Source organism: Amia ocellicauda, chromosome 7 (assembly GCF_036373705.1).
Source record: "Amia ocellicauda isolate fAmiCal2 chromosome 7, fAmiCal2.hap1, whole genome shotgun sequence".
Classification (NCBI taxonomy): Eukaryota; Metazoa; Chordata; class Actinopteri; order Amiiformes; family Amiidae; genus Amia; species Amia ocellicauda.
The window spans coordinates 44,574,974-44,633,456 of record NC_089856.1 but is presented as its reverse complement, the minus strand read 5'-3'; the positions used below and the strand labels follow the sequence as shown (position 1 = coordinate 44,633,456).

At 42.8% G+C, this 58,483-nt stretch overlaps 2 protein-coding genes across 4 annotated transcripts; one reads left to right on the top strand and one right to left on the bottom strand.

The window, feature by feature from the left end:
- Positions 1 to 29,084: 29,084 nt before the first annotated feature.
- On the bottom strand, positions 29,085 to 37,343 carry ccnq (cyclin Q). Of its 3 annotated transcripts, none has more exons than XR_010817442.1 (7): positions 37,147 to 37,343; positions 36,694 to 36,816; positions 35,465 to 35,648; positions 34,690 to 34,822; positions 33,474 to 33,701; positions 32,760 to 32,904; positions 29,085 to 30,701 (listed from the first exon to the last, which is right to left on the bottom strand). XR_010817442.1 is itself a non-coding variant. In XM_066709854.1 (7 exons), the coding sequence occupies exons 2-6, from the start codon at positions 36,797 to 36,799 to the stop codon at positions 32,815 to 32,817; spliced, it is 741 nt and encodes a 246-aa protein (XP_066565951.1). In that variant the 5' UTR covers positions 36,800 to 36,816; positions 37,147 to 37,343; the 3' UTR covers positions 29,085 to 30,701; positions 32,790 to 32,814. The 3 variants fall into 3 exon arrangements, 1 of the variants encoding a protein (XP_066565951.1); XR_010817443.1 differs by lacking the exon at positions 37,147 to 37,343 and adding an exon at positions 36,943 to 37,121; XM_066709854.1 differs by having other exon boundaries at positions 32,790 to 32,904.
- A 7,791-nt stretch (positions 37,344 to 45,134) lies between these two features.
- Positions 45,135 to 57,211, top strand: LOC136753601 (dual specificity protein phosphatase 7). The gene is made up of 4 exons (XM_066709852.1): positions 45,135 to 46,085; positions 47,872 to 49,363; positions 52,719 to 53,156; positions 56,381 to 57,211. The coding sequence occupies exons 2-4, from the start codon at positions 48,976 to 48,978 to the stop codon at positions 56,671 to 56,673; spliced, it is 1,119 nt and encodes a 372-aa protein (XP_066565949.1). The 5' UTR covers positions 45,135 to 46,085; positions 47,872 to 48,975; the 3' UTR covers positions 56,674 to 57,211.
- The last annotated feature ends 1,272 nt before the right edge of the window (positions 57,212 to 58,483 follow it).

The following is a 58,483-nucleotide window of genomic DNA, read 5'->3' as shown; positions in this document are numbered from 1 at the left end:
AGATCCCAGTTCGGGCCACTGGGTTGCACAGAGAGCAGTCTATGGCAAAGCACTTCCATTAGGCATTTGTGATGCAAGCAACTATAAACTTGCTCTGTTGCAATACACACTCATAACATTAGCAGGTAATGTACAGACTTCACTACCCTAGTCTAACTCCTATAGAGACACGATTCATCATCCGTAGCTGTTTTCAGCAGGCCATTAGTGTAGGCTTGGTTAATATTTCATGGTCACAATATTAGCAATTCCTGTAAGACTGCAAATAGTTAGACAGCGTTAGCAAAAGTAATGAGGCAAGACTCCCTCTGCCAGTAATAGATTATACAGGAGGTCATGCGCAGGCTTGCTTACTTTCAGCATTTATTTCTGCTGTTCCTATCTGCCATTAAAGCTGTAATTAGCGCTGTTAATCCATGTCCGCTTCTCAGTTAAATCACAGCGATCTGCTGAAGAATCAAGCACTTCTTAATAATTCCTTTCCTTTAAAGGGACACTTCTGAAACTGCAGTCGGCCGACACAGACTGATGCTCCCGTTAAGAGTTAATTAACTGGTCGATCAATGTGGCCTCCCGTTATGCTTGGCGTGAAAAAAAGGAAAGCAAATGCTCTTTTTAGAAATCGCTCAGCTAATGAGATTTGCTCTCAATGAGTCTTTCTTTTCACTCAAAGAATTACACGCACTGACAGGTCCAGATTACAAACCTGGGACTGGAATAACGAGTTGCAAAGTACCTCAAATGAAAAAAAGATAAGAGCTTAATATTAAAGACTAACGGATTTGGATTTTTAGAGGAGTAGATTTTCGGTCAATGAGCATACTTTGCTTGGAAGTAAGTGTCTTGTGTGCGTCTTGTGCTCACTTAGACCCGCCCCTACCTTTAAATGTACAAAAAGCAGCATTAAATCATGCACTACTTGAATCGTATAAACATCACAGCGTGTTGCAAAGAATATGAAATGACACAAAAAGCCTTTCACTGTATTCATACCTCTAACAAAGATAGGCAATCAAATTCACTGTCAAATGTCTGCCCTAACCGTCTCTCTGTGTTTTACCTGGGAGTCAGTCTTAATGCACCAGTGAGAACAGTGGCAGAATGCTGTATTGTATGTGTCAAGATCTGTTTAGGTTTCCCACTTTGTTTTTGGCCCACTTTATCAATTAGGTTGTTTTGTCTGCCACTGTGGTATAACTGGGAACATACATTTTAGACAGATGGCACGCAACTGAATTGAAAAAGAGGATATTATTTTATATAATATATATGTGTGTGTGTGTGTGTGCAGGAAGTGGCTCACAGGAGGACTTGTGTAACTGGAAGGAATCAGTAAACCAGGCAAATCTAAAAGGCTAGATCTGCCCCAGGAAACACAGGATGGATAAATCCAGAATATTTAACTTGTCCTCCTCTGTTATTGCTGCAGTGCACAGATCGCGCCACACATCCCGAGCACACATCCCCCAGGAATTTCCCATTGATTTCAGGAAGAAAAAAAAACAACAACTGTATTACGCAGTCGGCACTTGAAGGCATCATTGATATCAAACTCCTCATTACCAGTCTACCAGATGTCAACGTCTCAGGGCGGAAAGTACAGTGAAAAAAATGAAAATGGTGTTTGCGAAAAGAATATCTCATAAATACGCCAGATAACAATGATCTTCAAAAGAAAATAAAGAGTTGTGGGGGGGGGGAGAAAGACATGAGCAGAATGCAAGGAAGGAGAAGAAGAATAAGAATACAGATGAAATACATGGCTCTTGTAATCCTAGTAACAGCCCCCCCCACGAGAGAAAGGCACAGCTCATGTTACGTAATTTCTCCTTCTTATGTAATTTGTCTGTCAGGCTACAGAGCTGCAAGTTAATGCACTGGGAAGTGTCTTATTAACCGGCCAGAGTGAAATGCATACATACGTACATGCATGCATTCATACAAAGGCGGGATTCCCTTCATTTGGATAGATCTTCTCAGCATTTAACCACTCAAGACCTTCTACAGATTCGAAATTGCTCTTTTCCTCTCTCTGTCTAAGGGAGAGGGCTGCAGATGGCCCTGGCACTCTTTCTGCCCTGGATCAACTGCAGCGCCCGGGCCTCAGACCCAGGATGTGCGCGGCCCGTGCCGAGTGCTAAAGCGTGCATGGCCGGTCATGTGTGCAGTGCAATTGCTTTGTGCGGTGTACACGAGGCCGTGCTGTCCTGCTGTATCTTTTTGCTTGACTGTGCAAACGCTGGATCTGACGCCGTATCCTGCGGTTCGTTAGACCGTGCTGTTCGGCATTACATTATGTAACCTTTTTCCAGTAAACGGCACGCTTATAATGTTTCATAATGATTAACTGTAAGTCGCCTTGGATAATGGCATTAGCCAAATGAATAAATGTCAACAACAACAACATCAATGATAATAAAAATAATAATAACAAAAATGATAATAATTCCACAACAACAAGTGTATAATGTGTTTCAACTGATCCAAAGGATACAAACTAATGGAATAGCATTCAAACTAATGGCTTCATAAATAGTCAGCTATCTCAAACACAGACAATCGAAAGTCAATAGCTCCTCAATGGGGGCTTTTCATTTTATTTCTACAAAATGTGCATGATATAAATGGTTGCTATAACCTTCAGATATTATTGATTGGATATTACGGTTTGATTGAAGTGTTCTGGGATGCAGATTTACGCCGATGGGTGACTGGGTTTGTCCGTGTGACATCAACATGACAAGAGGTTTGTGTAGATTTTTTTTTTTCAGCATCGTTGTGCTAAACTGATTTGCCAAGTGTCAGGTCAGAAATGTGTCACTAGCTCTAACTATTTACATGTGTTGCTGCTCATCATTTCTAGACAAGCCAGAACTAGTTTTTCCTATAGAAAAAGCATTGCTAACTAGAAGCATTTCTCTGCCCATATTATCTACTTTAGGTTGAATCTTGTATTAGCTAAACAAACGGAGCATGTTTTGACTATATGTCAAATCTTCAGCTCCGCTCTACCCCCCTTTTCTCTGTAACTTCAGACAGAGCAACACACAATCAAACAGCAGTAATAAAGCCTTTCAGCAGCACAAACACACAAGAAGACGTTTTCAGAAGTCTGTTGTCTTGAGTGCATAGCAATCTCCACAGACTTTCAAACATTTTAGGAAAAATACTTTCTATCCTAATGAGACCAAATCTATTAAAAGCTTGGACCCCAAAAATAGATCTATTTGGAGAGACTGATTGGTCGATATATACAGTACTTCAAAACTCAACAATGTCAATTTGGCATTATAACTCAACGCAGTATTGTTACCAACCAAAATCCTAATTTGACTATGATATTAAAATCCAGAAAAGAAAAGAAAATCTATAAACAATTAGGACTGAAACATTTCCATCTTGTTTTTAGAATTCAGAATTATTATTATTCCAAATTCCAATCATTATTATTTTGAATCTGCAGATAATCACTCCAGACCACAGCTGCAACTCCACCCTTCCTCAGGAGAGAGGCAACAAACCACATATCCCCCTAAAACACATCTTGTCGAAAGCCTGCACTATTTGCACTACTGCAAGTCCAGAATGCTCCTCAGTGCCACCTTATGCACCAATCAGGAAACTACCCACAACCGGAAGCTGCAGGGGCCCGAGGAGACACTGGGGAGGCGATGGTGTGCAGATATCCTGAGGATCGGCCGGCTGACCCATCCCACCTGGGACAACACCCTCCCGGGCATCTCCTGGCTAGAGCTGGCAACAATAAAACCAGTATGGGACAGTGGCTGTGCCCGGGATATAGGACACACCCTGCACTCTCCATGGGTGGAGTCTTATACTGGAGGCCTTTGAAAACCTCTCTTTTCTGTTATGGCACAAAATACCCTGGAATCCTCCAAGAAACGCCTGGATTAGATTTTGGCAGGCTCTCGCCGCTTGCAGCCAAAGGAGCGTGATGTCTCTTTCTCATTTCCAGTCTCTCTATAAAAGCAGCTTATTTACATTGGCATCACTCTTGAAGGTCCACTGGAGGGGACCTGATCTCGAAACGTGTTGCTGCCTTCCAGACTCCCTTTGCTCTTGCCTGGGAACTGCAGTCTCAGCACATTGGCTCCAGCCAGGCGCTCCAATGCACGGCTCTGCACTGCTCTGCACTGCACTGCACTGTGCCGTCTCTGACCTTGCCGAGCCCGAGAGCTGAGGAAGGATCAGATGGCGCTATGCAGAAGAACAGAAATCCCTCCGAGTGAAAGTGATCTGGGAGACTGCGGCATCTCTCCCTCCCTCCCTTCCTCCCTCGCTTCCTCCCCTGCTTTATTCATAAAAAAATAAAAATAAAGAAATAAATAAGATAACAAGTAACCCACAGCCAATTTATTATGTATGTGTGCGAAAGGCAAGGTGTTAATTGGCTCTGCACTAAATATAGCCTCCTCTCTTTACTGCCGGAGTCAGGCTGTGCTGTGTTCATAGGAATGCACATTATGCCCGTTTGATTTGATGGCAGTGCTGATTTGAGACCTGGTGTGCATTTGCCGATCCAATTCAACTGAACTGAGACGCCGCGATGCAGAACGGATTGGCGCCCAATGTTCACTACCTTGTATTACTATACAGGCGCGCTCTACACAGCAGACAGCATTTAGGCGTCTCCCTCGGGCAATACGAACGAAGGGGTGACCACTGAAAGTGTCACAAGCGATTTGTAGAGACACTTCATAAATTGGTACGTATCAAGAAAGCATTAACAGAGTGTTAGTCTAACCTGGTACTGGCCGACCTCCACAGAAGAAACAGTTTGTTATTAACTAATGGTGTGCTGTTCCCATAGGTTAACACTTGACAAATGTTGTTTGTCAATGGAAAGTGTAATTTGCAAGCACTAACCTAAAGTGTTAACGGAGTCTGAAACAAGCCAGGGTCTCCCCAGGAGTTATATCTACATCTACATATCTACTAAAGTTAACTGAGTTCAGAAGTGGTGTATAAACCGTTGTTTTCTATTGAGTTTTACACAAAGTTTGCACACCCTTCATAGCTCAGTTCAATCAACTGTTGTCTTATATGTATACATGAGATTTTTACGGTGATTAACTGTGTGTTTTGCTTTGTAACAGCCATTGTGTAATCCATAACAAGACTGACTGAAATTGTTTAGTTTGCTGCAGGTTAGATCTAGGCACTGGATGAAACTGGGTGCTTGCAATAACATAACTTTTTCCCAGAAAAGGGACATACGAAAAAAGGATATTGACTGTTGGCTTGATAAGTAAAGATCTTTGCCAGGAAAATGAAATAGAATTTCAATCAAAAAACACTACAGTAGCCCAGAAGCCTTTTTAATATATTAAAATTGATATATTTCCTAGTTTTCAGTGAATTTTGTCCAAGCTTCTTGATGATTCTGTAGTAAAACTAGTCAATCGTGGTTCAGTCTGTGCAACAGAAACTACAATGACAATAATAACTCACACAACATGAGAATCAGCAACAAAAATAATAAATCCAATACTGTTAAAAAAGTGCAACACTGACAATGTAGAGGACGCTATTTTTATTATTTCTCACATATACAAAGAATACTCTGACAATTTGATGAGCTTAGCCTTCATCGCAAAGACCAGTAAAGAACTATAAATAGTGTCCTTCACACAGCAAAGGTCTTCGCTTCTTTTTACAGGAAACATGCCTGTACTCAGCCTTAACCTGCAGTAAAATGTTTGACATATTTAGTAGCCAGGAAAGTTTATAAGTCTATACACCAAGGTCAAACAGAAATCTTAGTATAGCTACTTCACTTGGATTGATCAAGTTTTCCTCTTTGGTGGGGGGGGACAATTTGTGCACACTGTGTTGGCACACTCGAGATTGAATATCTTCGCCTGTTGAGATTAATACTTTCAAAACGAAATCATGGCAGATAAAATGACCACGCCTTATGTTTTTATTTTACTATCTGAAATGTGCCGTAATACTACAAACAGTGTAATCGTTCTGAAATGCTTATTTGAACACCTTGTGAAAAGCCCACATTTTGAAGGAGTAAATTCAGATCCTCCTTGCGTGTGACTTCACAGCTATGAACTGAATTTGAATGCTAGTGGAAACTCAGAGAACTTGGAGCCACTGCTAAGACTTCAGTCAGTACAAATGGGATTCTTCTAAAGCCAAGACTCGCTTTTAAACCTGACAGTACTGTGCATCTGTCACTGATATTTGTAGTTTAACAGTGTATTCTGTAGTAAACAACAATGGTAAAAATGAATATTTTCTCCAAAAACAGTAGGGGAAGCTACTACAGTATTCCGTTGCATACATTTTACAGCATTCATTAAAACATGATTAGTTGATGACTGCATTTAACACAAATACAGCTATTTAATTCAGATCAAGTGTATGAGATTAGCACAAGACATGCCCAGTAATGATCCAATTCCTTTTTATGGGACACACCGCATCGGTTGGAATTCAAGTCTCTAAATAAATCCCTCCCTTCGTTTTTTATATTATTTAGACACGTTTCAAAGCAAACACCTCACACAAAATAAAGATCAGGATTTCACTTGAGATAAGATGGTGCCACACGATATAGGGATAGCCTAACCAAACACTTATTAGACAATTTCGCATTTAGAAAAGAAATCCCTGTGCATAGATCCCCAGATACAACGATAGCTTGCATTTCTAGGTTAAAATCCGACTCCATCTTAACATTCACAAGCAGCTTGAATCCATGACACAATCAAGGTGTTAAAAAACAGTTTGCAAAGGGAAATTAAGATTGATGCACACTTAATGATTTATTATCATTTCAGGTTTCTGGCTGGTTATCTCTGACGGTCCTATTCAGAGCGCGGGCTGCAGATGTGTCAGGTGTGTGTGGTGTGTTCAACCTACGTCCAACAGAGACTGACCTAGTGTATAAATCCACTGTCACATCAGGAACAAACAGCTACTATTGGAAAGTGATCATGACCTGCATAATTGTTTGATCACCAGATAAGAAACGTGCAGACTGTTTGTAAAGGTCTAATCAAACAACTGTCTTCTGCAATCTGCACCACGGAGCAGTTCAATGTCAAAAAGCAAACTATGACCGTACTTTAAATGTGTCCTGCTCTGTTCCCTACACAGTTGAGCAGCATGTGTTTCATTATGACAAAGACCGATTATCTTACGAACACTCTGCAGAAGAACTATATTCAGATTATGGTTCAAGATACTGTCGGTGCGATTCATTACCTCCACCTTAATGGTCAAATGAATCGTATTTATTGGAAAAAATAATCTTTCACAAAATAAATCCAATCCATTTTTGTATCTGTATGAAGATTCTGTAGAAATTGTTTCCTTGAGGGTCCTTTTAATATATTAATAAATGTCAGCACTGAGAAACAGTCATCTCACGGCCTGAACTCTGTCTGTGTGATGTCACAGCATTACTCCAGCCCCTGAATCTCTCTCTCTACTGAAGTCACCACAACACTACCTATTTTATGCCTCAGAATTCGATACCACCCTAAAACTATTATTATCATTATTCACCACAAAAAGTGCTTTATCTAAGACATCTGTGCAATATATGTACTTTCTAATAGCTGTCTACAATACTACGAGAAATTCTCAGTGGGTTCACAATATAATAACTACAAAACCTAAGCTACCGAGTGATTTTTTTTGAAGTGGAGCGTTGAGACAGCAAGAGTAAACGGCTGGTTTGGAGTTTAAATTGCATCCCAGATTAATTTAACATACAATGCTGTCTGCTGTATCACGTCAAGCCTTTAAATAGACTTTCCAATTCAGGGGGTTCAGCTTTAAATATGCACAGTCTGCTGGCGATGTAAAGGTGGGAATCAAACAAGCATTTTCACTTGTAATAATGAGAACGGCTGCTGCTCCAAGTCTGATAGGCCTCAATGCACACACTAATTGAATACCTATCAAGATGTTGAACTCTTGCGAGAAAACATTAGAACTATGCTCATTTTATTTAATATATTGAAAAGTGTGGGATTTTGCAAAGCGATTCATTTTTCTTCCCCCCCCCCCAAGTGTCTTTCTGTTGCTGTTTCTGCCACAATATCCGCTTCCTAGCTCACTGGTGGACATCCCTGTTCCTGGCCTGTCAAACACCTGCAGCTTTTATGGGTCTCTGTAAATCATCAGTCGCTGTGACTAATTAAGCCCAATAGTTGAATAAATTGAGCAGTTAACAGTTTGCATATAACCAAAAAACAGGAGGCACTGGGGCTCTCCAAAAAGTAGTTTTTGACATACGTTTTTGAAAGTCACGACGGTGCATCACATCACTCAACCGTTTCTGTTTTGTTGTGGCTGTCTTTCTTGTGTTCTCGGACTATTCATATTGTGAGCAGCAAACCAAATCTACACAATTAGCTACCATGAGAGTTAACTGTATTTCCATTAAAGAGGAGCTATTCAATGACCATGGGGAGCAATACTTGAGTCTCTCTGAGAAATGAACTCATAGAAGGTAGTCAATATGTGGGGACACAGTGTACAGGTCAGTGCTAGTTCTTGCTGCCCTACTGGCTGCGTTTAAACTGTAGAAACACAATAAGCAAGGTGTGTGAGGAATGAGACTCGTCACATCCTCTTATTATCACTGTCTGTTTGCTGCTGATTTGGCAGATCTGTCACTTGCACAACTTGAAGCCAGATTGAAAGCAACAGGAGTTGTGTGTGTGTGTGTGTGTGTGTGTGTGTGTGTGTGTGTGTGTGTGTGTGTGTGCGTGTGTGCGTGTGTGCGTTTGTGTGTTTATGATGACTTGGAATTCATTTAAAGTTAGTCTGAGACAGTTGTTTACTGCTATGATGTTAGATAAAAAAAATAACATGAAAATGAGAATTATAGCTCATTGTAGCAAGCAGCCACATTTAACACTACATTTAGACTACCAACCACAAAGAGAAATACGCTAACATTTGAAAGGATTAGCTTCTCAGACTGACACTTTTCTCCCTGGTAATTCTCAATAACCCAATAACTCCTAGTACATCCAGTACTATCCCCAGTTGTTACCTCTGCTATTTGCTGTACTAACTAATCTTTCAGCCTTGAGTGAAAAAGAAAGTCTCTGTAATTCACCCGTGTACCACTGATGAATACAACTCTCTCCAGCGTACGAGCCTTTTTAGTTTGTCTGGCTTGAGATTTCTCCGCTGTTAAAAAATATATAATTTGCATACCTTTGCTGTCTTGATCTAAGGTCTGTTTATTCAAATTATGTGGAAAGTAGAAAATAGTATTTTGAGCCACCTAGATGTAGAAGCCTGTCTTTCTGACTTCCCTTTATAATACAGGTGTCAATCCCAGTTCCTGGAGGAGCGGCAGTGTCTTCTGCTTTGAGCTGGAGCTCAATTACTAAATTACATTAAACAGCTTCTCATACTGCAGTGGAATAGCTCTGACACTGTTGACTCGAGATGCAGTACACCCAGAACTTTTTAGCGCCTGGAGGGAATTGAAAACAGTGACTTTGAGTTGTCTGTTTTTATGATGCAATGTGCAAAACCAAAGAATATCTTAACAAATGTGTACATTTATATATATATATATAAGATATACAACTGTGCATGGCAGAGCAAAGAAACGTTGAACACTTAGAAACAGGACCAAAGGGAACATGACAACTAACATCATATCACCATCTCGAACTCCGAACAGCTTTACACAACTCCGTACCCACTCCCTCACACTCCCACGCCAGAGACACAAACACAACGGTCATGATGAGCAGCCGTCTGCTGCTTCTCGTCCCTGTCCGTGGCACCGAGTTGCCCGTGGCCCCATCTGCAGTGGACCAGATTTCATTGCTCCACAGTGCACGGATTTCACCCTCCGTTTTTTTAATAGGGCATCTAACTTTAGAAGCACCCTCTCTCTTAACCTGCAGTAACAGAGGCAGGCTGTTAAAGTGTGTTGCCTGAGCCAAGTGGGTGTATCACAAAAAACAGACATTCAAACCTCATGTCATACATTGCTTCTGATTAAAATCGGTGGATTTGCTTTTTTGTAACAATGTCACTCTCTAGCTGTTGTGGTGGGGTTTACAAACATCTGTGATCACATGTTAGCCCAGGTGCACCCGATGACAACCGCAGAGGCATCAGGGCTGCAGGTTTGCAGGGACACATGTTTGCTCGCCGTCCATCTCCGAGTATCAGAGCTCGGCGCTAATGTACACGAAGTGCATTGTGGGGGAGGGAGGGAGCGCTGCAGCACAGGAATCCGACGTAGACAACAGGTTAAAGACGACAAAAAAGACTTGAAGGATGTCGTTTTAGGCTTGTGTGTTTCACTATGCGACTGTGCACCATTCATCGTTCATAGAGAGAGTCTCATTGGTGCATACTGAAGGGCGCTGATAGGTAGAGGTGCTAAAATCGGCTGCTAGCTCCCTGTCCCATTCGGATCAGGTCACCTGGCGGCTCTCTTTCCTTCCCCCCCGTCTATGAAGTATTAACTGGGACGTTACTAACTAAGTAGGACACCTCTGTCTGAGCTTTATTACTGGGGAGAAACATCTCTAAGCAGAGCAGTTCAGGCACAGGCTGCGCAGCGTGACATCAGACTCAATAAATACATACATGAAGGGACCATTTTAACGTTAAGCATGAGGCACTGACCAAATGCATGGGATTAAACACACATAAAAACAAACAATGATGATGAAAGCTAATACATTTCATATATTCGTTTGCACCTGCATATGCATTCACCCAGGACAAATATAGGCCATTAAATGATTAAATAAGTCATGCGGCTCATGCACAACACTTTAAATGGGCAAACAGCGGGTGTATGTGTCAGTAAACAGTATTTAATGAGTGGAAGTACAATGCACCGCATTCGACCGACTAATTGCACGGGGAATTGTCTGCTATGGCTACTTTGACACCACAGCGGCATCATCAAGGGCATCATTGTAGCGTATTGGTTAAAAAAACGGTTACACTCCCTTCCTAAATGAAGCTTTTTCCTTAAAACCGCGTTTCTTCCACAGAATGCCCTTACAATGCCCCTGAATCGAGCACACGGCTCCTCTGCTGCAATCCACAATCCCCCGTGATTTTTTTTATGTCATTGGAGAGCCACGAACATCCTTGACACGCCAACCGAGCCTGGTCCCGCCCAGTAAGGGAGCGAGAGCCAATGGCAGCACGGGTCTTCAGGAGCAGCCGTGCCGCCCCGGCCAATCGGCGGCCCGGGAATGCCAAATGCGTGCCTATCAAGTTCGGTTGTCTCCGAGCGAACAGCCCTCCCCCTACCTTGCAGTTAACTCGAGAGAGAGAGAGAGAGAGAGAGAGAGAGAGAGAGAGAAAAGGGGGAAAAAAACTCCCCACTACCACAAACATTGCAATGCACCAATATATTAGCAAAAGCAGAGGAGCGATAGAGAGAGGAAGGGAGAAGAGGAGGGGAGGGAGCGGAGAAAGGAGGGGGTGTGAATACAGCAGGTGTAACCTTGTCGACTAATTCCCCCCCATATGTGAATAATATGCCCTTACAGACAACCTTCACTGGATTGTTCACCTCACAAACTAACCTCCACCCCCTCTCCTCCTCCTCCTCCTCCTCCTCCCCAACACTTCCACACGAACACTCAGCCTGCACCACTGCACTGCACTGAGCCTGACTTTGCTTCAATATTATTACGAGCTACAAAAGTATCCATCTAACCCCCCCCCGTTTACATGTTTACAGCTTCATATATGCAGCGAGTGCCATTCGACATATCGACGCGCTCGCCTCCGAGTAACGCAGTCATGTATGCTCACATGCATGCACAGAAGTGGCCTTGCAAATGTACATGCATTCAATTACAAACGTGTCGTTTGCCATCGTTGTCCCGAACAAGGTTAACGGTGTCGGCTAAGTACCCGTTTCACCGCCAAATCACATCGCACATCAATGCCTGCTCACCTGCATTCAAGATCAAATCCCACTGTTCCCATTACAGATGTTGCATTATAGAAATATCCCAGTAAATCACGCACTGCACGGCAGAGGTTAGAGCCGCGCTTTTCACGGCACCGGTCTCATGCGCTCCATCAAAAGTATCAGATTAAAAATGGGGGAAAAAACAACTAGTTATGCATCAATCTTATGCATGGGGGGAATGGTTTTGAGATGAATACAAATGTTTTAAAAATGTAAGTGCATATCACCCGTGTTTATTTTTCCATACTAATAATAATCATTATCATCATCATCATCATCATCATCATCATAATTGTTATTTACACTGCACCAATACAGCTGTAAAGTAGGTGTTTCAGTGTTAAATTTCGTTCATCCTAGTAAGGGTCTACATGTATTTATCTGGGATTTGGTCAAATGATTTCACATTGAAGTCGTCTCGATTGTTGCATCGATCCTATTTACACATATCTCAACAAACACATATGTGCTTTTAAAATCGGTCTTTTTAAAATAGCAAATGCACGTATATCGACTTACCAGGCCATGATCCAAAGACGGGAACGTGGTGGCGAAAAAAGAAGAAATTCCAATTTAAAAAATAAATAAATAAATAAATAAATAAATAAATAGGTAACAGAAATGATGGCGATAGAGTCTGGATTGAAGAAAACGCACGCTTCTGTCGCCTGCTGGCACAAAGACAACAACAACAGCAGGATGCACAGAAGGCGGTATTAGTATGCCTGTTTTAGCTGAGCAGAAGTGGAGCAGAAGTGGAGCAGCGGACGCGGTGTCTACATGCTGCTCGGATGCAGCCAGACGAGCTCTGCGCGCTGGTCCTCCTGCAAGGAGCAGCATCCGAGAGATGCGCCGCCCCCCGCAGCCCGCCAGGATCCCCGCACCCCTGCGTGACTCCGCAGCGCGTCACCGCAGAGCCGCCGCCGCCGTGCTGCCCGGGAGGAGGGAGCGGGCCGGCGGGGCTGCCCGGGAGAGGGACCCGCTCCATTCCCAGCTCGACTCCATCACTTTGTTGTCCCCCGTGTATGAGCAGCAGCTCTCATTAAAAAGACCTGCAATTCCGCCTCTGAAGCGACTTTCGCACGCAATGTAGGGGGTATTTGTATTTGATCGTGGTTATTATTTTACAAATGGCACTGGTTGCGTTTTGATGAGCCGCTCTTGTTGTCCGTCGCACCGCTTGGCATCAAACCATTTCATGTTTCAGCGGCCCGTGTGACTCTTTCATACCGATCATGGCTGTGGATGTGTGTTTTTCTCTCTTTTTTTCCTCCCTTTTTTGAATGCTTCGCCGAGCGAGGAGACGAGTTATAGAAGCCTCGGCATGTATCATTTGAATTATTTACAGGATGCTTCTAAGCTGTCACATAGCATCCGCTCACAGCACAGCACACTTGCATTGTGACCCAAAGTGTCCAAACCTAATTTTCTTCCTGCACATATGTATTGTATGGATCCAGTGCTACATTCAAATAAGGGCAGTGCACACAAAAAAAGAAGGGAAGAAAAAAAAAACAGGTGGCGCCTATCACACAAATTATAGCAATGAAATGAAATACTGTTAAAACCATTTCAGCAAGTAAGTGAAGCAAAGCTGTAGAAAACGCTCATCATTTTGTTTTTCAATAGCTTGTAACTACAGAAAATGAGTACTAAAACAATCCCAGGATAACTTGTATCAGAGCAACCACAGTAAAACAGTCATACAATCATGTAAAGTAAACGCAGATGGAGTTGACTGTAGTTTTAAGACAGCAACAATGGTTGCCGATGTCAAAAGTACTTTTCTTTCTTTGCCTAAGTGCTATTTATGAACCGTTCTTTCTAAGAAAACGGGTAAAGTAAATCTGAATGTAAATAGACTATGCAAATATGGCAGCCTCTGTAGTATTGGGTTCATTGTGCAGACAATGGCACAGCAACAACAGCAGCAACAATAATGGAAGACAGTATGCATGAGAAAAAGCAAAAAATGATTGACACTAAAGGCACTGTAGAAAAAGAAAACCAAAGTCAAGTAAAGACACATTGAAATCAAGAGAGAGAGACAGAGAGATCTCTTTCCCATTTAAAATCCTGGTGCTCAATCACTGATCTCTTTATTTAAAAACAAACTGAAAGCTGTCATACCTTTGAACGAGGCTCTTCACTTCAGGAGTTATGTGATGATACCAAGAGTAATAGTGGGGTACAGCAAAGAAAAGTGCAAAGCAGTAGAAACAAATAAAATGAGTGATTCGGCAAGCATGCAGCGAAAACCAGCTGCATGGTCCTAAAGTCTTATCCTGCTAGGTGACAGTTTCTTGCCGCTTTTGAACTGTGGGATTGTGCACAGAGAAGCCTTCAGTAATCCCAACGACTGCGCAACTCTTAACCACTGTCCCTCCTGTATGTTTTTCTAAGTGAAACTGTCAACGGACATTTTCTGTAGCCTGCCTAATTTCATTGCAGATGTTAATTTTAGCCCAAGAGGACTCATCAATCCCTATTCCAGCTCCTTTAATTTAATCACGGAAGGCCGTAGAAGGAACTACAGGCGCAGTTAAGCGGTCCAAAACATCAATATACTACCGGGGCATCATCCTCTCCCCTTGCTGGCCTTAGCCGTGCTATTAAGAGACGACCGCAAGAGTATAACAATTACCCACCTCTCAAAATCAGGTAGTTAAGGATCAGTGGTCTTCAAACCCTGGTCCTGGAGGGCCTCGTCCAGTTAGCTGTGTAGCTTCTCCTGAAATTGAATTCTGGTCTAGCAGGGCTGAAGGGTGTTCAGAATACTGATTTGTGAGACTTTATGAATTGAGAATTGTTGAAGACAACCAACAATGGCTTTCACACCATCTATCAAAATAAATATTAGTCTCTAAAGCAATGACCGTGGAGTGTAGGTAGGGGGGACGACCTTATTAAAGAGATGGTAAGCTCCTGTCTTTTACCTTTGCCCTGTGATCGCTTGCAGGGGAGCAATGTTTCAAAGGTTTGGTATAGAACTTTGGCTTCTTCCAAGAGAGCACTGCAATAAAACCTCCTGAATAATTGCACTTCACTTCGCTTCCCCTCCCCCACTTCATTTGGTATTCCTTGACTTTCCCGAGGAGTTTTCACATCTTTCCTACCTAATGTAGGGAGATGAAATCGCTGCTGATTCCTCCCCACAAGCCCCGGGGCCTTACGGATACTGTCTGTAGCGACCTGAGCCGAGGCGAGCTGGAATCACAAGAGGCTGCTCTTTGTAACAGAACAACGACAACACAGGATGCCGTCCATGAGGGGAGCATCTGCCTGCGCCGTGGTTTGGAAGCTCTTTATTTGTCTCGAAACACAAGGCCCTCTGTGGTTCAGCAACATGCAGACAGATCAAGGGGGAAGAAGGAAGCATTGCATTGGTAGCAAAGGCAATAGAAACAGTTTCAGGCCCGATTCTGCACTGGACAGACGTTCAGTAATCAATCCAATGCTATACGCCATTAGCCGTCAGTATCACATGGGCAGTTCTGAATTGGAAGAGGCAAACTGGCAACTATACTACATCTATGTTTAATGATCATTGCCTTAATCTATATCAATAAATTACAAATACTGTTCAGCTGACTTTTAAAGAAAATATCCTTTTCCAAGTGAATGGTTTTCAAAGAAAGTACACTTTTCTAAGTGAAACTGTCAATGAACATGATCTGTAACTTGCCTAATTGAATTGCAGATGTTGTTTTAGCTGAAGAGGACCTATCAATCCCTAGTCCTGCTCCTTTAATTGAATAATTGAAGGTCATAAAAGGAAATACACAATCGGTACACAATCTCACTACTACTGAGTATACCCTCCCCGTCCCCAACACACACACAAATACTGTTCAGTTGATTAATAAAGCAACTTAATCACTTGAGCCTCAAACAGGACTTTAATTCAGGTTTTCAAAATGGAGGTTATAGACCTCAAGTTGAACAGTGTACGGACCCGAGGATATCGATATGTTACCTTCAGATGAATTAAGACTGAAAGCAGGAGGCGCTTTGTTTGCACTAAGAGTTGTTGGTGTCTGGAATTAATTGAGCTTCTTGAACCCGATTCCCTGAAATACTTCAAGGATGACATTTTGTGACGGATTAGCTGATGGAAACCAATGGGAATAGATGGGCAAACACAGCCCCTAAACACTCCTTGTTTAACTTGTGTGTTTTTAACTGCACTGTCTGTAATGTTACCTCACGATTGACTTGGTTTGTGTTCAATAATGTGTGTATTGTGAGTTATCTGACTTGTTTCTTATGCCTAAAATAGGAGTGGATGGTATGTCAGTGTGAGTGTGATTGTATTTTCATTGACCTTTCCTATATTGATAACCCTGCACGACAACAACAATCAGTAGCAGTAATATTAATAATAATATTATTCATAATACTAATAATACTAATACTGTCAAGTATTCCTCTGAATGACTTATGCTATGTTGTGTGGAGGTGTTAACAAGTAAGTCACTATTAATTTTCTGTTGATTAAATATAAATAGTACGGTACTTAAAAGCTAATGTGCAATTACTCCCCTTATCAAATCAATAACACTGATCAGACGTTCACTCGGTCTGATTGGAGGAGTGACCAGATGATCAGTGTCACCTGCTCGTGGCACTGGGTAATTAAGCAGCTACGATAATCTCAGCAAAGGCGTCACGTTTCAATGAATGCCTTTCAGTTTACAGAACCCGACAATCAGAATAAAAGTGCAATACTGTGAACTGTTGCTTTACTGTCAGGTAGGATTTTAAAAGCAGGTTAAAGGGCTGTGAAATATTATAGTTTTATTAGTCCCTGTAGGTAGCTGTACCCATAACATACGTGTAATGATATATTTTCATTTCACGTTCAAACTAAATTCTTCACAAAACTTGTTTTATTTAGGTCACAATGTAAGCTGCAGTAGTCTCACTGATCACAAAACAAATCTGCTGATATTCGGAGATACTGTAATTTTGCTCATGAATAAAATGATTTGTCAAAACAGATTTTTGTGATAAAAAAAAAATGTTTATGGTAATCTTTATATTAAAATAAAGATTTATTTTAGTTTTGTTTGATTTTTAAGAATTGCTTCTTGGTTGCAGTATTGACTCTTCTTTATAGATGGTATCTATCTATCTATAATATATACATTCAATTACCTTTTGCCCAATATCATCATCATTAATTTGCTACAAACTCATTTGTAAAAAAATAAATACTTGCAACTCTTCTCTTCTACTCTTGCTTTCCGCTTGTCAAATGAATTGTGTGGTGTTGTTTTTTTATCTTACTTGTACCATTCTGTCAAATGTTTTTTTTAAACGAGTCATACACAAATTAAGCGTTACAGTTGTTGCTGTCAATATTCTGTGTATCGAGTCTGTGTTGAATATGAATAGTGATTACAAAGAAAGCAATTTCCCATTGTAACAAACAGATATTCAAAAAATGAAAAGGATATACATATATATATATGTGTGTGTGTTTGTGTATGACAGAGTAGCCAGCATCCTAAAAACAGATAATACAGAGAGATTAAAAACCCCAAGAGAAAGTAATCCAGCTCTGTATCAGTTGCACATAGACAAGACAGAGAGCACACATTTTTCTCTTTGTGTGGTTTGATTCTTCAAATGACCAAAACACATTCCAATTCTCTGCTGCAGATGAATTTATGATGAACTCCAATATGCCAGCGAGCGGAAGAAAGACCCAGTGTTATAAATAGGTAAATACGAGGTTAAAGATGGTGGATCCCATTCTTATATTTTATGGCTATGGACTGGAACCAAATCCAGCTGTGTGCACGTTGAATAGCTTCAGTAGAGGATAGGGTAAACAAAACCCACTAACAATCCTATACAAGTCTCAAGATACATTATTGATTGTTAAATTATACTGATTACTTTAATGCATGCAATGATATCACACTTCCACTTTCTATTCCATGATAATGGGATGATTAAAGGTACTCTTAGCAACAGGTGATTGAATAGCATGGGGCTTTTAAAAAGGTATTAGACGCGAAGAAACATTGTTTGCAATTGTAGATGTGCAATAATATGCAATTGGGGGTTCTAGTTGTCTAGTGAGAAGGTAAATGTGTGACTGCTGTACAGGCGAGGATGAGGATGAGGAAATAAGTTTTTAGATTCACATTGTATATGATTCAGTTCAGCTTCTTCACTGAGACTGCTAGGATAAGAATGGAAACGCATCAATCTTTTTTTACCCGTGATAAAAGAAATTCATTTTATGTTACCTCTGTTATGCATTTGTAAGATCAATAAATTGTTATCCTAGAGGTATCTGTCAAATTTGCCCAAATCAACACTTAATTAGAAAGGGCTTATTTATGAATACTATTCCTCTTACATAATCAGTCTGCTAGGTTGAGGAGGGGAGGTAATTGGGGCAGAATTTCCTATGTTAAAGGTCAACAAAACAGTGTTTCTGAAGAAAAAAACAACTAAATCATTAATAAAACCACTATTTCTTATTCGTATTAAGATTGTGTTGCTTCTGTTTCCAGCCCTGCCTTAAGTTTTCCCCGTCCCCTCTGAACACAATCTCTCTCACTTTCCCTATGCACAGTGCAGCAGCGCACAAGTGGGCATATTACTGTATTTCTATGTTAACAGTTGGGCTGTGCATTTGTCTGGTGGTACAATGCCCAAGAAAGGTGATCTCTTTATGAATGAGTGAGGGATTGAATGGGGGCATTGAATAGGGAGAAGTGGGCTTGTGTTCTGTTGCACCCATCCATGATGTGAAATCAGATGACAAAGCAAGGCCGGGCGGACAGCTTCGGGGTCTGGAAATCTACAGCTGCAGGTCGGCAAAGGGTAGCCGCCCGGAGGAATCTGGGCACAGCGACTCAAGGACATCAATTCGGTGGCAATATTCATTCATAAAACCGCGTGCACTCTGAACCAGTGCCCCTTCAATTAGCCGGCTCCGACTGGCTTGCTCTTAATGTGGGCACGCCATGAATAATGGAGAGGGAGCAGGTAGAGCAAGCATTGGATTTATCAATAAAACATTACCAGACCCTGGCATTTCAAAGGCAGTCGGGATGAAGGGGGGGTGGAGCCAAGAGACAGCTTCCAAGATTAGACCTTGCTCTCCACACAGGCAAATGTTCCTGCTCGATGTGCAAGTGGAAGATAGAATCAGTTTTTGCCTTCAAATCCTGGCCACGAACAGTCAGCCCACCCTCCTGGCTTCATCTTAGTATTTTCAGCTTTGGAACCGTCAGACTCACAATAAATAATACATCATTCAGTCAATATTCAGGATTACCAAACACAATGAGTTACAGGAAATATGGAACACAAAAATACATCTGAGTGCTAAAGATATTCAAGCTCACGAGAAAATCTTGAGATCTTTTTCTTAAACACTTTGAGTCGGGTGACTCTCACTTAATCCTGACCATGCTGGGATTCAGAAAGCAACTGCTTGTGTCCTCAAGTTAAGACATTGTACCCCATTCTGAGTGCCCGGTACTAACGTGATTTAATGATTTCACCTTTTCTTCTGTTTTGTCCTGATTGTATCTGATCTCTGGGTGTTCATTTCATATTGGCGAGGCGCTGCACCGATTTCAGTTGTATTCTGAAATAAGGCATGTTGTAGAGTCATCAGTTGTTACTACAGGACTACTACAGGTGGAAAAAGACCCAATCTTCCAACAGCAGCAGTTTTTGGACAGTGGAGGGATCGGAGAGGAGTGACAATCTGAGTTCCTCGAGGGCCACAGCTGTCTTCTGGGTTTGGTTCCAACTGGAGTCAGTTGTGCTTATTTAGATACTAACATTTCATGTGTTACAGCCACTGGATTAAAGTTCGCTGCTAACTCAAGATAAAGTAACCACAGAACATCCTGGAGCCCAGAGTGAAGTGTTAAATGTAGCCTCTTAATCATGTAATGAGACCAATTAAGTAGCTGAAAGCTGCGATTGACCAAAAACCAGAAGACACAATGAAAAGTAATTTTACAGAACTGCCACTGGAGGCTGAAATTGGGAGTAAAACAAATACACACACCCACAAAAAAAACCACAGACCCTTTAAGTATCTGCACACAAACTACAAAAGCAATATGACTTAATTAACCAGAACTCAGATGAGGTCTTCAATCTACTCGCAGCCCACAGAGGGAGCTTTCCTGCCATTTTGATTGAAAGGCACCATAATATGTGGCATATTTGTAAAAATAAGACTGTACAACAGCATTTTAGAGTGTCGTTTACCATAGACTGGCTGGCTTCACTTATGCCACCTTATTGGTGGAAAGTTATAAGACTGCAGTGTAACTCGTATACTACTACTGCTACTAACACCAACAAGTTATTTAGCAGACACCTTAATAATGCACCTTATATTAATTTACAATAATGCAATATTACAAGAGTTACAACATCAACATCAAATTACATCTACACAAGCTGTTGACTCTCTTTGGTCAATCTAGTCATGTCAAGATCATTGGGAACAAACAAACACCCCAATATCCTCCAGAAGTAGAGTTTTCTTCATTGATCAAGTGACTCAATGAATCAATATCTAATATGCATTTCCAGCTTTTAGAAACTAGTGATTTTAGGGGTGTCCTATAAAACTGGACTGCTCTTACGGAATAGAGGTTCTGACCTCAACTAAATCTTCGCTCAAGTGTCTGAAGGCCAGCCATATAAAACCAGGGAAACCAGACAAGCTTCAATAAAAACACTCACAGTACAGGTTTAAAAATAAATACATAAACACAGAGATCAGAACAGGCGTCTGAAGCACTTTCCTTGTAGACGAAGCGCTGCACTCCATCTCGAATTAAGTAGTCTGTCAGAACAATCTGGGCTGCCAGTACCAAGCGAATAGAGGAGACGCAGGGAGTCGCAGGCAGCACTCGTAACTCTGGGAGGTGGAGAGAGCGCACAAGAGCACCTTTCACCAAAAACAGGAAGATTCAAGAACCTGCTTTGTTTTCTCCATCCCAGATTGTCATGCTAGGTTATATCAAACCAATTTTCCTGTGAGCTGTGAATTGTCTGGGCTCGAATAGAGTCAGGGAGGCAGGGATCTGTTGTTGTTTTTGTTTGTTTGTTTTTTTGAATTTCCCAGTGGTTGGCCAAGGACACTTTCAGTATTGTACAGCCACCTTCCGAGAAACTAGTTCCCTCGCTTGTCAATGCATTTCAGATACTCAAAGCACTTTATATCAAATAGAGGGAATAAGGGTACTGTCCACTCCTTCTCAGGTTATAGCAGTCAGGGTCTACATCTATAAATATATATCTCTCTACTCTTTTGTAGTGTTTGCACTTATATTTTGAAATGTGTCTTTTCCCAGCTGTATCACTGGGGAGGGTGTATCTTACCTGATAAAATAACTCAGAGTGCCTGAATGTGAAATATCGTAGATCTCCGAGTGGAATAGTATCATGTTTCCCTTTCCAACACTTTAAAAGAATGATCTTAATGTAACAACATACTAGAATGTTGCACCAAAATAATCAACAATGGCCTAGAAACGCATGATATTGGGCAGGGAAGCTGCCAGTAACTTAATTTATTTAGTTGTCGGGAAAACACTTTCATTTGGGGAGGGGGGGAGGGTAGGAACAGAGAGAATATGCTTGCATTAGCAGGAAAAGGGTCATGTTTGAAGTACTACATCTATTTGGGGAAAGACTGCACTTCCAATCTTGTTTTGACCTAACTAGAAGAAAGCAAATGTGAGCCGTTTAAAATGCAAGCAATACAACTTCTCACTGTGTCACTGATTCAGTGAAACATGATGGTACCTTTTACATTTAGGGGATCAATTGCTCATTTAAAGTGTTTACATAACCTGAACAATTAAGCTTTAGTTACTGAGAGAAAACAACATATTTAATAAACAATCCCCCTATATATATATCAGACGGGACACAATCTTTCCAGATGCTTTCCTGGTAAAAGCAGCACATGATGGGCCGCCAGTCCCCTCCTCAGACAGTCTGTTCAGCCGTCCATACCATAATTATATAAAACAGACGCAGATATCTGTTTGTGCACGGACGGATATTAGTGACCCTGAGAGAAGAGAGAGGAAGCAGCAATAATACTCTCCTCGCAAGCAGAGTATACTTCACATCTTGCTTTCAAACATTTGACCATTAAACATTTCTTAAAGTATGCAGAAGATATAGGTTGCGACTTCAATTCACCGCTGTCTATTAACTGAAGCGAAAGACGGCACTCCATTCAGCTAATTTCTCTTCCCGTCTTATCAATGAAACCGCAGCCCTCCCTCACTCCTTCGGTGAATTACAACTGTGAGAAGCCCTCCCCCCTGAAAACGAATAGCTCACCTTTGGGTTTTGACAAGCACTAACCGGCCTGGCATAATGCATCTCCCGTAACAAGCCCCTTGCAAGATAGGCCAAGCGGCAAAACAGGGCCGTTAAGCAAAGCAGCCAATTTTCTCAATGATGCCTGAAGACTTAACCCAAGCTGAGTTTCGGTCTTCCAGCACAAATGACAGAAGCACTATGATCTTGCAAACCGGCAATGTCATGCTTAGCCCTCCTGCTACAGCTAATGCAGCACAAAACCCTGGCAATAAGCCTGCAGGACATCAATTGTCTGGATTGCGTTGTTCTGCGTATTTTCTGTTTGCTGGAAAAGAAGGGATTAAGGCAAGTGTTGAGGACCTAACACATCCAGAGGCCACAATCTCATTCACAAGCGACAGAGAAAGCAGGGAAAAGGAAGATGAAATCCATCAAAGATAGAAAGTAGGAGGCATTTCTTTACACCAAGATTAGTGGGAGGCTGAAACAAGGTATCCAGTCACACTGTTATGGCGGATTCCCAGACATACTTCAAAGAGAAAAACCTGGACCATTTGGCTCATATTGATTGTAAGGTTGCTAGTCGCTTAATGATCTAAAGTAGGGGTTTTCAAACCGGTCCTGGAGTACCCCCTGCCCTGCTGGTTTTTGTGTTCCAACTGAGGTCTTAATTGCTTATTTGGATCCTTAATTTACCTAATTAACAAAGCACTATACCATTCAATTACATAATTAAGACCTAGGTTGGAACAAAAACCAGCAGGGCAGGGGGTACTCCAGGACCGGTTTGAAAACCCCTACTTTAGATCATTAAGCGACTAGCAACCGAACAATCAATATGAGCCAAATGGACTCCTGTCATTTGTCACCTTTTTCTCATCTCCCTGTGTTGGTTTGGTAAGGTTTTGTTTCGTGAACGTACATGAAAAATCGCAACTGAAAGTGTTGTTTTCCAGTTTCAGTTCAATACACTTTCAGAATGTATTAGAAGTTGTTGTCTTTTCCAATTTCTTCTGCAGTATTTTGACCTTTCCTCCCCTGCAATTAAATCACTTCACAGATTAGGCTGCATCAAGGCAAAATGGGAAAAAAAAACACCAGGGCCAATTGCTTCTTTAGTTCTTCTTTAGTGTCTACTGGCCACTCAAAATCTGATCATAAATTCAAAACCTCACATGTGTTTCAATCAAGCCAGGCCTAAGAAAGACTTCAAAGAGACTCTTAAGTAGAGTCATTATCGCATCAGGTACTGGCTACATACAAACAATGAGGCGAGATCATAACCACTTTCTTCATTTCTAAAGAAAAGGCGCAGGTGTTAAATATTGATCAGCACAGAAAATCACTGGATCAATGAAGGCAACTCTGATCCTTGAGGGATGAATGAAATTGAGGATAACGATAATATTTAGTGGATCCAAATTAAATGTCCCCGAGTCTTTATAATTGGATGGGGTTCTCCGGGATTGGGGTTGAAGACTGATCTGATCTAAAGCTGATCTGAATGTCCTGGATTTCTGTTATGGTCCATCTGCGGTCCATATGAAACCAGGCTGAATGGGAGGGGAAAAGAGCCACAAAGAACATGTGTCCCGTGTGGCTCTTAGCGAACAGACCGCGTCGGAGGGTGTAGTGACTCACAGGCGATCAGACACAGGTAGAGGCCTGTTCGAGGGTCAGCTGTCTGGAATTCACTTTGACAAAGCCGGCTCCAGCCTTGGACACATGAACTGACATCAGTACAATTCTGTCTGAAGGGCTAATGCAGCCGTGCGAGGGGAAATGGGAAAGTGCACGAATGAATAATACAGGCCAGATCTCGCACAGGTAGGCACCATGAGCGGATCAATCAATAATCATACTCATAATAATAACAACAACACCGAGGTCTTTCCTTTAAATGTGGACGAGGGTGTATCAGCACCGCAGTGGAGCTGAATACCTCTGTGTCACTAAAAGCTTTTGTTATGGGTCTTAAAAGCCCTGCATTAGAACAATTAGGTTTGAAATCCCAATGCAAGGCAACGGGCAGCTCCACGCGTAGGAGGGGAGGACTGGAAATCAAAGAGGAGCTTGAATTTATTACACTGAAAAGAAAGAGCCTGGCCAGAGAACATTCACCCGAGCCTCCCAGGACCGGTCCTCTCTACACAATGGCTGTTGTGGCTTTACCTCCAACTCAAGCTCTTCTTAACTTTAGTGAATCCTTCAGGGAACTAATCGTGTTTGTTCACTTCAAACTGTGTGCAATTGTTCCCGGACAAAAAGAAGGTGGAAACGATTTCAAAAGCAGTTGAGGTTGAAGGACAGTATGATTGTGGAACTGCTTGACATTGTGTTGCTGTGGTTCAGTTAGGTACCAGCGTCTTTAACCCACAGGAAGAGTCTGAAATGTCATATTTATTAACCTGAAAAGTATTGAAAGAAACAACACTATGTAATCAATTAAACCCTATTGTGAAAGCCTTCAGTAAACAATATTAGCTATCCTAATGATCTTACTCTTAAGATAATTGGAATTTAACTAGTTGAGCCCATACCGAATAAACAATGCTCATTATGGGAACCTTAGGTAAAATATAATTAACAGTGGTGTCTTTGTAGCATTAATTTGGCGCACATTAAGAGTTGTTTAGAGAGGCTGAAGGGAACAACAACTTATTTATAAATTTAAAGACAGACTGAAGAGAATCCTGTGTGCTCAGACTGAGAACAGAAAGAAAATAGCTAATTAAGAAAATAGTACAATTAAGAATAAAGTCTGAGTCTAAAGTCTTATGTTGAATTTACGGTCCAGTACAGATCAGGCAAAGGGTGAAAAAGAAATTCAGTCAGTTAAAACAGGAAGGAGTGGCTGGAGGGTTCAGTGATTGGTTAATTGGTTTTTGAATGACTACAAAGGCAGAATGCAATCAGCTGGTCTTACTAGGCGGGAAGGTGGTTGGAGGCAACTTCGTTTAGTCATTGTTTTTTCAGGGCTTATTTGAGAAAGAGAATTGTTTCAAAATATGGTTTTAGGGACATTGCTGGATCAAAAATAAAACGCACAAGCGTCAATCCCTCAACATATTCCGAACCTCTGTCTTCAAGGTTGCAGCTCTCCATTGGCATAGACACGAAGCAGCCTGCAGCAACCAGAAATTCACTGTGAAGTGGCATGTTGGCTGTTGAACGGGAGTTTTAATGCAATTCAGGTGCCTAGAGCTCCATTCAACAATCACATGGATTCAGTTTCTCAGATTGATTGCTAGAAATTATTTATCAAGGAGGGTTTACACATTGATTTTCCTCCATATTGGCCATTATTCCAATAAGACAATCAAGTCGAATGCATACTTCAAAGACAATTAAAAACAGTTTTGCTCTAAAGCCAGTGCCAGTAAAAACCTGGAGGGACAATTCCGTCTCCACGTCTCTTGCCAGGGAAAGAAGTCACTCCAATCCTTCCCACAAAGCTCTCATACAAACCCAATGCAATCCTTAGTCAGAAAAGCCAATTTTTAAAACTGTACACAAGCCCTGAAAACGAGAACGAAAGGGGGAAGGCAGGTCAAAGCCACCAGCTCCCTCACAGCATACAAGTTCACTGCACCAGCTCTTAATGCAACCTCCGAGCGGAGTATCCCACTGCAGGCCTTTGCAGAGCTTTTTTATTTTTAAAGAACTGACTCGTTTACAGAGAGCTGGGAGGGGAACATGTAACTATGATGATGCTTATTATCTGCACATGAGAACACACAGTCTTGTTCTCTTCAAGAGCTTCAATATTATTATTACTCTTGCGACATGCCTGATACACTAACAGATTGTAACCTACATACACTACTATTATTAAACTCCATACTAATATCAATGTTTCTGAGGTACACATACTTATATAACTGACACAGCAGCACAGACACTAACCTACCTGTTATTGCACTACAGCTGCACTAGCACACACGCTCACTGCTGCGTCGCCTGTGTGTGAGGCTGGCCAGGTTCTCCAAGCACTGAGACACAGACCTTACTTCCCCGCCAGCGAGACGATCACTGGCCACTTATCCCGGTTGAACCTGTTGTGTAGCTCAGGAAGAATCATCAGAGTGGAGATGTGCCGGGGGTAGGACAGAGCAGGGTCAAGGGTCACTCCCCCATTCTTAACAGAAGAAGAGGTGGAGACTGCAGTAGACTCCAGTGGAACTGAACTGGAGAGATCAGCAGAAGGCGAGGAGGAGGAGGAGGAGATGTGGAAAGGTCAAGCTCGAGATGATGCGAGTGCATCCAGGAGGCGGTGGGGTCAAGGGTGGACTTTGTGAGAGGTGGAATCACTGAGGCTTTTGGGGAAACAGCAGTCAATGGGGGCGCCGTCAGCTTTTAACTAAACTGTCAAACAGTGAGATGTTTAGAGGAGAATAAGTGAAGAAAAACATTAGTTCTATTATGAGACATCCTGAGAATTAAAAATACATATAACTACAAGAAATGTATACAATAATAATACACTAATTTGACATGCAGGTCAGTACTTTCACCATCTTACCCGAATAATAATAATAATAATAATAATAATAATAATAATACAATATATATTCTGCTGAGGGAGATTCTGCTCTTGGCTTTACAATTTTATTTTTATAAACATAGTATACGGGAAAGGTTTTTTAATTAAACCAACAATAACAGTGTGTAGCACAGAATTTATGCAGTGGCCTCTCTGCAGCGTCTGCCATTTATTGAAAGCCTGAGGGGACTATATTTCCCTGTGAATGCATCCTAAGGGATTTAAAAAGACATTATAGTTTTAATAGTACACTGTACATGTCAGGAAAACTATCATGCAAGAGAGCTATAATCTTGCACATTATGTGCATAGAAAGATTATTTAAATAAAGGTCCAAGATAGGAAAAGGAGCAGAGTAACATGTTTCATTATACCAAATTGGACCTAAACATTTTAAATTAAATCATTACAACCAATATACCATAATACCTTGCATTACATCCTGAAATACTTAATCAATTTAAAGATGTATTGGTGTATTTTGAATTCCACTTAATCTGAGATGCAAAATATACTTTACACTTTGTGCAAATGTATTGTTCTTAAAAAACTAAAACAAAACACAATTCTGAAACATATCATGTTTTTGATCATGAATTTCCATGTTTGGAGGCTCAAGAATGATGCAGGAAGGATATCCCAAACTGCCAACCAACATTAATGATGTAATGGACTAAATTGGAAAGAAAAGAATATAAAGATGGGCATGGAAAAAAAAAAGACATGGTTTCATCAGTCTGTGGCTGATTACTATTGTTTTCACTCAACTGATCATCTTGTTCAGCTAGTGTCATATCTGAGATTCTCACAAAACTTTGATGAAGGCGGATTGACAAACGGTTTTGTTTACCTGTTGTATCCTGGCTTACAATTGTATAACATCTTCTAAACGTTTAGTTCTCTACATGTCTAAACTTTAGAGTGCTCTGCTTGACTCACTCGCTTACGTAACTCGACTGTGGTACTACCCCAGCGCGGTACCCTGAGTCACGATGGAAGCACAGACAACCCACAAAGACACAGGAACGCAAAATAGCCGAATGTCTTCTTATCATTGGGAGCAAAACCACCATCCGCTGCTGAGGTGCTAATTGTCACAGTCCTTTTCTTCAAACACTTTTCAATATTTTTAAAATGATGGATACTGTCAGTAAAGACTATCCATTTTGTTGGAAATTTGAATCTCAGAAACACCTGAATATAAATTAGGTTTCCAGTACGACGATTTGGTCTATTTTGTGTAATCTGGTTCAAAAGTGATTTTATTCAATATCAGCTACAGGGATTTAAAGCTGACATGCACAGTTTTACTAATAGGGAGGCATTAGTTATTTTGGTGCAAACTTAAGGAGAAATGTACAATAAAATTCACCACTCATCTTCAAGTAAGAATGTTGTGTGCGCACGTTTGTTTCAGGGTTATTTAGCCAACATTTAAGGATCCCCTGGTAATTTCAAAAGAGGGAGAGAGTGAGGGAGAAATGTGTGAGAGAGAGAGAGAGAGGCTAGATAGCTGCAGGGAGGCTGAGGTTTTAGCTGACAAGGACAATTCCAAATGTCTTTCACCAGAGAAAGAGAGAGAGCACATCTTTCCAGGAATTTATACTCACGTCATCTCCAAGACACACAAAACACACACACTCGCACGACACACAAACAGGAAGGGGCCCTGGTATTCCCGACAGTCGCAGCACGGGCGCAACGCTGCGCTCCTCGGTTCTCCTCAGTCAGAAGCACCTCCGCGAGGCTTACATAACAATTAACCGCGCCTGCCAGGGAACCGTTCAATTTGCCACCCTTCACCACGGGACGGTCAGCTGGTCAGCTCGTCACGAGGGGGTAATTAAGACAGCACTGATTTCGCCAATAACGTTTCCCTCACATCGAGTCACATCACATCACACTGTCGCCCTCGTTCATATACATCATCACACATACTGACTGACTATCTAACTAACCTGCCTACAGGGAAATCTTTATCATGAGAGGATTTATTATGGGGATAAGTTTTCTGCAATGTTGTCATCTCACATTTAAATTTCCAGTGTCCTACTTTAACCAGTTAAAGGATGTTTCTAGGATTATGTGGTCCTTAAGGAACCCCTAAGATCTCTGCTTTCTTACCCCATAATCCTCTTTTCCATTTGCCACCCAGGTCAACCGGCTGTGGTCGGAAATGCCATTATCTCTCCCGCCCCACCAACTCCACGCAGAGTTAAAAAAGCACTGATCCCGAAACAGAGTTCTCGCTTTCGTATTTATTTATTTTTTAGATTTGTTAGTAAGCTTTGCTCCAAACCAAATTAAGAGATCGATACACTTTTACTTTAACCTACATTAGCAGGAAGGGAGCGCTACATTAGGAGCATATTGACTGGTGTTAAGCGAGACGACTGCCAGATGGCAAAGCAAATGTTTATGTACTGGAGGGAAGGGGAATGTTTTCAAACACAAAACATAAAAAAAAAAATAATCTAGGGTTCACATATGTGGAATGAATTTAGATTACGATTAAGCAATAACCATCGAAAATGACCATATTGACACAGTTAAAGGAATGTGTGACTCAGTTTCTTATTTCCCACACAGAAGAAAACGGACTGCTAGATTAGATTCTTTAGACACCGGAGTGGTTGTGGTTGATCCTCGCAATATCCACGAATTATGAACTAATTAAAATATTTATTCAAACTAGGACATTTCGTTTAAGTGGCCTGAAGGCATCTGAGCAATAGCATTAGTTTAAGCACGCTAATATTTAAAAATACTACTGGATTCACACATGCACAATCAGAGCAATTTGAATAAACATACTAAAAGCATTTGATGACACCAACCACTCCAATTTATTTATATATATTTACAAATAATGAACCGGCCATGGCAGTAGTGAATACAGGGCAGAGACGCTTCATAACTTGAAGAATCCTGGTTTAAAGACCCACTGCAGATTAAAGAACATCATTTTGGGTTTTGAGAGCTCCAGGTTGTGGTGCTGACTCAGTGGAGCTGCACGATCCAAACATTTGCACGCCAAGACTTGTTAAAGTTAGCGGTTAGAAATATCCAGCCCCTACTAGCTTATATACCAGAGCCCAGAGTGCCTAAAACCCGAAATGGCTTTTACAGTTATGCAAGGGGAGTCGTATTAGTTTCCCTAAGGGCATTGCTGCACGATTCCCTTATTGTGTTTTGTTAAAAACACACACTTAAGAAATGCAGAGAAACAACAGGACAGGCACACACACAACAACACTGATAGTCTCAACGGGAATAACGGGAAGGAGGTGGAGGAGGGTTGAACAGACAGAGATGCACAAACGTTCTTTGCAGTCCTGTGCATCCCGATCTGCCTTCCACCTTTCATACAGTAGTGGATAAACTAGGAAAGTGAGGTTTGTTGCACAGATCGGCATTTGGTATTCATGCAAATGCAGTCCTGCGCATTAACAGGCCCCTTATACATCAAACTCAAGTCTCAGGTCACAGAGGATCAGCCGTCCCCCAAAAGCAACATCACAGAAGAGTTTTTTTTTGTTTTTTTTTTCTCCCGCAGGTTGTCGAGCTGCAAAACACAGCAGTCCAGTCCTTCCGCCCTCTTGTGGGCAAAATGGGAACCACATGCACTTCACACTGAGCGTCTCTGAAGTAGGACAACAGTGATCGCACCTGCAGAGCACACAAGTCCGCGCCAGTGGGTCACACCGCGATCACTTTTCTGGGCCGCTCTGTCCTCGGGTCTGCACACGGCTCTGCGGCGAGAGCGCCGGTTCTCACGCTCCCAGTGGAAGGGCTTTGGTGCAAGACAACGAACGGCAGGTTCTCTTCCACTTGGTTCAAGCAATTTCCAACAATCTGAAGAAAAAAAAAGACAACATTCGTTACTGTTACACACCGATCGGTGCACTCAACAGCGTGAATCGATGAAGAAGTCCTGAGGAAAAAGACAGTCACCTTTGAAGGAATTTTAAGACTTGTAGGGTGTGGCTTTTATTGGGGGGGCTTTTTTCACCTCTCCCGGGCAGGAACCATGAAGAACCATTAAGAACTAAACAATTAAAGAATCTGTGAAAGTAATTCAATTCACTTCTTGTTCTTTATTTTTTTTACCCCCTTATATTGATTTTCCAAAAAGGGGGCGCAGCAAAGTGCATTACAAAGTAAACCCCCACTTGAATCCCTCAATCAGGTTCTCAAAATCACCCGGTAACGGACTTCTCATCTCCCCACGCCACGCCTCACGTGGACAATAGGATCCGTTTTGCAGCATTCCCCTCACTTGCATAACCTAGTTATAACCAAAAGCACACCTGCGATCACTGAAGCGCAGTACGAATCGCACGCGCCCGGCGAGAACTATTTCCGGCAAAGTTATCTCAGCCAACAAACGGGTTGAATTTAACCGAACAGCCTTCAAAGGGTAGGCGTGTGGCAGCAGAAATGGGAGCGGGGAATAAAAATAACATTTAAAAAAAAGAAAGACAGCTACAACGGCTCAGATGTGCAGGTTTCTGTGGCATCAGGGCTCTGGCCACGATATTTCTCCTCCAATCTGCCTCCCGGCTCACAGTAAGGACAACCCAGGGGAGAATATGGACGTTTTATTTCCATTCTTCCCTTTGCAGCTTTACAGAATAAGTAAAAAGGGGGAAAGAAAGAAAATACACAGCGCTGTCCTAGATACCACTCGAGTCATGCTCAAACTCTGGGGAGTCGATTCCTTCCCTCGAACGTCCATGAGTGCAACTCCAAGGAAAGTAAAAAAAATATTATATATATATATATATATAATAATAAAAAAAAAAAGTAGGCCAGCGAGTTTGGGAACTGATTAATGTTGTTCCTTTGTGTCCCCTTTTTTTTTTTTTTTCCCTTGCTCGTTCTCCTCCATAAATAGGAAGGAGGAAAAGCACAGCAGAGACAGACGACAGCGCTTTAACAGACGTGTCAAATACAAGGACCGATCTGGTATGAATATAAGGAAACGGACTGGTCACAAGAAGGTTCTCAGTTCACGCCCCGGTGTCAAAAACATCTGCGTTTCGTTCCAAGCAAAATAAATACCATCATCATCATACATGTGAATGAGTGCATCGGCTCTAATTATAGATCATACCGATGTGTCGGGCGCATATTGAGCAAAGTCAGGATTTCTGCAAACCCTGGAGATTTGAACCGCATGATTTATCAAGCGGAAGCCCCTAGGTGGAGCGCAGAACGAGTTGCTTGGTTGAACCGTTGAGTTATCCTTAACTAGGGGCTGCATAGACCATTGGTTAGAAAATGTATATATCACAGGCCCAATACAAATCCTCTTTCTGATCTTATGTTATTCCACGTCATTTTGTGTGGCCTGAAAAACACCTCATGAAAGCAGGGGCTTATCAGAGATGAAGTGACATTCACTGTTCGATGTCCAAACTGTTACCCAAGAGCAGCAGTCTCTTGAATATAACTCAGCAGCATCTTCTGTTCTTTTTATTCCAGCTGGAGCACTCAATTACTTAACTTAGAAGCAATCTGATGTATGTATCATTATTTACAGGTTTTTAACATCTCACAAGATTATTGAAGGCACACTAGCTGTTTACTCATTTCCAGCTGGTAGCTAATTAGGCCAGTGAATTTACGGAGAAGCTGCGAGACACTGCAGGCCTCATTTGAGACCTGCATCTTATAGTATCATGCGAGGCAATCCCCCCCCGTTTCCGGCACTTCTCCCCACTGTGACGAATAATCAATACAAGCTCTTGGGTTTTAATCCATTTTATGCATCAAACACTTCAGTGATAATCCTGCGCATCACTACCATGGTGTTGACCAAGCAGAGGTGGTGTCGGATCAGTCGAACCCATAAAGAATCTGGCCAGTCTGGGCAAAGACACGAAAGAGTCCACAACACAGAAGTCCTACCTGCGACTTGGGCCGACTCACTGCCTTTACCTGCCGTTCCCACACGCGGCTCCGTTCAGATGCACTTGGCTTCCAGGTCGTACAGCTGCAGGAGCTCAGAGATGATGGAGTCGATGATGGGTTTAGTCAAGTCGTCACTGAAAACCTGGGCGAGAGACACAAGCGTCTGTGTAAATGTCAAACAGCCACTGGAGAGGAGCAATTAATCCTATTGGATTTGTGCATCACCCCCTAAAGAGACATTTAAACAGGCTCTCTTCTGTTCAGGGGAAGCAAATTATAGTCGCAGCCCCTCTACCTGGGGAAGAAGCTGCAAATCTGTCTCAGCATCACTGGCTGCCTTGAAATATAACTAGAAATAGTTTTCCAAGCGTTAATTAATGACACAGTGTTGGGGGGGGGGGGGGGGGGGGGACGACACACACTCAGGAAGTGGGGACGGAAGGACATAAAGCAGATGGAGCTTTTGTCTGTTTGATAGGAGGGAGAGTTCTGCTTTAAATGAAAGCCGAAAGACAACGCTGCTCACCAGGAACCGGGCCGGAGACCCCCGGGGCGAAAAATGCAGATTTAAGGTTGATCTCTGACACTAATTGGATTACGGCTGCTGATCGCCGCAGTAACGAGCTTTGTGGGCGAGCTGATTAGGCCGGGCAGCAGAGGTACTACAGAATTCCACCCGATGTAGCGACAGCAGTGAAACAACCAACCAACCTGCCACCAAAGCTTCCCGGCCCCCGAGTCGCCCGGCACCTCCACCCCGTAGCTCTCCACGGCCAGGTACAGCACAGCCACGGCAATGTGCTGGGGGGGGTGGCGCAGACACAGGCTGCCGTGGTAGCTGTCCCTCAGCAGGGCCCAGGCCGTCTTGGCGATGGGCGTGCGCCTCCAGGCGTGCCGGTTCAGGAGGTTCTGCAGAGACACCAGGTAGTGCAGGAGGTACTGGGGGGACAGAGAGGGGGTGGTCAGGGCAGGGCAGTGGCATGACACTGCAGGGGGGAAAGAGGTCTGGCTGGGGTTGTGGGGGTACGGTGTCTCCAACTCTGAGATCCTTAATTATTTCCTGCATTACAGTAACTGAGCAAATTTCAGCTCTCCAGGTGCCGACGAGTCTGAGCTATGAACCCCCCCGGGCCGCGGCCATGGGGAACCAGAGTCGTGGGTGGTTGGAGGTCAGAGGTCTCAAACGAGGGCCACACAGACTCTCGGCTCGAGTTGCCGCCGAGCTCCCGCTGACCTAACTGCTCAGATCCGACAAATAACCGGATGAGGTCTGTTCTTCTCTATTGGCTGCAAACGATGTTTCAGCTGGACAACTTATTTTCAAACCTCGAGCCGGAAAAGAGTTTTGACGCTAGAATGGTCCAGGCCGTCAACGTCGCGTTTTGTACTTTTAAAACGTAAAGGACTCTGCAGTTGACGCAGCTGCCTGTTCTCATCTCTTCCTTAATACGAGTACTAAACACATAAAAAGTGATATTACAGTTCATAAGAACCACAAGAAACTGGGCAACTGATGGAAGAATATAGAAAATAGAATTATGTCTATATTGTTTGCATTATTCAGATGCTTTATGCGATATGGCTAAATAAAACTGGTCAAATGGTAAAGTCATATGGTTGGCCCTTTAATTATAAGTACTATAATGTTCTTAATAGGGATGTTAAATTAATTGCTCCCCGTAGGGTTAGTGTTAAATAATTTATATGTCTAACGGTTGTCATAATTAGGATAATGAAGTAACTGACGGTTCATCATCAAAGTGTTTCAGCAGACTGGACAGCGAGACCCACTCCACACACTGTGAAGGGCCGGAGTGCCCAAATGTGACGGAAATAAAGCAAATGTGATTGAAAACTATTACAAATAAGCTCTTGTCGTGAAATCGGCTTGTCAGAACTCTGTACTAAATACTCTCACTCTCCTGACCTTGTGGGGATGTTGGAAGGACACCTGGAAGTTGAGGACCCGGAGAATGAGCAGCTCACACTGGACCACGCTGTCCCTCAGGTCCCAGAAGCGGCTGTCCAGCTCCAGAGGCTCGCTCTGGGGATTCAGGTACCTGCAGAAAAAGACCACAGCCTGCATTTGGCACATTCGAGTCCTACTTCAACCCACCATACCCCTCCTGTTGGCTGCAGAAGTCTCCCTGTGGTCTGCAACAACTTTATCTACCGGATGGCCAAAGACATCCCGCACCCATATATTAAAACGTCCTTTTTTGTTAATGAAGACTTTGCCGGGTGCGGTTGTGTTTAATTAGACAATCATTCAAGATGACATAATCAAAAGAGCTGCTTCTGCATTCAAAACCACCGTTGTCAAACAGCGACACCGAAACTGGGGCCATCTATCAAAAGTTGCACAGCAGTCGAGAAACTCCATTAAATGCATCGCGAATCGGCTCCCTATCGTACGGTCTACCATCTTCCTGATGCTTTCAAAAAGTGAGTGGATGCAAACCCTGCTGCTCTCTACTTACACTGCAACAGCTCGAGAGAATGTCATAAAGAGGGGCACACAGGTTACAAAGAAAAATATAATAGTTTCATATATACTGTTGAATATAATAGTTAAACAAATGAACTCATGCCAGAGTGTGCAGCACGGGAAGGCTGGCACGGGGGTCTTACCTATGGCACACTCTGGCATGAGTTCATTTTTTAAACTAATATATTCAACAGTATATTCAACAGTATATTACCTGTGGCACACGTTGATAATGTCCCTGGTCCGCAAGTGCTGCTCCTCCACTTTGCCCGCCAGGTAGATGGCTGACATGGCGACTAGGTGCGGCTCGTACACCTGCAGGCTGGCGCTCTGGTAGAAGCGGTGATACACAGTGCAGGCCGTGGCGATGGGCACCGAGTTCATGCCCAGCTTCACTCCTGCCAAACACGCAAGACTACATCAACGCCAAGCTCCCCGATCCCGAGGTGACCCGTTGCGTGGTCCGGTTCCTCAACATATTTAATCTGGATTTCGATCTGGACTTGGCATGCTGGATTATATGATCGACATCGCTTCAGCTGGAGCATTGTGGTCTGCTTTTGCTGCATTAAATGCCACTGCAGCTCAGAGACACAGGGGTCCTCTCTGGATCAGGCTGGGGAAACCCTTTCACTGAACTATTTGCTTGATCAGAACATATAAAACTATATTCAGCCCATGTGACCAGGCCTTAAAAACCCTTGAGGACAGCTGCAAGGGTGTACATTAACTGACCAGGGCAGTGTGGGAAGAAATTAGAAGAAACTGATTTGATACAGATAGAGAGACGTGCCTTTTTCCCCCACTTCCACATGTTGAGGGTTTATCTCCATCTCCATCTCTCTCTCTCTCTCTCTCTCTCTCTCTCTCTCTCTCTCTCGGTGACTCAGTTTCCCCTCAAGTCTTCCCACTTGGCTGATTCATCAAAACAAAACTCTGTGGCTCCTTCACTTTGAAGAGTCACTTGATTCAGTGTTGTTCTTTACCCCTCCCAGGGAAAAATACCATCTGAACAGAGGAGCACTAACAGGGAGCCACATCACTTCACAAACAATGCCTTGTACTGGACCTATTTAGTTAAGATGCCTATAGCCTTGATTGTGATCAGTTTTTTTTTTTTTTTTTAACTTACACTGCTTCTCCAAGGAAAATAAATACACTATATGAAAATACTGATCAAATGTGGTCTTAATCAAAAACAATTATTGGAGCACCTCTCTGCAGCCTCAAAAACACACATGAAACGCACAATGCTTTAGTGTTGATGTGCAACTGGATTTCCTTCTAATTAACAGTAACGGCCCTGGAAATTATTGAGAGAGCTGCAGTACAGGTGAATGCCCCAGTGCCACCTCCTAACAGGGAGCAGGCATGCACGGTGCTACGAGTCGCAGGGTTCAAAGCCCCTTCATTGCCAGCTGCTAAAATGTCACCGTGCCATACCCGCCTCGATGATGAAGCGGCACACTTTGAAGTGGGTTTTGATGTCGCCTTCGCTGGGTCGCGGCGTTGTGACGTCAGAGCCCCCGGCTGCTCCGGCGAGTTCCATCTGGACGGCGTTGTCTTCTGCATGCAAACAGAGACAGCAATTCAATGCAACCTGCACCGATACCCAAATATAACCGTTTTCGGAGATACTATGGTTAAAACACGAATGCAAGACACACGTAACACCAGTCTCCACAAACTCACACAGCACGACTACTGAAGCACTTCGTTTCTGTTTTCTTATGCCTGCATCGGCTGCAATTGGCCAGGAAAAGAAAATAATATCAATCGAGTTCTATGGGAAGCATTTACACAGGCACATGTTTAATTATGCGCTCTTTTTAGATAAACTAGCTAAATAAACGTACCGGTAGCTTATTTGTATTTGTAAGAAAAAACAAGCCTTACGTGGTATTAAGAAATGCAATGGCGACTTTTCACAACTAATCTCGCTATTGTTTCATCTCGAATTGCCCCGTATGATGCAAACCTAAAAGACGCTTAAAATACTGTAGTTCACTAATAAAACACATCGACAACCTACCATGTTGACACCATAGAAATAAAACATTAAATGAAAACTATTTCGGTCACAGAATAACAGTGCGCCCCCTCTTGACCTGGCGTAGCATTACTAAATCATTATATACACCGATCAGCCATAACATTATGACCACTGACAGGTGAAGTGAATAACACTGATAATCTCGTTATCATGGCACCTGTCAGTGGGTGGGACATATTAGGCAGAAAGTGAACATTTTGTCCTCAAAGTTGATGTGTTAGAAGCAGGAAAAATGGGCAAGCGTAAGGATCTGAGCGACTTTGACAAGGGCCAAATTGTGATGGCTAGACGACTGGGTCAGAGCATCTCCAAAACTGCAGCTCTTGTGGGGTGTTCCCGGTCTGCAGTGGTCAGTACCTATCAAAAGTGGTCCAAGGAAGGAAAAGCTGTGAACCGGCGACAGGATCATGGGCGGCCAAGGCTCACTGATGCACGTGGGGAGCGAAGGCTGGCCCGTGTTGTCCGATCCAACAGACGAGCTACTGTAGCTCAAATTGCCGAAAAAGTGAATGCTGGTTCTGATAGAAAGGTGTCAGAACACACAGTGCATCGCAGTTTGTTGCGTAAGTGGCTGCGTAGCCGCAGACCAGTCAGGGTGCCCATGCTGACCCCTGTCCACTGCCGAAAGCGCCTACAATGGGCATGTGAGCATCAGAACTGGACCACGGAGCAATGGAAGAAGGTGGCCTGGTCTGATGAATCACCAGTTCAAGGTGTTGACTTGGCCTCCAAATTCCCCAGATCTCAATCCAATCGAGCATCTGTGGGATGTGCTGGACAAACAAGTCCGATCCATGGAGGCCCCACCTCACAACTTACAGGACTTAAAGGATCTGCTGCCGACGTCTTGGTGCCAGATACCGCAGCACACCTTCAGAGGTCTAGTGGAGTCCATGCCTCGACAGGTCAGGGCTGTTTTGGCGGCGAAATGGGGACCTACACAATATTAGGCAGGTGGTCATAATGTTATGATTGATCGGTGTATCTATAGCATATTATATGAATATATTAATCACAGCAAGTTCAGCTACATTGGGTCAGACAGTAATGTCGAGGCCACAGTTTTGTCAGAGAGTAGCACACTATACTATAACGTATTATATTAATCATAGCAAGATCAACACCATGGGGTCACACGGTAATGTCAAGTCCACAGTTTTGTTACAGAGTAGCATACCACTATAGCATATTAATCACAGGAAGGTCCACAACATTGGGTCAGAGAGTAATGCCAGGTCCACAGTTCTGTTACAATTGTGTTTTTTAGGAGGTTAGAGGTCAGGGTTAGTCTTTCCATTAATATACACTCACCTAAAGGATTATTAGGAACACTTGTTCAATTTCTCATTAATGCAATTATCTAACCAACCAATCACATGGCAGTTGCTTCAATGCATTTAGGGGTGTGGTTCTGGTCAAGACAATCTCCTGAACTCCAAACTGAATGTCTGAATGGGAAAGAAAGGTGATTTAAGCAATTTTGAGCGTGGCATGGTTGTTGGTGCCAGACGGGCCGGTCTGAGTATTTCACAATCTGCTCAGTTACTGGGATTTTCACGCACAACCATTTCTAGGGTTTACAAAGAATGGTGTGAAAAGGGAAAAACATCCAGTATGCGGCAGTCCTGTGGGCGAAAATGCCTTGTTGATGCTAGAGGTCAGAGGAGAATATGCCGACTGATTCAAGCTGATAGAAGAGCAACTTTGACTGAAATAACCACTCGTTACAACCGAGGTATGCAGCAAAGCATTTGTGAAGCCACAACACGTACAACCTTGAGGCGGATGGGCTACAACAGCAGAAGACCCCACCGGGTACCACTCATCTCCACTACAAATAGGAAAAAGAGGCTACAATTTGCACAAGCTCACCAAAATTGGACAGTTGAAGACTGGAAAAATGTTGCCTGGTCTGATGAGTCTCGATTTCTGTTGAGACATTCAGATGGTAGAGTCAGAATTTGGCGTAAACAGAATGAGAACATGGATCCATCATGCCTTGTTACCACTGTGCAGTCTGGTGGTGGTGGTGTAGTGGTGTGGGGGATGTTTTCTTGGCACACTTTAGGCCCCTTAGTGCCAATTGGGCATCGTTTAAATGCCACGGCCTACCTGAGCATTGTTTCTCACCATGTCCATCCCTTTATGACCACCATGTACCCATCCTCTGATGGCTACTTCCAGCAGGATAATGCACCATGTCACAAAGGTCGAATCATTTCTAATTGGTTTCTTGAACATGACAATGAGTTCACTGTACTAAACTGGCCCCCACAGTCACCAGATCTCAACCCAATAGAGCATCTTTGGGATGTGGTGGAACGGGAGCTTCGTGCCCTGGATGTGCATCCCACAAATCTCCATCAACTGCAAGATGCTATCCTATCAATATGGGCCAACATTTCTAAAGAATGCTTTCAGCACCTTGTTGAATCAATGCCACGTAGAATTAAGGCAGTTCTGAAGGCGAAAGGGGGTCAAACACAGTATTAGTATGGTGTTCCTAATAATCCTTTAGGTGAGTGTACAATATGTACAGTGTGTCTACATGCAACTGCAATACATTTTGACATGAAGCATACCTGTTTTTATATCCAGTACCATTTAATCACACCACAGGCAATTGACCCCAGTATGTATAGCCGTATGCACTTCTATTTCAGTGTACAAATATGGATATAAAAATAGATGAAGAGCAGAAAATAGACTCTTCTGAGTTATTCCAGAATCTGATTGAACTGATATTAATACATAAGGCAGCCCAGTTAGCCGCTGTCCCCTCTGGCTAGTCTAGTCTTATCTTCTGTCCAGCAACTGGTGGAAATGTCGACAGTCTGTCTGTGGTCGTCTTTGAAGCGAGTTCTTCAAAGGGAATTATAAACTACCTGATCGGTTAACCGTAACTGTTAAGGTTAGGGAAATCCACCAAGCTTTTACTCTTCAAATGACATTATCAATTTTTTTGCTTTTGCTTTTATTTCTCTTAGGAAGAGTATAAATAGACTAATAATAATAATAATAATAATAATAATAATAATAATAATAATAATGTCAGTTATTTTGGACAAATGTCAAAAGTCACATGTTGACGAATGGTCAAATGTCATTAGTAATAAGGGTACAGCAGCTATGACCCCATAGACACACATGACAAATGATGAGATCTTGGTTTTAACTACAGTTAATGTCATTCATAAGAACTGCAATAACTTGGTGTAACAATTGGTTACTGTTTTTATGTTATTGTTTTCAAATGTCTTCTGTTCAGGGAATACTGTTGAATTTGTGATGCTGTTCTGGTATCACTGGTGGAAACAAAATCACTCCAAAATGTGGCATTTGGGTATATTTGGCAAACAGCAAACGCCAGACTTTTTCTTCTCCTCCGGTGGCTGAGGGGTTGTGTGGCGGAGGGAGGCCTTTGAATCCATGGCCACGATCACATTCTCTGCCGCCTGTTAGTAAACACGACGCTGCCCACACTCCCAGATGCCTGCATTTAGTGCTAGTCGAGCTACATACTCAGAGTGAGCTGTATAGCATTATTATAACATTACCTGCCGTTTACACTAGCTTCCAATACTAGATTTAATTTAAGGTGGGTTAGCAGAGTGGTGATTATATAGCCTAGACAACAGCAATTATTTTGGTGCAAACCTGATGTGATGCTTTCGGCACAGGCTATATCTTGATTCCGCTTTCTCTCTTGCTGACTAACTTGCCACCTACGTGTTGGAACAGTTGCTGAAAACACATGCACTTTTTCAGACACATTTATTTATTAATTTACTTGCATATTTTTCTGCAGTAGAACCTGGCTAGGCCAATCAAAAAGTTGACCACATCTACAGGGTCAATAGGAATTCTCACTGAAAGTATGTATTAAAAAAAATGAAATTAAGGAAAAACACACAGTACAAAAGTAGGACAATTCATAGATTTCTAGTGAAAAGAGTAATGTTAATCTGATTGTTGGGGGGAAGTTACTCCATGTTTGCACAATGCTCTGAAGCTCTTTGCTGACAAACTACCCACTCAGCTGCTCAAGAGTGTTGTGCATTTCCCAGCTGTGGAAATGAGGAACTGTGATTTCAATAATGCTTACAGAAGCAGAAACAGTTGAGAGGAGACAGTACAATACGATGGAAATTACGATGTGGATGTCTAGGTTGACTCATCCATTGTGACACGTTCTGGACAATGCGCAGAAGTAATAATCACAAGGCCGACAAAATGTCTGGCATTTACAGGAAAAAGTGCAGACTTCATATCCAGTCAAAGGAAGTGATGTTCAAACGATACAATGCATGACTAAGACCTAATATAGAATACTGTGCAAAACCTCATTCTAGCTGCTACAGCGGGAGTTGAAAGGTGTCAGATCTAAACCTGTATCTTAAACCAATCAGGTTAGAGGGAACAGAATCTCTTCAGTTGTAAGCAGAACGTATTGAAAAACACTGAAAGATACTGATCAATGTAAATCAAAGGACTATTCCAATGCTCAGGAATATAAAACAAGGGCCTGGGATAGAAGTGGAAATGTAAAACAGATGCTTTTTGTACTGTGGTATAGGAAGCACCTTTAAGAACTGTGGGAGTCTGGAACAAGCAGGTTCACTGTGTGTGTTGAAGCTGATTGCCTGGGATCCTCCAGGAAACAGCTCATTAATATTCTTGGATCAATAAGCTAGTAGCAAAGAGAAAACAAGCACGGTGGGCCAAACAGCCTCCTCTTGTTTGTAACCTTTCCTATGTTCCTGCACTTGGCTTAAAAGTCAGATTATGTAAATACTCCCCAGTTATTTATAATTTTTGCTCTCTCTGCCATCCTCCATTGCTCAGCGCTGTAGAAGACAGAAGCATTCACTCTTTTGCATATAGTAAGAGTAAAAGATATTCAGTAGCGTAAATATGCCCTTCCAATGCTCTTTAAGACCAATACTGAAATAGCACAAAAAAGAAAACACATTAGGGTTGTTAAAATGTGGACCTGGGGAACTACCACTACCACTGGGGAACTACTACTGTCCAAGCAAGGTTCAAAGACTCCACTTCACACAGTTATTCAGAGATGAATTGCAATTAAATAATTAACACAATGAACACAGTGAACCTGCTTGTTCCAAGCTAAGGGACAGATTTCTTGCAAAACCAATTTTAAAATGGTAGATTGGTTGTTTACAAAACTGATCATTAAGGCTGGCATCTAAACTGGACAGATTGTGACTCTCCAGAGCCAGGGTTAGCTACCACTGTAATACATGATTTGGGAAAATCTGATCTGTTATCCTGCTTATTATTTTCCTGCCAGAGGGCAAAAAACTTAGCGTCCAGAGTCTCTCCATTTAGCAATTAGTTAAACAATTTAAACAAGCACTGAAAGTCTGAAGACTGGAAACAGGAAGCACCTCCTTGCACAAACAGGTGTGGGAGTCTGGAACAAGTTCCCCAGTCATGGTGTTTCTAATTGATTACTGACCAATATTTTGTAAAATTATCAAAATCGACACTGACTGCTCTGTTTCCTTGTTGGTATTAAGATTGTATATGTGTGTTTGTTATATTGCATTCAAAACTAAAATATCTAAAATCTGAACTGGTCTGTCAATTGTGTCTAAGATAAGAGTTCATGTGACATCGCTCTAAGCTGGCATGGCACACCCCTACCCTGGAAATGACTCTCACTCACCTCTCCTCTTTATCATTACATTGCAAGTCTAAAATTAATCATTATTAATAATAATGTAATAATGAATCTATTTCTACTCCACTGAAAACAATATCAACTATTCGCAGGTCTGTTTGTTTGAAATCAGGTTACATAACCTTATTTGCATGCAATGCTAGAGGTTATTCCATTGTCTTGGAGATGTGGTTTGTGCAGGTCTGACTGGCCAGCCATTAGGACAGTGCAAAGAGTTGTGGCAGGGATAACATGTCCGGGCATGCAAATACAAATTTCTGTCGGCACATATTGGTATTCAATGGTTAGTGGTGTGAATGACAACATCACTTCACGATTCTTAATCATTCATAGCTGAGCTCCGGAATGTGCTAAGTGAACATTCATCCATCCATATTCAGTAACTGCTTCATCCAGTAGAGAGTCACGGTGAGCAGATCCTACCCCAGTGGGCACAGGGCACAAGACAGGGCACAGCCTGGGTGGGACACCAGGCCATCACAGTCTAAGAAAACAAACTGCACATCATCTTAATACTAATAACAATGGGCAGTTGTTGTTCATATTTTTCAAAGGCAGGGCAAAACCCAGGTGCTGGAGATCCCTCTTTTGAGAAGAACAGATGGAAAGGGAGAGGTATGGAAATCTTGCAGGAAGCAAACACTGATTGGCTGCTCTCTCTCTCTCTCTCTCTCTCTCTCTCTCTCTCTCTTTCTCTCTTTCTCTCCCCCCCTCGTTTCCTCGCTGAAGGAAGGAAAGAGAATCAGCAGCCCCACATCCTCAGGAAGCCAGTGCCGGCTGTGGGAGCAAACAAAACACAAACACCAAATGACGTCAGTGCCTTTTCTGCACAAAAGAGGTGCAGACAGATAGTTTCCCCCTCAAAGTGCTGCTCTGGGATCACTGGGGTCTCCAGCCACCTCTCTGAACCGCAGGCTATGTATAGAGGCCTGCGAACACGAGCCAGGACTGTCAGGTGGTTCCTCACTGGGGTCAAAGCTTTATGAAAATAGAGAGGGATGTTAAAGAGGATGTTTTGCACATCCTTTTTTGTTTATGCTTGAGTTACATATCTCGCAAAATGACTCCCTAATGTAGGAACACCTCTGGTCAACTCTAGAGCTGGAGGTTTTCAGGGCTACAAACTACTTAATCTAGATTCAAACGACTTCCTGGGTTCCTAAAATCATGAACTCAGTGAAAGCAATCCTACATCAGAAATTAATAATTAAACGCAGAAATTAATGATATGGCTAAGTTCAATGTAGCTACAAACACCTTCCCTAATTGGAAGTTATGGTGTGGCTAAATTTATTGTGTTGTTGTTATTTGTGTTGTTTCAGAGAGGCAGGCACGCATATTTGTTGTGGGGTTATGCTATACTATATTTATCATTCGTGTCACGATGACGAATAAATAAGCAGCAAGGGGTAGGGATGAGGTAATCTCTGCTACAAAGACTTCCTCCATAAAATATTGATCCGAGGAGCACTACAGTAACCTTTTACTGCCTGTGCTGATACAGCCCTAAAGTGCTCTGACTGCATGTGTGTCAGAAAGGGAGATTAAACAGATAGCTAATGAATGCACTGATGTCGAGATCTGCCATGCATTTCCCTGGACACATTTGAGACTGAATCGCATTTGCACAACGCAGATCATGTCAGGGTGTCATCTGGACGTGCAGTTTGCACATTTCTGCCCCGTTCTGCTCGCTCTGTAAACAGGTCGCTTCCGACAGACTGCCCACATACATGTACAGAGAAAATAAAAAAAGATTCGGCTCCTTTCCTGGAACAGTTACATCAGTTATGTAATGCACCGTGCCGAGCTTCGCAAATGTCTTCCAGCCCGGAGAGTCTGGCTTACATAACGCGCTGCATGCACTTGACCCTGGCTCCTCTGATGCACATCACCAGTGCGCGTTTGACCTCTATTGCAGTATCTGACCAGTGTGGACGGGCATATTGGGTAACACACACACACAAATACAGAGAGAAACACACACACTGATACTAGTGCGTTGTGAGAACAGTGTGTGTTGGCTGGGAAGCTGTTACGCAAGCGATTGAACGGAACAGCAATAGACCCATTTACCCGCACCTATGCATAGTTCAGAAACAGTACCATCCACTCTGTGTGCAGTGAGTGTGCAAGCCGCACTTTCTCTCTCTCTTTCCTCTGCTCCGTCCTTCTCCATTCTCTCCATCCCAGCTGCGGCAGCTACACACTCGGCTGTCTTTCGCGCAAACACACGCATGCATGTACACCTAACACACATGTCACCGAGGGACGGGACCCCGCCGGGACACAATAGCCCGTCTACCGTCCCGGTGATGCTATGCAACTCTCACCAGTGCCTGAACATCCCACACGCAGCGGACACGCGTGTATACGAGCATCGCAGCTGAACCGCAGCGCTCACATAGCCCGGGCTTCCTCCCGCATTGTGTTTATTCTGTAAAGACATCCGGACGTCCTTCGTGCTTTGAAACGAAAGGGAAAAGGATGTGCACGCAGACCGCACGGCTGCTGCGGGTTTATAGCGCCCGGCTGTGCGTGGCGAGGCGTGCGCTGTAGAGACGCGGCGCACAGAGGGAGTTTCAACAGTCCCGCCTCGGTGTCCAGACACTTTCTTTCCACCGACCTGCCAGGGTGTTGACAGCGGAGACAACTCATCTTACTCGGATCGTCTTGCCGTGTTTCTCCGTTTCTCCGATATGCCGGCTATACTTGTGCATTAACCTCCGTCTCTCCAGCCGAGGCCAGAGAATGAGCAGCCGAAAGTTAAAATACAAATACAAATACAAAGTGGCATGCATGTGCGCTGCGTGTGCCGCAGCCCGCACTGGGAGTGAGTGAGCAGACTCGGCTCCGGGCTTTACCCGGCGCTCAGGTTTGCTTCTATTGCGAGAAAAGCAGTGCGTGTTTTTGTGAATGACTCAGGGTGCCTCGCCTCCGGTCTGTGCATCCCTCCCCGCGGTGCTGAAGCCCAGTTTGCTTCTTTATCATTTCTCATATTATCTGTCATTGTCCCGGAGTCTTCAGACAAGCGCAGCTGGACTGCTAGCAGGAGAGAAGAAGAAGAAAGCACGGGTAAGAGCAGGCATTTCGGACGGGTGTTACCACTGTTACTGCTAATGCTATTTTGTCTTTTAAATCAGCGTGTTGGTGGCATTATATAATTTAATAGACAGTGACAACGCATGTTTCTTCTTGGTTTTGCATTAGGGTGTTTAATGTTACGTGGAGTCGTGGACAGTCTTTCAGCAAGAGATTAAGTCATACATAATTGACACTATGTGGTACATTTGTTTTTATAATATTCATCTTCCAACTAACACCATGACCCGAACTTCGTGTGTTTGGCCAGCAGGAATTCTGAATTCCTAGTCTAGGCTACATGCATACATACATACATGCATACATACATACATGCATACATACATACATACATACATACATACATACATACATAAGCCATATACTAAAAATGTACAGTTAATCTAAACACTTTCTAAAAACACAATTGGGGAACATTTTTTTAAATCACACCCATCGTTTATCATGTATCATTTGCACGATCTTCAGAAACAGAAGTAATAATTAAACATCATGAAAAACAATTTGTTAAGGTTTTGACCACCATGTTCCAGCTGAAAACACTACAGTGTACATACATAAAAGTTAGATACACAAACTGCACAGCGCATGGCTATTACAATACAAAAAGGCCCTGTCTTATTTAACTATATACTTCTTCTAATATTAATTATTATTAATTATAATTAATTAATATTAATTATAATTAATTATAAATGACAATAATAATAATAATAATAATAATAATAATAATAATAATAATAATAATAATTGAACATCAAACGAAAATAACTGTTATGGTATTAGTTTTAATTGTGTTAATATATTATTAGAACACAATTATGTTTAACCCCATAGTTATATGTTTGCACATAGCGTAACGTAATTTGAGGTTTCTATGCAGGGCAGACTTATTCTTAGTTATATTGTTCTTAATAATAAAGTTTAAGCTTCTTTCTCTATAAGGATGCATGCTATTCCTGGTGAAAAAACAACAACAAAAAAACGGGTGATTATTTAGATTTTCATGTTGCAGTTCACGTTTTAATATAAAACATTATAATAAGATATTGTTTCTGTTATTAGACTGGCTTCTTAATCATCCACCCACCCCTTTCTTCTAATAATGAACGTGTTGATGTATTAGTTATTTGCTACCATATCTTTAGATCTTGATCTATACCTGTACAAATCGCAAAGGCTAGATGGTGGGTCACACTGGCTTTTGATTTTTTGTAGGCAATGCTGAATCAGACAGATCCACTACACTTAACTTCATCAATGACTTTTACTCTTTGCCCCTTTACCATTTTGATGTGCGCCACATACACGCATTTATCTACATATACATCGATAACCGATGCGCCAGTCACGACTGCATTTCATCTGTGCGGAGGTTTTATATCAGATGCGGCTCATCTAAGTGTATTTAGAGCAGGAAGTCAAGGGGAATTCAATGAAAGCGTGCTGATTAAATCTGCACTGAACTCCCAACATCAATTGATGTCATTTCCCAGCCCCCCCTTCCCCCCAACTCCCCTGTTTATAACTGCCAGGTGCCATTTGTGGAAATTGATTGGACTCAAAACGATCACAATTAACATACAGTGTTTTTAACTGGAAACAATAATGATAACAACAGCAACAAAAACAACAAGTTAGGCCTAGCTGTTTAGTTTAACTTCTGTTTTTCATAGTTATCTCTATAATAGTCATATTGTACTTCCTAATGTAACTTCTGTTAAGTTATTATGATTATGCTTATGTTATTACTTTGCAGCTATTGTCTGGAAGTGGATTGCATCACACTTGGGGAAACAGAAGCAAGAGTCTATCTCAGTTTGGGATCAAAACTCAGTGAACTTTTGAACCGAAGCTAAAGGAAGGATCTTCAATGGACTTAACTGCCATGAACAGAAGTTGGATCAATACAGAATACCTGCAACTCCATCTGGCAACAGGGTGCAAATATTAACCAAAGATATGCAAAACTGAACCCAGTTCTTTCCAATTTAATTTTCTTCCTCTACCCGTTATACCGGACAAGGCAGACTATCTTTAAGTCTGACCCATTTCCGCCAGTCAGAGACCTCCCGATAAAAGTGCCTGGTCTCTCCGAAGTCCTGTCCTATGTGCCAATCACTTGGACTTCACAGATCACCCTAAATTGCAGACATTGTTGACTTCCCCCATTTTCAGATCTCCTTCAAAATGTCAGAAGAGATGTAAAACTTCAAATTCCTTCTTGTTTTCCACTCTGATAATGAGAGAAAGTATAGGCAGTGTGATTGTATGCAAGTGAGTCAAATTTGATCTCTATAAGTCAAGAGGAGGCACTTCAGGTTTGCTGTGAATTAGATCTTATTCCAAGCCAAGAATTTGGGAAACATTTTGAGGAACATTAGCTAGACAATTTCACCACTTTGGAAAGTCCTTTGTCTAGTGACAGCACATTGGAGAAATGCCAAACATAAAGCCTTGACTTCCTGTCTACCATCTCTCTGAGCTTTGCAGGTTTTTCAATATCCTCCTCCACATCAAAACTGGGGTTCCAGTCCACAGAGGCCACCAATCCAAGGCAATATCTCTGAATTGTTGTAGACGGACAAAAGAGACACACCTCTGTGTTCATCATAGAGGATTCCATTTTAAAACGTCCGGTTTGCAATAATCCCAGAATTGGATGGAGAGTGGAGTAAGACCTTCTGCTTCTGTTGTCCTCAGCATAGCCTGCATGGCTCTCCGGTGTTAAGATCCATCTTTGCATGAGTCTGTGCCTTACTCAAACACACCAGCCACACGGTTCTGTTCCAGGTTGATGCAAGCTTCTCCCGATCACACCCAGGGATCTGTGAATGCCCTGCCTTGATAGGGGGTTGCAAGTATGGAGGCGCTGGCCCGATCGCCAGCCTGGTTGTGTGCCGAGCTTGATTCGGGCCCTCAAGCCAGGGTCTTGGTTTTGGACTGTCGCCCTCGAGAGCACTACGAGGAGGGCCGTGTGGCCGGGGCCATCAGTGTGGCCATCCCCTCCATCCTGCTGCGGCGGCTGAAGCGGGGCCAGCTCGCCATGCCCTCCCTCATCCGCTGCCCCCAGGAGCGGCAGGGGTTCGCCAGCCGCTGCGCCACTCACGCCATCCTCCTGTACGATGAGGGCCAGGAGGCGGGCCCTGGCGGTGGCCCCTCCCCCACGCAGCAGCAGGAGGAGGAGTCCATCCTGGCCGTCATGCTGCACACGCTCAGGAAGGACGGCTGCCAGGCGTACTACCTGAAAGGTGAGTCCCAATCCCTTCCGTTGCCCGGATATATAAACGTTCAGCAGTGTCTTCTGGCTTCAGTTCCGGCCAAGCTCCCCATGACCACAGTGGGTCTGATTGGCTGGTTAACTGGAAGAATTCAATACCTGTCAATAGGCTGCAAATTATGTTAAAGTGGGGTGCCTGGGATGAAAATAACCTTATTTTTATTATTCTGCCCTCAGTCCTTTCAGAAACACCCTCAATGTCAGGTGTGTTGTTGCCCTGACACTGAGCAAACAGCAATCGGTTAATCTGTCCTGTGCTTGTTCAAGAAACTGTTGCTGTCTCAGAGCTGTCTAAGCAACTCTTTATGGGCTCCAGATTGATACTGCACAGTCACCAGCGCCAATTCAAAACTCCCACAACAAGCATTGTTCGTTCTCTCTGTATGGGCTCAGCCGGGTGATTTCTAGACACCTTGTCACTGACACAGCTCATCTATGTGCAGGCACTTCTGAAGCCTAGCTGCTGTTGTTTTCACATCTTACTGAGCTGAGCTAGGGATTTTATTAATTGAATTAGGGATTTATTTTAATTAAGCTGTGATTTGATTAAAAAGGTGGGGATAGGAATAAGACTTGGCAACTGAATAACAGTGTGAAACAGCTTTTCTCTTTACAAGCATTTATTGACTAGTGTGTCAATATACATTGTGTGAGACCCTTAAACTCAAATAACAAATCTGTTTGATGAAACTGGCCACAGATCTCCAATTTCCGTGCTTTTCTTTATTTGATCTTGTCTTGAATGTGTTTTTGCTCACTGTAAGAGGCACTTTGTGTACCACTAACGCTTCAGACAGCAACACCACCACACAGCACCCACACAGTAACTGTGGCTTGTCAGACTTTTGAAAGTGATTATAGCATGTATCATAGCGGGCGCTTTAAGCTATGTTTGCACTCCAGCGTACAGTGTGAAAAGACAGGATGGGGCTGGGAATGTGTTGATCGCATGATATGTTGAAAGCTGTAATGGCAAGTCAGATTCAACAGCAGCAGCCAGTGCCTTCATATGACCTGGAAGTGTCTGAAAATTAGTGTATTCTGAAAACTGAATAAAAAAAATAGTTTTTTCACAAAGGACACTTTCCTCTGTTACAGCATGGCAAGCCAGTTACACTGGTAGCATTCCACATTTTCTTATGTATTTTTTGCTGACAACATAGGATACTCATGCAGACACAGTAGTGGGTTGAGTAGAAAATATAGTCAGTTTGCACAAGTGCAGTGTGTTATCAGATATCTTAACCGGTGTGCCATGTTTCTAAATCAAAACTTTGACCTGTCTGAGAATTGAAAATTCAAAACTTGTACCCTATCGTGTTTTTATTGTGGACAATGGTATCTTCTCGCTATCTTCTCTCATGATAGCATTCTTTATCTGATTGTATGTGCTACAGCATCAGAACAGGAAGAGAAATTAGAAACAGAATTAAATATACAATTATATAAAACATTTTCTTCTGCCAATGGACACAGCACTAGGATGCATTCGGAAGCAGGTTGACAATAAGAAAAATATTTTGCATCAATTATCAGCTAGAATCTAACCTGTGGTTTCCCCTCTCTGCTAAAAAAGAGAGTTTTGAATCACTTAACTGCAGAATAGGAGCAGCATAAAAACAAAGCAAAAATCATATGACTGTGTGTATATATAAGTGAATCAATTGAAACTAAAATAGGAACTGTAGAAGTTGACTGTATCCAAATGGCCTTTTGTTATCGGGAACCACAATCTCTCTTTCAAGAGCCGTGCAGTTAAGTAGTTCTGCGGCTGTGGCAGAACGCCCCGCAGTGTGTGGTTAATGTTGTCTGTGTTCTCCTGCCATTTCGGCTGTGTCTCGTGGCAGTTTGTTTGCTTGTTCAGTTGTGTTTTTTTTGCTTGAAAATCTCCATCAGTCCTTCTACTTTGGTTACTTCTAATTGTAACTCTTCTAGGAAATGCAATGTGCAATACATTGTCAAATTGCTTTTATATAACTGGTTCATTATGGAATTAATTTGTAGTGTTCAACTGTCTCCCACCCTGAAATATCAGGATATGAAGGGAGCTATATAATGCTATTGTATTATATTGTTGAGTAAGCCACTAGTAATGTCATTGATCCTACGGGGCAACAAGGGGTTTTCCTGCCTAGCTCTGCGTTTACATCACGTACCATGTTTTTTGCTTTCGATCACACACCCATAGGAATTTTGTGCCATTCATCTCCATTCATTCACTCCAGTCTCTAAAACATCATCAAGTCTAGTGCGTTGATATTACAGGTCATCCCAGGGGTGTTCTAGAGGTTGAGATCAGCACTAATTTCCGAGAGGCCCTCAGTGTTATACTCCCAGTCTTGTGGCAATATGTGTTTTCTTGTTGGTCATGATGTCAACAACAGAACTGTAGAAATTTCCATAATATCACAAAACATACTGACAATTAAGGTGCCTTAAAAAAAAATAACAAATCTCTTCATACTATGTGATCTGATACAATGTAATACAGGGGGGCAGAGGCCTTGCCTATTAATTTTAGTAATATAGTTTAGACTATATTACTAATAGACAGATAGACAGATTTCTAAAGGGAGTATTCAAAAATGATTCTATTCTATTGGAATAACCCAAACAAACAAACAAACACAGACAAACAAAAATGCAGGATAGTATCACTTTTCTCTGCTTAGAAACATTCTTAATGGGGATTTCAAAATAGTCAATGAGGATTCAAGTCCTCAAAGATGTTGGCAAGGCCTTCTGCAGATATGAGCTCTGTGCACAAAGACACGGCCCCACCAACTGAGTTCATCTTCAGAAGGACAGAGCGCCGGGGGGAGAGCGCGTCCCGAAATCAGTTCAGTCCGCCCGCGGGGAATTTATAAATTCAGAAGGAGTATTTTAAAATCAATTCTGCAGGAACCAATGAGATCGCTAACCACACCTCTCCAGAGTGACAAACGAGGAAGATTTTGTTTTACCGTGTGCTGAGCTCATCACTGTAACAGTATGAGGAAGAAACTGCTTTGATTCAAATTCTTTCAAAAGGCAGAAAGACGAGTCATAGTTAAAGTCTGGCTGGACTGACTGCTTGCCAGACACACAAAAATCATGTCAAAAAATAATAAAAAGATGGATTTATTCTAAAAGGAGAGTGATACTTATGCTTGTGTGTATGAGAGGTGGTACCTGATTTGTTGACCTCCCCCCAGAAACTCCTTTATAATAATATTTAATAATATATGTGTATGGGGCTTCTTTTTTGATCATGTGTTGAATTATTTTACAAGACTCCAGAAATGGACTCTCGAATGTGCCAACATCTCTCTCCCTCCCTCTCTCAGGTGGATTCCAGACGTTCCACAGACTGTTCCCCCAACACTGTGAGAGTGGTACCAGTGTGGCCGCACGTTGGCTGGCGCCCCCCGCCTCGGTCCTGGGCCTGGGCGGCCTTCGGCTGGGCTCCTTGGGCTCCGATGGGGATTCGGACCCTGACCGGGACCCCCTGAGCGCCACGGGCCCGGAATCGGACGAACCCAGCCCCAGCGCCCAGCCCCCCTTCCCAGTGCAGATCCTGCCCAACCTGTACCTGGGCTGCGCCAAGCACTCGGCCGACCGGGACACGCTGGCCAAGCTGGGCATCCGCTACATCCTCAACGTCACCCCCAACCTGCCCAACATGTTCGAGAACAACGGTGACTTCCGCTACAAGCAGATCCCCATCTCGGACCACTGGAGCCAGAACCTCTCGCAGTTCTTCCCAGAGGCCATCCAGTTCATCGGTGAGTGTGGGGGCTCAAACCCCGCTTTGGTTGACCAGAGTGGAGAGAGTCGACTGTTTTTTAACCCAGTGGGTTAAGTCCACATAAGAGTTCACAACTGCACGGGAAAACACTGTAAAAGTGTGTCCAGAGTTCAGTGTTTAATTGCGTACCCATCACTTACTAAGCTGTTAAAGAGAGTAGCTGGGACAACAGAAATGATTAGCTGGCAACATTTTTGTCTCCTCTCCACATAAACCTTTATTTTTAACAGAAAAAGGTTAAGCCTTCCATTGTGTAACACTTGGACTGAAATGAACTGAACAGCAACTGAAAAGCGATGGGAGTCTGGGCTGTTTCTTTTCCGTTGAAGAAAAGGGAGGCCTTTAAACTTCAATGCTGACAGATTTCCCTCTTTTTATGGCCATGACATCAGCAGTTACATTGAGAAATCTTGCCCCCCCCCCATTACTCCCCCTCAATGCCCCACAGTCTCTCAGCTTTATCTGTCGCCTGTGTCTGGATAAGGAATCGCAAGCTCTGCCCTCCCCACTTCCCTCTCCACTTCCATTAAACAATGGACCAATTTAGAGATCTCTTTAACCATTCCTCCCAGCAAGCTGCTTCATACTCTGCAAGGGCTTTACTTTAAATTAGGTCACAGTCAAAAATAGCAGCAGTCTTCTAGCGAAACCTCAGCGAGGCGACCTCAGATCCTTAACCCTTGCAGCCTGGCAGACTGCAGCAAAGGAAACAGCTTACATCAGCTTACATTGGCTGTCATATGATATTTAAAGCCTCCTCACCAAGGCATCGCAACAAGCCACGTGGGGAAGTTAATCAAAGTTGCACACTGCTGCAATCAGTGAGCCGAAGCGGTTTGCACTCCCCAGTCTGTGCATTACGAATATGCTTCCCCTTCCCTTCCTCATTCGCTGTGAGAGTCAGTTTTGTTAGCAGCCAGCAATCGAAGCACGTACAGCCACAACAGGAGAGCGGAAGGAAATGGGAACTGAAGTGAACTAGCTCTTGCATGCGCCAGTTGTTTTCCGGCAGCCACTCGCTCACACAGAAGCTGTTCTCCACAGTTTACACTACTAAACAGTGTTTACAACTTGTACCACCGCAGCTGCCATTCTGTTGTAACGGGCCTGCCGTGTTAGAAACGCACTTCGGCCCATCACTCATTTTTGGCTAAAGAAAAGGCTTTCGTTCGGAGCTAACAAGTCGAGCAAGATCAGCACTCGACCGCACAGCAAGTCTGGGGAGTTTTTTCGCAGGTGTCGTCAGAAGATGAGAAATGAGGCAGCCCTAGTTAGGGATAAAAATAACTCGGATCAGAAAAACGTTAGGAACTAGGAGAAAGCCTCGGCAACCGAGACGCCGAGCTGAAAACATAGGTGAAAACGTTCTAGGTCAGCCACAAAACCACAGCAACCTCCTCAAGCCTGGTTCTCGTTTTTGTGTTCCTCAAGTCAAGTTTGTTTTGTGCTTATGTGTAAGGAGTGTTTTGACAAAGAAAAAAGTGCAGCATGAAAGTAATGTGATTATTTAATGGAGCAGTAAATAGTGACCGGCAGTTACAGGTTCAAAAGTACTCCACCTTACCGAGTGGCCTTATGTTAACATGCTTTCGCACAGGATGGGGATTGAAATTTCCCCTTATAATGCAAGAAATGTAAACTAAGCATTACGCCTCATTATTTGTGGTTAATCAACGTGTGCGGTAAAGCAGGTCACACTGATCGGCTCTCCGCTTTTCCTGCCACTAACAGAACAGTTGAAACATGTTTGATTGCATGTAGTTTATTGTCAACCAACAGATTACAGGAAGCTACTTTACCTGGCAAACAACAAGATCAATACAATCACTTCACAATACAAATATGTAAGATATCAATATACACTCACCTAAAGGATTATTAGGAACACCTGTTCAATTTCTCATTAATGCAATTATCTAACCAACCAATCACATGGCAGTTGCTTCAATGCATTTAGGGGTGTGGTCCTGGTCAAGACAATCTCCTGAACTCCAAACTGAATGTCTGAATGGGAAAGAAAGGTGATTTAAGCAATTTTGAGCGTGGCAGGGTTGTTGGTGCCAGACGGGCCGGTCTGAGTATTTCACAATCTGCTCAGTTACTGGGATTTTCATGCACAACCATTTCTAGGGTTTACAAAGAATGGTGTGAAAAGGGAAAAACATCCAGTATGCGGCAGTCCTGTGGGCGAAAATGCCTTGTTGATGCTAGAGGTCAGAGGAGAATGGGCCAACTGATTCAAGCTGATAGAAGAGCAACTTTGACTGAAATAACCACTCGTTACAACCGAGGTATGCATTTGTGAAGCCACAACACGTACAACCTTGAGGCGGATGGGCTACAACAGCAGAAGACCCCACCGGGTACCACTCATCTCCACTACAAATAGGAAAAAGAGGCTACAATTTGCACAAGCTCACCAAAATTGGACAGTTGAAGACTGGAAAAATGTTGCCTGGTCTGATGAGTCTCGATTTCTGTTGAGACATTCAGATGGTAGAGTCAGAATTTGGCGTAAACAGAATGAGAACATGGATCCATCATGCCTTGTTACCACTGTGCAGGCTGGTGGTGGTGGTGTAATGGTGTGGGGGATGTTTTCTTGGCACACTTTAGGCCCCTTAGTGCCAATTGGGCATCGTTTAAATGCCACGGCCTACCTGAGCATTGTTTCTGACCATGTCCATCCCTTTATGACCACCATGTACCCATCCTCTGATGGCTACTTCCAGCAGGATAATGCACCATGTCACAAAGGTCGAATCATTTCTAATTGGTTTCTTGAACATGACAATGAGTTCACTGTACTAAACTGGCCCCCACAGTCACCAGATCTCAACCCAATAGAGCATCTTTGGGATGTGGTGGAACGGGAGCTTCGTGCCCTGGATGTGCATCCCACAAATCTCCATCAACTGCAAGATGCTATCCTATCAATATGGGCCAACATTTCTAAAGAATGCTTTCAGCACCTTGTTGAATCAATGCCACGTAGAATTAAGGCAGTTCTGAAGGCGAAAGGGGGTCAAACACAGTATTAGTATGGTTTTCCTAATAATCCTTTAGGTGAGTGTATGTTATTATTGTGCAGCATCACAAAGGAATGATACTGTCTTCATGTTTCAAATCCCATCCTGTCTCTTTTTATGGACACCCTAGTCTCCAGGATGTCCTCTCAACGTCTCCCTCTCTCCCTCACAGACGAGGCTCTGTCCCAGCGCTGTGGGGTGCTGGTGCACTGCCTGGCGGGGGTGAGCCGCTCAGTGACGGTGACGGTGGCCTATCTGATGCAGCGGTTGGGGCTCTCCCTGAACGACGCCTACGACTTCGTCAAACGTCGCAAGTCCAACATCTCGCCCAACTTCAACTTCATGGGCCAGCTGCTAGACTTCGAGAAGACGCTGCGCAGCCCCTGCGACCGGCCAGCTACCGAGGAGCAAGCCTTCTTCACCCCCCCGGCCAATCAGGATCCAGAGCCGCCTCCTTCCCTGTGAGGACGGTCCACTCTCTCTTTGCCCTTTCGATCTACAATGGGTTCATGGGTTGGCGACACGACGACCACCTGACCAAAATCAAGCCAATGGACGGGAATCCCCCGATCCGCACTGCTGGGGGCATCTGTATAATGCAACTGGATTGCGAGACCGTGATCGAACACAAGCACAACGCATTTTTCTTCTTCCAGCCTTCGAAGGGATCCAATTGTAAACCAAACTGGCAATCGACTGTTACAGGCCACAACACGTGGATGTAATCTGAATGTATGTAATCCTGCTATCGTCTTGAGATGCAGAAAAAGAAAAAGCTTTTAATATGATATAAAGAAGTCGCTTTTGTATAGCAATTTGTTGCTGGGCACATCTTGCTACTGTTTTTATATATCTATTTTTTTTACGTGTTTGTTTTTTATATACCTGCTTGTACGCTCATTTCCTTTCTTTTTCCGTTCGGTAGTAACCTGGTTCTTTTTTGTTGTTTGGTAGTTGCTTTTAAGTCAATACTCAACTGTCAATAAAGCTGATCTGAAAAGCATATGCTTCTCTCTGTCTCTTGCTCAGTTCTCGATAATGTTAACAGCAATCATGCCTGCTGTCTAAGAGTCCAGATGCCTTTGCCTACCAGTAAAGGCTTCTGAAACATAAATATGAATATGTGGTTAAGTAAAATACATCTAGTATTTATTGTGAGGAAGAATATTTTTTCTCAGATCTTGTAGTTTCTCCTTAAATAATGTACCAAATAATGATGGTGTTCATCTGAGCAAATAGCTATTATTGTTCTTTCTAAGCACTCCACATTTACCATAATTAAAACTGTGTTACATTTGTGTAACTCTGACGCCAAGTTAGTCGTGTCTATTGCAGGCGTGTTAGCCAGCGATATCCACTAATGAACTCGAGTTAATCGTCCCTGTGAAAGTTTGGAGCTGTCCTTGGTCCTGAAGTACCAGTTCTTCATAGGACATCACAGTACGTCTGACTGGAAAACCGGCCAGAACAAGACTGTGACTATTTCCCAGACTATGCTCATGCAAGAAACTCTCACCAAAACTTAGTGTTATTAACACAGTTGTAATAATAATCGTCATCATCATAATCATATTTTGTGTAGCAGACATTTTTACTCAGAATCACAAAAGTTCACAAAACATATTACAATAAGTGCAAATAATCAAAATAAATAGAATAAACAATAGATGTCAGAATTAAAGTAAATCTAATGAAAATAAAGTACATAATACAGTGCAGTGTATCATAACTTGTCTGTGGGGATTATATAATTTGGTTTTATTGTGTTTTTTCCAGGAATTTGGAGCAACAACGTTTTTGAACTGCTCCACTCCAGTTCCTGAGCCCTGCTCTGTGCTCCGGCTCAAAGTAAATTATTTACTGTATATAATAAATATTTGAGAGAAAGGGATATCAGTGATTTGTGAAAAAAATAATTTGAAAAAAACTTTTCCGTTCTCCAAATCTGCTCTAGCTCCGGGCAAACACCTGCTGCTCCCCTGCTCCATGCTCCAGCTCCTCCGATAAGGAAACACATCAACATCTGCACCCTCACATATTGCCTACCAGGTTAAAGTATGACTTTAATCATGTGGTTTTGGGACAGAAAGTAATGATTATAAAGGGGGGTCTTGATTACTTCCAGGGCAAAGCATGTATTTTTCAACTTGAAGGTCTACTGAGCATTTATTTCTTAAAATAAACCAATAAATAAATAAATAAATAAAGTTACCCAGCACCCTGACACCATCGCGAGCAGAGAGCGAGAAAAAGGGAGGGGTGTGAATTGCTTGCA

Excerpts from the sequence above, each read along its gene's own strand:
- ccnq (XM_066709854.1), bottom strand. The coding sequence starts at position 36,799 with ATGGAACTCGCCGGAGCAGCCGGGGGCTCTGACGTCACAACGCCGCGA. Across the intron at positions 34,823-35,464 it reads ATTATCAACGTGTGCCACAG|GTACCTGAATCCCCAGAGCG; the intron begins GTAATATACTGT and ends CTTTTTCTGCAG. Across the intron at positions 33,702-34,689 it reads CCTTCCAACATCCCCACAAG|TACCTCCTGCACTACCTGGT; the intron begins GTCAGGAGAGTG and ends CTGTCCCCCCAG.
- LOC136753601 (XM_066709852.1), top strand. The coding sequence starts at position 48,976 with ATGGAGGCGCTGGCCCGATCGCCAGCCTGGTTGTGTGCCGAGCTTGAT. Across the intron at positions 49,364-52,718 it reads CCAGGCGTACTACCTGAAAG|GTGGATTCCAGACGTTCCAC; the intron begins GTGAGTCCCAAT and ends TCCCTCTCTCAG. Across the intron at positions 53,157-56,380 it reads AGAGGCCATCCAGTTCATCG|ACGAGGCTCTGTCCCAGCGC; the intron begins GTGAGTGTGGGG and ends TCTCCCTCACAG.